The sequence below is a fragment of the Ipomoea nil genome, unplaced genomic scaffold, assembly GCF_001879475.1.
Source record: "Ipomoea nil cultivar Tokyo-kokei standard unplaced genomic scaffold, Asagao_1.1 scaffold3197, whole genome shotgun sequence".
NCBI classification, from domain to species: domain Eukaryota; kingdom Viridiplantae; phylum Streptophyta; class Magnoliopsida; order Solanales; family Convolvulaceae; genus Ipomoea; species Ipomoea nil.
The window spans coordinates 273,945-346,033 of NW_017619625.1; the positions used below are offsets into that span (position 1 = coordinate 273,945).

General features: G+C 36.5%; 2 protein-coding genes and 2 long non-coding RNA genes across 4 annotated transcripts; 1 reads left to right on the forward strand and 3 right to left on the reverse strand.

Annotated features, from left to right (window-relative positions):
- Positions 1-9,882: 9,882 nt before the first annotated feature.
- On the reverse strand, positions 9,883-14,137 carry LOC109168366. Its single transcript, XR_002052077.1, has 3 exons — positions 13,611-14,137; positions 10,725-10,797; positions 9,883-10,196 (listed from the first exon to the last, which is right to left on the reverse strand). It is a non-coding gene; the product is annotated as an uncharacterized LOC109168366 (long non-coding RNA).
- A 31,720-nt stretch (positions 14,138-45,857) lies between these two features.
- Positions 45,858-48,334, reverse strand: LOC109168375 (vetispiradiene synthase 3-like). The gene is made up of 6 exons (XM_019317384.1): positions 48,180-48,334; positions 47,454-48,094; positions 47,157-47,375; positions 46,856-46,994; positions 46,481-46,729; positions 45,858-46,351 (listed from the first exon to the last, which is right to left on the reverse strand). The coding sequence occupies exons 1-6, from the start codon at positions 48,279-48,281 to the stop codon at positions 46,055-46,057; spliced, it is 1,647 nt and encodes a 548-aa protein (XP_019172929.1). The 5' UTR covers positions 48,282-48,334; the 3' UTR covers positions 45,858-46,054.
- A 6,826-nt stretch (positions 48,335-55,160) lies between these two features.
- Positions 55,161-55,986, forward strand: LOC109168377. The gene is made up of 3 exons (XR_002052081.1): positions 55,161-55,182; positions 55,555-55,698; positions 55,860-55,986. It is a non-coding gene; the product is annotated as an uncharacterized LOC109168377 (long non-coding RNA).
- Positions 55,987-69,488: 13,502 nt separating this feature from the next.
- On the reverse strand, positions 69,489-70,154 carry LOC109168359. Its single transcript, XM_019317372.1, has one exon. It carries the CDS (start codon positions 70,152-70,154, stop codon positions 69,489-69,491), a length of 666 nt encoding a protein of 221 aa, XP_019172917.1.
- Between the last annotated feature and the right edge of the window lie 1,935 nt (positions 70,155-72,089).

Sequence of the window (72,089 nt, forward strand, 5' to 3'; positions counted from 1 at the left end):
ACGATCTCTTAGCAAACGAGCTTACAAATGTTCAGATTCTGTTCGTTTATTAACCGAAATTTAAATTTTATTTATTAATGTTCGTTTATAGAACACAAATACGAATAATTTACCGAAAGCTCTATTCGTTAACACCATACCCCTAATTCTCACCTCCACCCCCCTCAAAAACTTAACAAAAGCCCATCCAAAACATACCCAATAGTACTGTTCTTAGGGCTTCTCTAACAAAAGAAAAAGGGAGAGGAGAAAACATGAGAAAATTGTTGGAGGGGAGAAGAACAGGTTTCTTCAAAGAAAACTATCAAGGCGCGTAGAGTGTAAGTAACACGTACCAATCATCACACGACAAACATATTTTAAGTCAAAAGTTAAGTACAAAAATCATCCACTTTCTATTCTCCATCCATCTCCCCAAAAACTTAACAAAACCCCACCTAAAGCCCAATGACATTATATTGTTCTTTGAAAAAGCTCGTGGATCTTGAATGCAAGAAAAGTCTAAAGGTTCCTAATTAATTTTAATTCAATTATTACGCTGGACTAGCTCCAGGAACTACTCCAGATAGAATAAAGAAACTAAATATTAAAGCAATAAATAGAACCATGCACCAGGAAATGTTCATGCAGTTCGGAGCCTCACTCCTACGTCTGCGGGGCCACTCACGTCAGCCCAATCCACTAGATGATCAACAAGGAGTACAAGAGGGAGTACATTACACACTAAAGCATAAACTACACTACTCCAGCGCACTACTCCAGCGCCTACTCTAGCATCACCATGGATTTGACGTGCAGGCTATCTTCATCACAACGTACTTGAACCAGCTGAGAAACCTTCAACACACGAATATATTGATAGAAAAACCAGTGGAGGATTTGAGGAATGATATATAGAATTTTAATCCTTGAATTTCAAAATAATAATGATCCCAAAGTAGCAATTTATAGGAATAGATAGATAACTTCTTGGTCTGAAAAAGTGTAGCCTCCAACTCCTCAAATTAAGTTGATCCTTTTGATTTAAAAGACTCCCTGGAAATAGGGTCTTGACTAAGAGATCTTTGACCGAGTTTCTTCCTTGCTGTCTCACCTCCTAACGCTGATCCAGTGACTAAAAACTTAACTAATTTTGACAACTAATTTAAGCCAACATAGTAGGGTCCAATGTGTAATATTTTTACACTTACAATCTCCCCCTTTGACAATTAGTTGACAAAACCCCACTTACACAAATATACTTGAAGGCTAGAACATAATTCGTATAAAGTTTTATTGATAAACAGCCTGAGTATATTTGCTTACATTTTGGAGAGCTAGATACACATTTGGTCTGGATCAGAGTCAGGAGCAGCGTTGAAGAACAGGAAACCCTGTAGCGATCAAAGTACTCCCCCTTTCTATGTACTCCCCCTTTTTGTCACACTAAGTGCCAAAGATCATCATCAGTGGGTAAGACTATGAGCTGACGGAGTGCCCGACTTATCCGAAGCAGGGGTAGGTTCCAATTCATCATTCATGATCACGATTAATATCCATATCTCATCCATATCAATAATCTCCATATTCAATAGAATTCACCCCGTAGAGACAATCTAAGAAAATAACCCAAAAATAAGATGATCCAGATAATCTGATCAACCAGAGAAGATAATCTGAATAATATAATAATCTGAATAATTTGATAATCCAAATAAGATAATCCGAGTAATAGAATAGTCCGAATAATGATAATCAAAATAAGATAATCCGAGTAATAGGATAGTCCGAATAATGAGAATCCAAAAAAGCATGCTCCCCCTCAATTTGTATTAGCTTAGAGCAAGATTCCTTTGTCTGAATTAATTTTCCATATGAACCTACATAATCTAAAAAGAAACAAGAGACCTAGAACAAGGCACATCAACTTGCAAATAGCTCAGCAAAAAACACATAAGCACAAAAAAAATCAAGACTTTTCAAATTGGGTCAAACAAAACAGACAAATTGGTAAATAGCACATACACATTTAGGTAAAGCAGATTCATGCACAGATTCATAACATTTAGCACAGAAAACACACAACCAAAATTAAACACGGTCATGACCGGACTAAACACAACACACAGAAACAATTACACAAGGCAAAACAAATTTCAAATCCAGACATCAAGTCAGAGGAACACACAGATATAAAAACTGGACCAGAGGATTCTGGAGCAGAAATTGACAAAGAACCAGACTGGACAGAATTATCAACAAGCATAATTGGAACAGTTAAACTAGAGGGAACAACCACACAAAAACGATCAAACCAAAGATGGATATTTAATGAACACATAGAACGAGTCAGAGAATACAAAACAAGATAAACCAGGTAAAAAAAATAGAACTACGCAGTGCAATAGGCAATGAGAAAGACAAAAAAATAGGAATTGAAATTGGTATTGAGGAAATACCATTGCTAGTAGAGGAGAGAGTACCACAATTCCAGATTTTTTGAACTCTCCAAGTCAGCAATCGGAGAATCAGGATTAATATTTTCTGGACTAGGCCAGCAATTCTTCTAGATCTGAAACAGTGAGCAAAAAGAAATTTAAAACAAAACATAACTTATTGAATTATAAAATACCTGGTTTTATTTCGATGATGGCCCTTCAATCTTGTATTTGCATATTCTCTAATCCAATTCCTCTGTCTTCTGCTAGTTTCCCTTGAGATGTGATTGGAGTTAACTGGGATATAAAATCTGCTTTCATAACCCACACTTATTTTACAATCGGCGCAATGTATTTGTGGGTGTACTTCTCACGCCTTTGATCTTTATAAAAGTAAAAACACTCAGGTCTGGTATGACCACGAACCCTGCAATAATGACAAATAGGGTTATAGAATTTAAAATTCGGATTGTCACGCCTTACTTTACCAAACCTTTCTCGCGATGTACTAGTTTCTGGAGTATCCGAATCTGGTCCAGGTGCTGAGTCAGAAGCTTTTACAAAAACTGTCACATCTTTGTCTTTTCTGCCAGAAAAACCTAAACCATACTTAGTACATGTTGTCCTTCTAGAATCCAAGATTTGGTCGAGGGTGGAAGTGTTGTTCATCATTTTAATTCTCCTTTTGAGCATGTCCAACTCTTGTTTGAGTTCTTCTTCGCGTTTGAGCCCGTCTTTGATGATGTTGTCCCTGTCAGTAATTTGATTTTTATACACTTTCCTAGCATTCTCTAGATTACTGACTTGACTAGACAGAGATCTATTCACTTTTACAAGAATTTCCCATTTTGCATACAACTTTTTATATTCTACTTCAAATGAGGGAACTGGTAAATCATGGTCTTCAGCTGACACATATTCTCCAGCTTCTGAGTCTACTTCAACTTCTGAGTCAGACTCCATGTTGGCTATTGCAGTGAATGCCACAAAGTTACCAGAGATGTCTTCTGTACCAGATTCTGGATCAGCTTCAGATTCAGGTTCATCATCATCACTCCAGGTTAGAGCTGCCTTCATCGACTTCTTACGCCTTAGGTATGTTGCGCATTCTGCTCGAACATGGCCGAAACCTTCAGATTCATAACACCTAATGCCTTTTCCACTTGATTTCTCCCTAGACTGATTGTTTCGTGATGGACGAATATTAGATGATCCAGTTTTTTGGTTGTTACGTGATGCGTGTGATGTTGATCCCTTATGGTTTTGAAACCTTCCATTTTGAGAGTTGATCATTTGTTTCACCTGTTTCAAAAGCTTCAAAAATTGTTTAGTTAAAAATTCAATTGGATCGTCATTTACCTCGTCTGGATCAGATACAGACTCAAGTTCTTCAACTGTAAAGGCAATGTTCTTTTTCTTTCTGGGTTGGTTAGTGAATATTTCCATCTCATAGGTTTGCAAGTTTTCCATTAACTGTGTTACTGTTTTGTTCTCCCACCCGTCATGTTCTTGAATTGCCGTGACCTTCATTCTAAATCTTGGAGGGAATGAGAGCAAGATCTTCTTAACAAGTTTAGGTTGAGAGAAAGGTTCGCCTATAACGATTGCACGATTTGCTAGTTCCTGAACATGGGCATGGAAATAAATTATTGATTTGTCTTCTTCCATTTTTAGATCTTCAAAATCAGATTGGACCATTTGCAGTTTAGACCGCTTGACTGAATCAGTCCCTTCATAAGTAGTTTCCAATGCCCCCCACGCCTCCTTAGCTGAGTCACAACCTGCAATAATAGTAAACTGACTTTCATGCATTAAAGAAAAAATGATATCTAACGCTCTATTGTTATATCCTGCGGTAGACATCTCAGCATTCGTCCATTCTGTCTCTGGTTTGAGGATTGGAGGATCTTTTGGAGTGGCTCCAGCTTTGGTAGGATGAGTCCACCCAGTAAGAACTGCCCTCCAGACCCTCTCTCCATGAGCTCGTAGGTGCATTTTGGTATGAGCGTTCCAGTACGCATAGTTGTCACCTGTTAATTCAGGAGGTGCTCTATGTCGTTCCATTCTACAAAACTCAATGCACGGTAAGCCAAAGAAGATTGACCAGAAAAGTAGAATCAAGAACAAAAACTGAGACCTTGAGTTCAAGAAACACGAGTGAGCCAGATCGGTTAGACTAATATTTTAAGTCCCCGTGCTCTGATACCAATTGAAAAAGCACGTGGATCTTGAATGCAAGAAAAGCCTAAAGGTTCCTAATTAATTTTAATTCAATTACTACGCTGGACTAGCTCTAGGAACTACTCCAGACAGAATAAAGAAACTAAATATTAAAGCAATAAATAGAACCATGCACCAGGAAATGTTCACGCAGTTCGGAGCCTCACTCCTAAGTCTGCGGGGCCACTCACGTCAGCCCAATCCACTAGATGATCAACAAGGAGTACAAGAGGGAGTACATTACACACTAAAGCATAAACTACACTACTCCAGCGCACTACTCCAGCGCCTACTCTAGCATCACCATGGATTTGACGTGCAGGCTATCTTCATCACAACGTACTTGAACCAGCTGAGAAACCTTCAACACACAAATATATTGATAGAAAAACCAGTGGAGGATTTGAGGAATGATATATAGAATTTTAATCCTTGAATTTCAAAATAATAATGATCCCAAAGTAGCAATTTATAGGAATAGATAGATAACTTCTTGGTCTGAAAAAGTGTAGCCTCCAACTCCTCAAATTAAGCTGCTCCTTTTAATTTAAAAGACTCCCTGAAAATAGGGTCTTGACTAAGAGATGTTTGATCGAGTTTCTTCCTTGCTGTCTCACCTCCTGGCGCTGATCCAGTGACTAAAAACTTAACTAATTTTGACAACTAATTTAAGCCAACATAGTAGGGTCCAATGTGTAATATTTTTACACTTACATTCTTTACTGGCAATTTATATCGTGCACCAGGGCGCATTGCATTGTGCGCCCTGGTGCAAAACGACATCGTTTCAGATTTTATTTTATTTTTTGAAATTTCGTTATCTTGTGTCGGCTATTATGTTTTTTTAAAAAAATTCATGTTAAAAAATGTACATACTTGTATACTAAAATGTACATAATTGTATAAAAGAATGTACAAAATTATATAAAAAAATACACATATTTTTTTTTGAAAAGATAATACACATAATCTAACATAATACATAATACACATAAACTCTTAACATAATAAACATAAAGTTCCTGTTTCGGATGTACATAATTGTATAAAAAAATGTACATAATTGTATAAAAATGTACATAATTGTATTAAAAAATATACATAATTATATACCATAATTGATATACATAATCGTGTCAACTCCCTACATAACTTACCAAAACGATGTCGTTTTGGGAGGCGCGGGGCGCACAATGCTATGTGCACTCTTTACTTCTTTATGAGTCTTTTGGGTATGTTGTGAAGAACAAAATTGGCTGAGTGTGTATAACAGTGTATTAAAGACTTTTTGTCTTCATAGATTATTAAAAATTTGTCGAATGGCATTCAATCAACACGTTAATTTATCTCTTAGTGGACATATTTAAATATTCAGTCATGTTTTAAGTAGTTCTCCTATAATTTTAATTAAATTATAATTTCAATTTTGGGAGAAATATTATGGAACTTGAATTTGTTGTGAAATTGTACGCATTCTCGCGTGAATTATGGTATCGTTTTGATCACAAGAAAGCAACAAAACAAATAAAGTACACCATGTATTTCAAATGATGTGTTATAAGGATTGACTCATTAAAACCCTTGCGCTAAGAAAATTCAGTGAAAAAACTTAACTAAGGAAAAAATAGTACAACCATAAACCAATCATAAACCTTCAGGGCATAAACTTTCTAATAACCAATTGTAAACCTTCAAGGTATAATCTTAAAGATTTTGCGATTTGTCTATTTAAATATTTATTTACACCATTCCCCTTTTGACATTATTATATCATATTCGCCTCGCTAAAAACCATACTAGAAAAACCAAATGGGAAAATCTTATTGAGAAAAAGAGTACATGCATGATGTATGTGTATTACTGCTTTAGATTAGCTGCCTCATTATTAAGGAAAAACTCAATGGGAAAAAACTTAACTAAGGAAAAGAGTACAGTTGTTAGTCTTCAAGACCCAATGTTCAGGATTGATTCAAGTAAAATGATACCCCTGAAGATAACAATCTTCAAATCTCACACAAAATCAATAGAAGGACGAATAATATGTGCAGAATTGAAAGGGATTTTGTGAACAAATCAGTTAGATTGTTACAAGGGCGAATATTCAATATCTTACTATATAAAAAAGCCACACCCCTCGGGAAAATAAATTTGGTAAATAGTTCCCGCCCAAATAAAATTGTAATAAATTGTGTAAAAACGATTCTGGCCTCTCATTTATAGCTATTTTTTGGGAATGGTCAGTTTAGTTGTTCAATGTAATCTTTATACGGAGTAATAATATAGAATACAAATGAACATGCGTCTAGCTTTTTGATCTTCAACCCTTTGTTATCTTATTGATTAGGATTTACTGTTGGTTTAGAATTGTGTCTCTTTGTTATCCAAAAAAAATAGCATTAAATCATATATCTCTTCAATGTCTCCAAAAAAAATAGCATTAAATCATATATCTCTTCAATGTCTCCAAACACAGCTATAAAAACCACTTCTCACTTTACAGTTTCAAATACAACACAACATTGTTTCCGTGGCACCTCTCTTCATTACGGTATAAATTTATTTTTTCTCTATTCTAATTCGCCTTAATGAATATGTATTATTTTATTGTCTGGATGCTTTTTGCATTCATAAATCTTCATATGCTATTGCAGGAATGCTTTTTTGCATGCTCATATTCGTAGGGAATGTGTTTCTAAATTCCAGTCTAAATTAAAGGAAGGCAATGTATATTGTATCAAAATTGTTGATACAATATGAATTTCAATTATTGTCTAGATTTAGTTTTTCCGGTGAACAAACCCCTCTTTGGAGTGTGAATACAATAACAAGATCATCTTATTGATCACGTTTGATGAATTCACCGGTGGATCAATGGTGATCAGTACCATATATTTTTGACATTTTTTATGATACATATACTTATGATTGGTATACATAGACTATTTTTAACAATGACCGACATTCAGAAATACTTGATTGTTTATTTGATACTTAGTAGATTTAACATATTTTTTTTCTTATTACCTTATGTATATGTATTATGTTATTGTCTATGTTGATTCAGGAACTAAGCTGTTTTCAGTTACAGGTGATACTACAAAGCAACAGTAGTCAACTACGCTTAGAGCTTCTTGGTTCCAAAGTTTATTGTGAAGTCTATTAATCAAGTTAGGTTATTGAGCATGCAAAAGATTTATGGTTTATGTAAAATTGTTAACTTTTTTTTTAGAAGTAATTTGTAAAATTTCTTTTTTTTTTTTCTTCACTTAAAGATACCATCCTATATTGTAAAATCTTTCTTACGTAGTCTTACAAATCATATATTGTAATTTGATGTAAACTTTTTTTAATAAATATTCAGTTCTTGCAAATAGTTCATTGAATAAACTGTGATTAAAACAAGTTGTGTCCTTATATAGATCACTATTTTGGACTGTGCAATGGTACAAGATTAATTGTTATCAGGTTGGTTGATCATGTTTTGGAAGCTCAGATTATGTGTGGAACGAATGCAAGAAAAAAGGTGTTAATTCTACGAATATCATTAACACCTTCTGATTCAAGATTGCCGTACAAGTTCCAAATGAAGCAATTTCATGTCGTGTTTTCGTATGCCATGATAAACAATAAAAGTTAAGGACAAACACTATCATATGTTGGATTGTTCTTGAGAAAGTTAATTTTTAATCATGGACAAATGTACGTAACAGTTTTAAGAGTAAGTAAAAATTTTGATATGTGGAGATAATGTACCATGTGAGTAAGTAAAAATTTTGATATGTGGAGATAATGTACCATGTGTAAGTACGACTACAAATGTCGTGTACAAAGAACTTTTTAGTAATCTGTAATACAATTATAAAATTTAATCATTATTTAGTAATTATCTAAAGCTATTCTTTTATTTTTATTTTTCTACGGTTAACCACCTTTTATCGATTATATTTGTCCGTGCATCGCACGGGTGCAATTACTAGTATATAATAGAGTAACTCTTTTGGAGCTTACGAGAGTTGAATCTTGACACTATTCATAATATTTTCATTTCTCATTGGTGCAACACAAGTTTTATTGTTCCAATATATGATATTGGGATAAATATCGCATAACCAGTTTGAGACTTAGTATTAATGGGACCAAATAAAAAATAGCCAGTACCCAAATGACCTATCAATATCATATATTAGCTATCTAAGTAGTCCATCAAAACCATATAGTGGTTTCTTGTATAATGTCAAAATCTTTGGTAACTTAATGATTCTTGATGATGTATTAAACAATATTTCAATATTTCATTGTAGGATAAGCGTTAAATGTTGCTAGCAATTTTATTGTAAATACAATATCAAGTTTGATGCGATTATAGAACTTCTGGTTCTAAAATAGTACTCCAACAAATATGAAATAATGGACTTCCGATTTAAAAATATCCTCATTATTCTCTTTAAGTCTAAATGGTTCATTATCTACTTCAAAAAAAAAAATAATAAAAAAATTGGATAACTGTTAGTGTGGTAAGTAAATAATAGTTTTCCATATAAAACATGTCAAAGTCATTTTTCAACATAGGCTAACTAGTGTATAAAATTCTTTGAAATACTTAAACATGTTTATTGGGTATAAAACATGGAGAATAAAATAAAGAGAGCATATCATAGGAGTGGGCGGGCTGAGTATAACATCTTGTGAAATCATCATCGAAAGAAAGCAATGAAACAAATAAAATAAAGAGAAAGACCAGAGAGAAGGAAGAACAAGTTGAACTCAGAAAACTTTAAAATTGAAGCATGTGCTTTATCTTAATTAAAAGCCTAGATTAATATATGAATTGCACATTTAAGTTTATATATTATATGCTCAACAAAACCATTTCATTAGATCACCGCTGTATATATACATATAGGAAAACTGTATCCAATCATGGAAGAGAAAAATCTATCATCTATCATTATAATAAAGCACTAAGTTTCTACCTAAAACATCTTCCCGCCTAAAGAATTCGGCGTCGTTTTAATGATAGATAACACAATCAGTCTAATTAATTGTGTTCACATTGCCTTACGCTTTTCAATGTGATACTGCCGGCTAAGATTGTCAATTACCAATGTAATTACACTTTTAATAATGAAAGACTTCTAATTACATTGAGAAACTAACCTATAATCTACATTTATATATATATATATATATATATATATATATATATATATATATATATATAGATATATAGATATACACATACATAAAATGCTTCGAAAAAACAATCTCTTTAATGTAGTCTTGGGTCTTCAAACGTTTCCAGCAAGATTCATAGTTCCAAGACAATATTCAAAATTGGAGAACAAATTTCAGCCTCTATATAAAGCTCCTTCATATCAATATTCACCCCCAAGTTCACCATCTCCCCGGTTTGAACCACCCGCAAATTAGAAACGAAGAACCAAAATCTGTGTGAAGATACCATGCCATCTATGCATATTGCTGTTGAAGAGGAACAACACAGTTGCTTGAAGATTAAGGTGAGGCTTAGAATTGAGAACACCTGCACATTTGTTAAATCTTTGTATACACACACTTAGCACAATGCTGTGAGTTTTAGAAGTGAAATAGTAACTGACAGTTACATGCTTATGGCTTAGGCATCAGACGGTAGTATTCATCATTTGCCTTTTTGTTTAGTTATTTTCATATACAAAGATTATTTCATCAGATGGAAACCAGTGAGGCAGTTGTAATTTTCAATGCAAATACACACAGCTAACCTATATTGTTGCTATGAAAATATATGACAGAAAGTGGTATGTATATATAAATATATAAGATTTTATTTACAAGCATGAATCACAAAAAGTTTTCAGTTGCAAGCAAGCAAGATGGATAATGCAGTACAAACAGTCCTAAAGAGGCATAAGGGATTTCACAATTTGGTAAGCATACTTGATTTTACCCTAACAAAAAAGTTTCTGTTTTGGCTAAATATTATACAATTTTTGCAGGTTGGTGATTTTTATGTTCCGGGGTTTAGGGTTCATGGTTTAGGTTGGTGATTTTTAATTCCATTGGAATAAGTTACTGAGTAACATTTACCTGGGTTGCTCTGGATACCATAGCGAACTCTCATTTTTTAACCCAATATCCTATTACTTCAAAGACACACATCCTGCATATAATAAAAGAACGTTATATAATTGAATAAAATGCATAGTTGAATGAAAGGCATAATTAATAATGTAAATTGCACATGTGCAAGGCAATATAGGTTTTTCGATTTTATATAGTAAATAGTAAATACAGAAACAGTACGTCGATTTTGATGAAAAGAAGAATGCTTTCCAGCCATCTATGTGATGTTTTGCTGTGGGTAGTCCTTACTAGACATTTCGTTCTAATCCTACTGGACATTGGTAACTTTATTCTGTTAAGTTCATGAACTTTTTTTGGGGTGCATGCATCATTGTTTGAAAAACATTCTTCTTTTCATCAAAATTGACAGATTAGAAGTTAAGTTGCAGTTTTTGAATATCATACTTTAGATAAGTCATTTTACCCCATGATTAATCAAACGACTCTTCATTAAGAAGCTGTGAGAAAAACATTTGTGTTAAGAGGTAAAACAGTCTAAAAGAACTAAAAATTTATAAACACTTATATTTAAGAGCTAAAACGGACTAAAAGAAGATAACAAACACGAAAAGCTTCTAACTGACAATTTTGGATGTTATAGAAAGCTTTTGAAACTCAAACTTACTATTTACAGGTTCAATCTTATATTAAAAACCAGGAATCTTATATTTATCTAATATTAAAATATAGAATGTTTAAAAAAAAAAAGTCTGATGGAGTATGATAACAAACATAGATGCCACACAAAAGCACTTCTATATACTGAACAGTTAATAAAAAACAAAACCCTTCAATCAAATTTTTAAGCCTAAAAAATATTACACTTAAAAAAAGGAAGATAAACTTTGTTGTAGGTTTCTGACATTCCAAAGGAATTGGAGTCATTAATTGGAATGCCAATGATATTTAAGATATCACTGAAAATGAGCCAAATGAAGGGAGCCAATCCAGCATATACTGTGACTAGGATTTTAAGGTATGAGACATTAATATCTACCCACTGTTCCAAAATTAAGGACAAACAAGAAAAAGATTTAATCTCGAAAATGATTGATGAGGATGAAGAGGAGGAAGAGGAATCTGATCAGGTAATTTTATTTACTTCACTATTTTTTAGTCTTTATGTGAGATTTTAAATTTTAATCATTTTTTTCTATTTATAGGAAGCTTCAAATGGGGAAAATGAAGTGAACAGCCCTAATAGTGTCCAGCAGTCCCAAATGGCAGAGAGTGAAACTGCAGAAGCTTCTGTTGTGAAGAGATCCCTGTTGGACCAGTTTTCTTCTTCCAACAAGCTTAAGAAGGCCAAGGCTGTGACTGCTCACTAAATGGTTCCTAAGTTCCTAATATTTGATATATTTCAGCAGACAATTGTCCACCTTTGTGTGGTTGTTTTAATTTTTGGATGTTTTTTTGGGGAACCATCAATCATTATAATAAAGCAGCGTCAAGAGTTAGTAATCCAAAGGGTTTAAAAATACTTATCTGTGATGAAAATGTAAAATCTAAAAATACGACTACAAATGTCGTATATAAAGAAGTTTTCAATAATGTCTAATAAATTGGAAATTTGTCTCTACCCTATTTGTTTTTTATATAATACTATATATTCTTTTCAATAATGTCTAATAAATTGGAAATTTGTCTCTACCCTATTTGTTTTTTATATAATACTATATATTCTATTATTTATATATATGGCCGTGCATCGCACGGGTGCAACTACTAGTCTATCAGTAATAGCACTATAATAGTGCTAAACTATTTGAATTGATTGTTACTCTTTATCTATTTTGAATTTGTCTAAGTATTCACTATTATATTTACTATTTGAATTGACTGTTATAGTATTTACTATATTTGTACTATTTTATTGCTCTCTAACTTTTTGCAGATTAAAAATGGAATCAGCCTGAAGCAAACATATTGACTCACAAATACAAGCAAGAAAGAATCTTCAAGGAATTACATCTTCACTAATACAAGCAAGATCAAAACCAGGATTACAAAAAATGTTCAAGGAATTCCATCTTCTAGGATTTGTATTCTAGATTAGACTATATTATGCTAAGTTCGTCTTAATACTGTAAAATATTTATAGTGTATATGAATAACACATTCTGAGATATTGCAGAAAAAAAAAATTGGCCAAGGAAACATGCATTTGAAAACACCAAACCCACAAAAAATAATTCATTTCACATCTTTTAATAACACACATTTAACTATGGCCCATAGAGTACTTAATAAATCAGCTAAAAAAAAGTTGTACTTTAGCAAAATATCAGCTAAAAAAAAGTTGTACTTTAGCAAAATATATTTAATCTCCACAGTCAAGCAAATCATTAAGATATAGCATTCAATTAGACTATATTAGTTCAGATATGGCATTTTCCAAGTAGAAAAAATTTTAAACTGAAAAAATAAAATTTGTGGAAGTCTTCATAACTAATAAACACACTATAGGACTAAAAAAATACTCAGAATCAAACTGTTTTAAAATTACAAGCAAAATCACTTTTTGAAGCTTGAAGCAACACATTCGAATTTCACATTACAATTATTAGACTCAGTTGTAAGGTGTTACTATAAAGTACCATTTGGATTCACTAAAAATAAATCATTTAGACTGTGAAATTTTTATTAAAATTAAGTCAAAGCATTTGAATCCACATCTTAATATGTAAGAAATCAGTGTAAACCCTATTAGCTTAAAGGGAAAAACACTAATAGTTATTATGCAAATAGGTATCAAACATATGTTGTACGCTAACTAATTTTAGGATGAACAATACAAAATTTCGTTTGCCTAATTAGACAATTGATTCAAAAATTTAGGGTTTAGTATACCTTTAAGTGTCTAGGAGAAGTGTATTTGCGTTGTATTCTGGGTACAGTTCGAAAAACTTCATCCCTGAAATTCAAAAACTAACCAATTAGTTTAGAAAATCAACTGCTAAAATCGGAAAAACAAAAATGAATCTGAAAAATAAAATACAAATTGCGATAAAGAATAGAAAACCAAAAACACGAATTGAGTGTTCAGTTACTTATCTGAAGTGAAAAAGAAGGTCTACTGTCTTCAATCTTGATCCACATAATCACTCAACGTTGGATTGTAGTAGATCGACGACCAAAAAACAACAGTTAACACATAAAACTAGCATCGGAAAAATAGAATCCCATAGATCTGAAAACCTAACTTAGGCTTTTCACTACTGCCACATAGCGTAGATCCACCGATTTAGAATACATGAACATCACATGCTTCTGTGATTAAGAAGGAAAAACACAAAGAAGAAGCTATACTCTTACATCGGACATACGATGTACGAGTATAACGTTATAGAATAGCAAGTGGAGTAGTTTAGCTAAGAACAAAATCAAGTTGGCAAGTCTCAGAAGGAAATGCGGTGAAGAAACATCTAGAGATACATCTTTGGGCCGGGTTTGGGCTGTTGTTGACATTGGGCTGGGCCTAAAAAACACATCATAGTTATTAAATTAGGTCTCATATATAATAAGTCGGTAAATTATATTATGCACCGCGCGTCTTCTTTTTTTTTTTTTAAATGAAAATAAACAGTGTTTGTATCCGCCGTTTCGCATCCTTTTGCAAAAAGTAACTCTGTTATTCAGTGTCATTTTGTATACACTGCAGTTTCAGTTCAACACAACTACAGTTTCATTTCGATATAACTATAGTTTCATTCGATATTTATAGACTCAAATATGTGAAAATGTTATTTAATTATATTTTATACACACTATAGTTTCATTAAAACACAACTACATGATCATTTTGATATAATTACAGCTTCATTGTACAATATACACTCAAATATGTGAAATGTTATTCAGTTTCATTTTATATACACTGCAGTTTCATTTCACTATAACTACAGTATCATTTTGATATAACTGCAGTGTCGGTTTAGATATACTATAGTGTCAGTTGGTGTTTAATACACCAAACAAGCAGATTCCGTTAACTCTAACGGCGGCGCCGTTTTTTACTGCGGTGCACATGCACCGCGGTCTATAATATAACGACTGATAATAAGTCTACAATCTATCAACTATCATTATAAAGTTTATTATAAGAATGTGTCCCCTGTTAAATTATTTACATTTTAATAATATTTTAATGATAGATTATTTTGTTGCTAAACCTACAAAATTTGGATAATGAAGGTATATTTGATAAAATTTATTTACACGTGTCTATTCAAAATTGTTCATATTTATATTCTTTTAAAAATCGTTGGTATAATGTAAGGTGCCATGTTCATTATTTAGATATTATAAAGTTGATTATTTTGGGATTTAAAAATTAGATTTGATTATGGTCCACGACATTTTGTGGACCACATTGCATGTAATTAGGATTGGAACCAATGTATAATCGCTTTCTATTATTTTATTTTGTTTCTTGTGTTTGCAGAAAATTGAGACAATTATCGAATTCAAAGCAAACACAATCCTGGGTGTCAAGAAAATGGTTCTAATTCATTGATGGAATACACACCAAAACCATACTCTCATTCCAATGAAACACCGAGAAGTTCGCTTACAACAGGTAAACTATTTATGATTTTGAAATAAAAATTTATTAAAATGTCGTTTCCTAAAATTAAATGTTTATAAAATTTTACCTGTTGTATTTTTTTTTTTTTTTTTTTTTTTTGCAGTCAATAAAGAAACGTTGAATATAAATATTAGTACACGTAGCAAGGAATATACGTCAACCCAGAACAAATCCAGACAGTTTGTGTTAGGAGAACGAACTACATATTTATCCAATGGAACAAGCGCTATATTTACCGGTTAGTTATTTGAAATTTTCAAATTACAAAATATTTGTCAGGGTCAAACACTCTCAAACGTCGGTTTGTTTTTGAAGAGGCCGGTTTTCAATCATGGTCAAATGTATGTAGCAGTGTCAAGAGTTAGTAATCCAAAGGGTTTAAAAATACTTATTTGTGATGAAAATGTAAAATCTAAAAATACGACTACAAATGTCGTATATAAAAAAGTTTTCAATAATGTCTAATAAATTGGAAATTTGTCTCTACCCTATTTGTTTTTTATATAATACTATATATTCTTTTCAATAATGTCTAATAAATTGGAAATTTGTCTCTACCTTATTTGTTTTTTATATAATACTATATATTCTATTATTTATATATATGGCCATGCATCGCACGGGTGCAACTACTAGTTAGGATAATGACCAAAACATTAGGGCCCTGTTTGGTAAAAAATTGATCGATATGTCAATTTTGACTTATTTGACCACTATTAATTGTTTGATTTAGTTAAAATATCAATACAATTGTTTGGTTAATTAGCTCTTTGCAACTCCAAAATGTTAAAATTCAAAAAGCTACTCCCAAGCAACTTTTTCAATTAGATTTTTCAGAAAAAAAATTATACCAAACAGCTATCAGCTAACAGCTAATTTACCAAACACTTTTCTACAATCAGCTAATGTTATCCACTAGTTATACCTTCTAATTAACACAATCAACTAACAATTAACAGCTATCAGCTAACAACCATTTACCAAATAGGGCCTAGATATATTTACAACAGAATTGAGATTTATTCTTCTACTCCTATATAAGTTGTAGATACGTGACTTTGCAATCTATACACATACAGAACATTCAATCCAGCAAATTGTTCATTATATCTAGATTGAACAAATAATAATAATAATAATAATAATACTAATAATAATAATATAATAATAATAATAATAAAATAATAACAATAATAATAATAATAATAATAATAATAATAATAATAATATTCTGTCAATCCAATTGGTAGTTGTTTGGTGGCGGCTTGGAGAGTCCAGTCAAACGTATTGCTAACAAGTATAAGAAAAATTAAGTTGTACATCCGCAACTAGCTATAACTTTTGATGCATGTAATGATAAAGGATGACAGTAGCTAGCTAAGCTGGAATTAGTGATTGTGGCACGTGTAGAATAAGATGTTGATTGTGCAAGCTCAACAATGCATATCTAAGATAGATCGAATGCATTTAACTGATACATAAAATCCAACCATGTATTTTTGCCTATTGAAGAATAGGGTTGGATTTGGACGGTTTGAAAGGGGCCAATTTCCGAGCCAATGATCTTTGCAATTTGCAATGACGTAGTTGGCGGGGAAACATGACAGAATTTTCCGATCCATAGTTGATGGAGAAAGCTCCTAGCATCATCAGGGCAAGCTTAGCACTGCAGCTAGCGTTCAGACAGCTTGAAGTGATATCGTGAAGCGAATTGACATAAACGTATCATATTGAGGATGTTGTCCACGATATCTTGAAGACAATTAATTGACATTGAAATCTCTGCCATCAATCATGGCTGTGACTTGTGAGTTGATGAGAAAACTGGACGTTCCAATAACAACACTCTCATCAATATAATATGTAAGCTTGCGAGCTTATATATTATTTGTGAAGAAGAGAGAGGCTTGTTTGTCATAATGACAATTATATTGTATGATTTTATGAGTCCATGGATTCACTACTGATGAGCTATAGCTTATATACTTGAAAAAGATAAGAATTAGCTATCTTCCTTCAATCTGAGCAAGACTCTTTTTGAATGTTTAGTGTTGAGATTAATAAGAACAAGAAAAATAATAATGGCAGTAAAGGATAAAGAAGACAAGATTTACGTGGTTCGGCAATGTGCCTACATCCACGGGAGTGAAAGTATTCTCTTATTATTTGTGATGGTGATACAAGGTGATGAGATACATTGATTATATTTATAGGCATATAATCTCCCTTTCACTCCTATTCCTTATATGAGACAAACTCATATTCCTAATCCTTATATGAGACAAACACAACAAATCTCCACCTTGGCGAATATGCTCTCTAGGAGAAAAGATAACTCAACAAATCTCCACCTTGACGAATAAGCCCTTCAGGAGAAAATACTTATCTAACCATCTCCACCTTTGCAAATAAGCCCTTTAGGAGAAAAAACTCATCTCATAGTCTCCCTGGATTAGGACCACCATGTTCATTTAACATCTGGAAACACCCAACAAGTCCAAACAATGTTTGAACTTGTCACTAGTAACTGCCTTTGTCAACATGTCTGCTGCATTCTCACTTGTATGAATTTTCTGCAACAAAATCTCTCCAGAAGCAACCAACTCTCTGACCTTATGAAACCTTACATCAATATGTTTGGTTCTGGTATGGTATACTTGATTTTTAGCTAAGAAAATGGCACTTTGATTGTCACAGTGTAATTGAACTCCATCTTGCTCAATACCCAACTCCTTAATCAAACCTGAAAGCCACAAAGCCTCTTTAGCTGCCTCAGTCACAGCCATGTATTCTGCTTCAGTTGTAGACAAAGCTACAATAGACTGAACTGATGATCTCCAGCAAATAGGACCACCCCCAAGAGTAAAAACATACCCTGTTGTAGAACGTCTATTATCCATGTCACCAGCATAATCAGAATCCACATATCCCATGAGTACATGCTCATTCTGTTGACTTCCAAATACAATACCATGCTCCATAGTGCCCCTTAAGTACCGGAGAATCCATTTAACTGCTTCCCAATGCTGTTTCCCAGGTTTAGACATGTACTTACTAACTTGGCTAACAGCATGAGCTAAATCAGGTCGAGTACAAACCATTGCATACATTAAACAGCCAACTGCACTAGCATAAGGAACCTTTGCCATATTTTCAATCTCACTAACTGTTTGGGGACACTGACTGGATGAGAGTTTAAAATGATTAGCCAAAGGGGTACTAACCGGTTTAGACTTACTCATCCCAAACCTGTCAAGAATTTTCTCTATATAACTCTGTTGAGTTAGCCACAACTTTCTTGCACCTCTATCCCTGTGAATTTCCATGCCAAGAATTTTCTGTGCAACTCCTAAGTCTTTCATATCAAATTCCTGACCCAACAACACTTTCAATGCAGTAATATCATTCATACTCTTAGCAGCAATCAACATATCATCCACATACAGTAACAGAAAAATAAAAGAACCATCACCAAGGCTTTTAACATAGACACAACAATCATACTCACAACGTGTATAACAATTTGAATCATGTAAGCATCGAACCGCTTGTACCACTGCCGTGGAGCCCGTTTCAGCCCATACAAAGACCTCTTGAGTCGACAAACCAGATGCTCACCTCCGGGTTTAACAAACCCTTCAGGTTGCTTCATGTAAATTTGCTCATCTAGATCACCATGTAGAAAAGCAGTTTTCACATCCATTTGTTCCAAATGCAAATCCCAAATGGCTACCAAAGCAAGTACTAATCTGATAGAAGTATGTCTAACAACAGGAGAGAAAACCTCATCATAATCTATCCCCTTCTGTTGAGAAAACCCCTTCGCAACTAACCTAGCCTTAAACCTTTCCCCTTCTTTTTCTGATACTGGTGGCTTCTTCCTATAGACCCACTTGCACCCTATAGCCTTCTTTCCTTGAGGAAGTTGAGCTAACTCCCAAGTATGATTATGATGTAAAGACTCCATCTCCTCAATCATACCTGCCATCCATTTATCTTTCTCCTGGCTAGAAATAGCCTCTTGAAAGGTAACTGGATCATTATTAGAAACAAGAAGTGCAAAAGAAACCATATCCTCAAACCCATACCTACTAGGTGGTTTGACATTGGTGCGTCTCGGTCTATCTCTAGCCAAACTGTAATCTTGTAAATTTTCTGAACCCGAACCTGCTGCAGATGTAGAATCTGCAACTTCTTGAGTCTCAACCGTAGGTGGATTAACTACTTTCTCACTCAAAGGCACGATCCATATCCACTTCTACTGTGCTAGAACCATCAACTAGTGTATCTTCTTTCTTTGACTGGAACATGAAATTCTCATCAAACACTGCATCTCTGCTAATCACCACCTTTTTGGTTGCAGGATCCCAAAACTTATATCCTTTTACACCTTTCGTGTAACCCAAAAAGATGCACTTCTTCGACTTGGGATCTAACTTTGATCTCTCATCACCTGGAATAAGAACATAGCTAGGACAACCAAAAACTCGTAAGTGATCAAAACTTACAGGATTACCTAACCAAACCTCCTCAGGAACCTTGCCACCAAGTGATGTCCGTGGTGATCTATTGATCAAGTAACATGCCATGTTCACTGCTTCTGCCCAAAAACACTTAGAGAGCCCAGCATTCAATCTGAGACACCTTGCTCTCTCAGCAATGGTTCTATTCAGCCGCTCAGCAACACCATTCTGTTGTGGTGTCTTACGCACTGTATAGTGCCTTTGAATTCCATGTTCTGCACAGAATTTCTGAAATTCTTTCTCAGTATATTCTGTCCCGTTGTCAGACCTCAAGTACTTGATTTTTCTTCCAGTCTGGTTCTCAACCTCGGCTTTCCACAACTTAAATTTCTCAAACACTTCAGATTTATGTTTCAAGAAATACACCCAGACTTTCCTAGAAAAATCGTCAGTAAATGTAACATAATATCGAGAGCCACCCATTGAAGGTTCCCTGGTAGGTCCCCAAACATCAGAATGCACATAATCCAGAATCCCTTTAGTTTTATGCTGCCCAGTAGAAAAACTGACTCTAGTCTGTTTCCCAAGGACACAGAACTCACAGAAATCTAGCTTACAACATTTAACTCCTTTTAACAGATTCCTTTTGTGCAAATCAGACAAACCACGTTCACCAAGGTGACCCAAACGTAAATGCCACAACCTAGTAGTATCATCACTAGACTCAACAGAATGTGCTCCACCTACAACAGTACTACCCAACAACCTATAAATGTTCCCTGTGGTCCTTTTCCCTTTCATCACAGTTAAAGCACCCTTACTAATTTTAATGGTTTCCTTATCACTCTCAGACTTATGAATAAAACCATTAGCATGCAAACTGCCAAGAGAAATCAGGTTCTTAGTTAATCCCGGTATATGTCTGACATCATGCAAAGTTCTGACAATACCATCATACATCTGGATGTTAACATCACCAATACCTATGATATTATGACATCTATCATCACCCAGAAAAACAGAACCGAAAGTACCTGACTTATAGGTTGTGAACCACTCCCTGTTAGGTGTAATATGATAAGAGCATCCTGAGTCTAGAATCCAAGCATCTGACAACTTACTCGATGAAACTGCTAGAACATCACCTTCACTATAATCTGAGTCATCAGCATGCACCACGTTCGCCGCCTCTTGTTGTTTTTTCAACTTTGGACAATCTCTCTTTATGTGCCCAATCTCATAACACTTGTAGCACCGGATTTTCCTGCTATTTCTGGATTTAGACCTAGAGTTTTTCCTCCCAGAATTACCCTTCTCTTGTTTCCTTCTACGATCCTGACCCTCTTTAGCATACAAACTTTCACCAACAGACGATCCACTCTGCAAGCGCTTATTATGAGCCTGCAGGGCCGCAGAGATTTCGCTGTATTTAATCGTGCTTTTCCCGTATGTTAGAGTAGTCACCAGATGTTCAAAAGAAAAAGGTAATGAACATAGCAAGATCATCACCTTGTCTTCATCTTCAATCTTGACATCAAGCCTGGCCAGATCTGAGATTATCTGGTTGAAGACATTAATATGATGCACCAAGTCTGAACCCTCCTCCATCTTAAGCCCATAAAGCCTTTGCTTCAGATACAGTTTGTTCGTAAGAGATTTTTCCATGAACTGAGTTTCCAATTTATCCCAAATTTCTTTTGGGGCTTCCAGGGCCATAACGTGATACACAATTCCATCGTCTAGGCATAACCGAATGGTCCCTGCCGCACGCTCCTTCAAATCTTCACAATCTTCCTCTTCCAGATTAGCTGGCTTATCCGCCTTCAAAGTTTTCAGAAGACCCTGTTGTGCCAACAAATCCTTTACCCTAGATTGCCATAACCCAAAATTCCCTGTACCATCAAATTTTGATACCTCGAATTTTGTACTTGAACTGGTCATCTCAACAGAGCTCTGATACCAATTTGTTGAGATTAATAAGAACAAGAAAAATAATAATGGCAGTAAAGGATAAAGAAGACAAGATTTACGTGGTTCGGCAATGTGCCTACATCCACGAGAGTGAAAGTATTCTCTTATTATTTGTGATGGTGATACAAGGTGATGAGATACATGGATTATATTTATAGACATATAATCTCCATTTCACTCCTATTCCTTATATGAGACAAACTCATATTCCTAATCCTTATATGAGACAAACACAACATTTAGTAAGGCAGGGAAAAAAGGAAAAGGAAAAAGAAAAAGCAAGAACCAACTAATTTGCTTCAAACGTAAGACATAAGATGTAAGAAAAAGGGAAGCTATTCAAACCACTCTGCACAGCTCTGCAATTCAATATATAATCTGCTTTTGTAGCTTCAATTCTTATAAACTTTTACTTTTCTTGTTGTTAAATGCTTAAAAGAAATTGTAGAGCCAAGCCACCCTTGAGACACTCATATGGCAAACGATAAAGTACATGCATGCCTGCCTTTTCAAATTAAATAACAAAACAAAACAACTTGCACGGCAGCTCAATTGGTTACAGAGATGAAGTTTTGTAACAAAGACTCGGGATAGAGTCTCACCTAGCAGTGTGGCCGGGGGAGCAACCTCTTATATCTAGCCTCTGTGTTCAACCGAGTTACCATGATTTATATCTTCCCAAATACTCTGTTGGGCTGAGATTGGAGATTCAACCTTTTGGAAACAATAACAAAACAAAATAAAACCTACATTGAGATAATAGATGTTAGGAAATTTATTAATCACTAAAGTAAAGAATTAGTTACTGAGAGGAAGAGAACATAATAATTGCCCTAACACAACTCAAGAAAAGTTGCTCATAAGATATTTTAATGCTCTTAATACTTTTTTTTTTTTTTTTTTTTAGATTATGCTCTTAATACTTAACTAGAGTCGCACTTGATATATGAGCAGGGCAATAATGTGAAGCTTTAATTAATACGTTTAAGAAATGAGTATATATCTTGATTGTGCTAGTGTATGACAAAATACAGGATCGGTACTAGACATGTTTTTTCCAGAGCCAGTGCACAGGCTCTCAAAATTTGGGGAACCCAATTATAAAAAAAAAAAAATTGAATATATATGTATATTAGATATGGCAAATTATACTGTGGACCATGGTCCAAAAAGGTGTCGTTTCTTTACACCCTTCCGCGTGAGTAGTTCTGCTTGAATAACGTATTCAGTTTCATTTTATATACATTGTAATTTTATTTAAGCACAATTACAGTTTCATTTTGTTACAAATACAATTTTATTCGACACTATACATACAATAGTCTTATTACTGTGAGACATGTTATTAAATTTCATTTTATACCCACTGTAGTCTTATTACAACATCACTAAATTATAATTCTAATTCAACTACAGTTTCATTAGACAATATAAACTCAAATATGTGAAACTGATATTCAGTTTCATTTTATATACACTGTAGTTTCATTATTACAACACAACTACAGTACCATTTCGATATAACTACAGTTTCATTGGACAATATACACTCAAATATGTGAAATATGACTAGGATGCACAGAGTCTGAATACCCAGGCGGTTGTCACATATACACAGCCTTAGTTAAATGCCCATTCAAAAAGGCATTATGCACATCAGCTGGCGAAGCGCCCAACCTCGCGAGATAGCAAGAGTCAAGAGATAACAAGAGACGTACCATTGTTGGTTTAACCACCGGATTGAAAGTGTCAAAGAAGTCTTCCCCAGCCACTTGGTTGAAACCTTTGGCTACCAAACGCTATAATGCTCTACAGAACCATCTGCCTTGCGCTTCATACGATATACCCACTTAACACCAACGATGTTCATGCCAGGCTCAGCCGGAACGAGTCTCCAAGTGTCATTATGTAGCAAAGCATTGATCTCGTGATCCATGACATCACGCCATTCAGGATAACCGACTGCCTACGAAAAACAAGTAGGACTAACAGAGTCATTAGATATTAGAAATGCCTGCAGTTGCTCACTAGTACAACGAGTCATATGGCACAGACGCATAGCATGGGTTTGTCGTTGAGGCACAACACCCGAAACCTACCGCCTAGTCGAACAAGTATGTAGGGGCACCCAAGACACTCACAATGCCATTGTCAACTAGAGGAGCAACATCAGTAGAAACAGATTCCTCAACCGTAGGAACCACAGGGCCAACAACCCAAGACACCGCAGGAACAATAGGTGAAGATTAGCCCGAAACCTGCACAGAAGAATCTGAGGCAAAAGGAAACACACCCCCATCAAACCGAACATGGTGACAAGATATCCTAGAATGACATGATGGGGCACACTGAAACTCAACTTTATGTTTATTGTAAGGCCGAAGATAAGGAAAACAAAGACACCCAAAGACACGAAGAAAGGTATAAGTAGGAGTAGTTTTATACAGCCTGAAGTGTGGACTATCAAACTGCAAAGCAGAAGATGGGAGGCGATTAATTAGGTAGACAATATTTCCAAAAGCAGAGTCCTAGTGTTTCAAGGGGACAGAACTCTAAGCTAGTAGAGCGAGGCCAATCTAAATAATATACTGATGATGTCGCTCTACCTGATCATTCTGCTCATGAGTGTACGCACACGAGACTTCCTATGAACAATGCCAAGAGAATTGAAGACAAAATGCAATCTGCGATACTCACCCTAAATCATATTGAATTGAATTAATAGAACAAGAAAATAAATGTTCAACCATCACACGAAATTGATCAAATACTTATAAATATCTGATTTTAAATGCAATGGATAAAACCAAGAATAGCGATTATGATCATCCATAAACAAAACATAGTAACAATAACCATTGGAAGAAATAACGGGCGCATGACCCCAAATATCTGTGTACACCAGGTCTAAAACATGAGCACTAGAGGATTCTACCCAATCTAAAGAAAAACGCGAATAATTGCCTAATTGGCAAGCTGAACATAACTCTGATGAACTAACTTTATTTGAAAAACTGGACAGCCCCGTAGAATACGCTGTAAGACTCGAGAATGCGGATGACCCCATCTACGATGCCAAAGAGCAGAAGACGCACAAGCCGAAACAAACGCAAAATGAGAACGTGGAACTGACAAGGAATATAGCCACCCGAACTAGGACCTCTAAGAAGCACTGCCTTGGTTACACAGTCCTTCACAACAAAGAAAGATGGATGGAATTCAAAATATACATTGTTATCAGCAACAAAACGTTGAATAGATAAAAGAGACATGGATAAGTTAGTAACATGGAAGACACTAGACAATTTTAAAGACCTAGAGGACGAGGGAACCGAATCATGACCAATATGAGAAACATCCAAACCTGCACCATAACAGACTTAGAGAACATCACCGCCACTATAGTCCTCTGTCTTAGTCATCAAAGAAGCATACGGTGTGGCATGTGATGAGGCACCTGTATCCGGATATCAAGTAGCCAAATCTGAACCAGTTGAATGAACAACACCGTCACCGCTGTGCGAATCCAAAATATTTTCCTCCAAATTCCTATTTAATAAAGTTTCAAAATAAAATTTATTTTGTTCCTACGGTAATTTTTGGCCAAACGAGTAAATAAAATATTTTAAACTCTTTCCAAATGATTTATTATAAAATATTTAAAAATTTATTTATGATTTTAAAAGCCCTATTTAAAGGATATATTTATGATCCAAAATTTTAACCCAAAAGTCTATCTGAGAGGAACGTGTGAAACTGATAAACTAGTTTTGACCCAAACTTGACTTCAAAATAAACCCAACAATATTTCATTAGTCAAATCTCTCTAATCTTAAATCCCTAACCCATGTTTTCCATCCTAAAATATTATATTTACAATTTTACCCTCAAACCCTAGCTACATAAAGCTACTAGTCTACACAACACTTGTTCATTCTTCATTTCTTCTTCATTTGGCAACCCTCTCCCATATCTCTCTCGTGTCTCTCTCTAGCTCACTCTCTTCATCTCCTTCTTCCTCTTCATTTTAGAGCTTCTTCTAGCAAAGCTTAGGTTTAAGATTTGGTATGTTTTCCATCTCCCTTTTCTTCTCCTCCTCCGTTCTTCCTTCATTTTTCCTAAGCTATGAGTATGTTCATATATGTGTAAATGTTGTTGTTGTGTGGTCATGGAGTCTTAGGTGGTGGAAGATAAGACCTATCTTGGGGACTCTTGAGATTAAAGCTAAGAAGTTTAAGGTATAAACCATGGACTCTCAAAACCTAGTATTTTAGTCTTGTTTTGATGTTGAAGATATTGTTGTGTTGATGATGTTTTGATGCTTAGAAATAGGGAAGAATAGGTGTTTATGTGTTTACTATGTATTGATATTGATATCTTGATGTTCTTGATGGTTGGTGAAGTTTTGGAGGTGTAACACCCCCGATTTTACCAACTTTTTAAAACTTAAATTCAGACGATAAACAACTAATCATTAAGGCAATCAACCGCGGAAGCTAATTAAAATCGAAAAGATGTTATGCCACACCCATAAACCATGGGTGCACAGGCTAAAACTATCAAAGTCATCAAACAACATAAGTCTAGGCATACAAGCCACTAGTCTAGGCACACAGGCTACTAATCTAGGCTCACAGGCCAACAAAAGATAAACGTCTAAGCATGGGGGCTACTCTATCTAGCGTCCACATCTAGCGCGCTCGACATCTACTCAAAATCTGTAAAACATAGGGATAACACCCGGTCAGCGAATAATGCTGGTAACCCATCAATACGCGTTAAATAGCATAATATAGATAGATATAATCAAAGTCATTTGAAACTGGGGAATACCATATATATCATTTTAAAACCAAGGAAGGAAGTCAACATCAAAGACCATTACACTCTAAAAAAGAACGAGGATCCACAACCTCACAACAACAAAAAGACCACAAACATAATAGACAACACAACTCAGGATGCATCCTACCATTCACAAGGTAGAATACATCAAAACATGCTCATAAGCAAGGGAATCATACAATCACACAATGACATAATCATGTCACAAGATTCATGGTACCAAGTACCAACTTTCAACTTTCAACTTCCAACCTTATGCCATGTTCCAACCTTATGGCTACCCCCGGCCTTATCACAGTTCCAACCGTTACCTCCTAGTGCCACCCTGTACTTCTGAGTCCAACCTTTTACCTCCGGAGACCGTCGCCCCCCCCCCCCCCCCCAACCTACACCGCCAAGCATCACCGCCGAACTCTCAGTACACGAGGGTACCATTAAATATCATTATCACAAAATCGCCGAACTCATTAGCAAAGCTCAAGTCACAAAACCACCAATCTCAATCATAGTCACATATAGTCAACATCATCATCAAGAAGACTAAGGCTCAACAATAGCCCCAATCAAGTATCAACAAAGGGTACAACGATTTGCATACAAAGACATGAGATTATACTCAACAACAAAGGATTACAATCCAACACCAAATGATTGTCAACACAAGTTGCCAATCCCAATAAGAAGGAACGAACCACACATACTAGCATATCAACATCAAACTAGCATGCTTATCAAACGGGTAAACCAAAATTAGTTCCAAATAACATTCAAGACTCACATTAGCCCAACGAATCACAAAGTTGGACCCTTAACACGATTCAAAACACCAAATCCTACATGGATTCCTAACACACCGTTCTAGACATACGAAACATCAAGAAGACTCATAAATAGCCCAATAAATCAACAACGGGAGGTCAAAACATCAATACCGGGAAGAAAGAATCACGGGGAACAAATCCCCGCACAACGCCAACAATGTACCCCGCGGGTGGGGCCACGGGTAGACCCCCACCCGTGGGTCTGCCCGCGGGGTACACCCCACAAAAGGCCATGTTCCCCGCGGGTGGGGCGGCGGGTAGGCCACTACCCGATGTTCCGCCCGCGGGGTACAACCTGTACTCCACAAATTCCTTCGGGAATTTTCATCACCAAGGTCAAGTCTAAGTCCAAAACACCCAAAATCTCACACACAACAATGATATGACTTGAACCCAAGAAATAGCCAAGCAATGGCATTCAAGAAACCTAGAGCTCCTAGACCAACAACCACTCTAATCACCCTCTTAAGCTTCTTCCTAGAGCTCTTCTTCCACACCAACTTTTTACACAAGCCAAAACACAAGAAAGGTTCTAACTTTAGATAAAGACACCCAAAAGATGACTAAAAACACCAAAAAGCTAAGAACCTTGCCCTTTCTTATGCTCAAGAAGAAGAAAGTAGGAATCTTGGTGAAAGATCTTGCAAGACTTGGAGGTTCACCTTCTTGCTTGAATAATAAGCTATGTTATTTTAGAGAGAAGCTAGAGTATTTGAGTCTTAGGCTGAAAGGATGAATGAAATGAAATTCCTTGCTAGGGTAGCTTGAACCACAATTCATAGGTGAAAAGCCATTTTTACCCTTACTAAGGTTGGAAAGACAAGGGAACAAGGGCACAACTCAAGAAGCACAAGGTACACCCATTTGACTTAAGTGACTAGTCAAAATCTAGTTCCTCGACTATCAAATTTCAGGATTTTTAGAAATGGATTAGCAAAGAAACTTGGATTAACTCTTCAATTTTAAGAAATTTCAAAATAGCCATTTTCGCTCCATTAAATTTGTTTGTGATCAATTGGAGTTTGAATAAATTATTTTGAACACATTTTAAATTAATTCAACACCAAAACTTATTTTTATTCCAAAATCCTAAATTTTCGGGTACTTCGCGTACTAAGTTTTAAACTGAGAAACCAATCTGAGTTAGACAGGGAGAAATCTGAATCAAGTGTTTGTTTAGAAATCATTTTTGGAAAAATACATTTTGAACCCAATCTTTTAAAAATCACCTTTCTAGCCTATGGTTCATGTTGCAAGGTGGACCAAGAGCATTTCTCCTTTGTCTGATAAGTATAGAACAACCACCAAAATTACCATCTTACCCTCCACCAATCATTGGGTATCATCCTAGGGTTTTGAACCAATATAAAAGGAATAGTAAGCTCATTTTCTTCTCCTGATTCCATTCTTTGTCTTCCCCAACCTTGAGCCCTGCCAACAAAGAAGAGAAAACACACTAAGTTCCAAAGCATCATTCTCCTCCATTCATCCTTCTCTTCATCAACTTCCTCCTCTTAGCTTTCATCTCTGAGACTCTCTTCTTAAGTTTTGTTACTTGGTTTGTTGAGGTGTTTAGGTGGTGAAGGGGGTAGTGGTTGAGTGGGAAGAAGAAGGAATCCACACAAGGAGGAAGAACAAGAAGAGGTATAACCCCATGGACTCCCTCTCTTTATTTTGGTTCTGTGAAGCCTAGTATCTTGAATAGAAATGAGTAGAAATTATAGATTCTTGTTGTGTTTGAGTTTGAAAGTGATCTATTACTTGTTTATGATCTGTTGATATTGTTTTGGTTGTTTTAGACTTGCTTGGGATTGATTTTTGCAGATGAAACATCTATCTGGTGCACACACAGTGTGCACCAGACTTTTGTAACGGCCCTAGCCACGGCTCATCATGGGGGCCGCCGGCTAGAGCCGGGGCCAACGGGGCCTAGGACACGGCCCTAAGTATGTTATGAGTGTGTTTTGTGCAGTGGACGGGCCCTTGTGGCTCAGCTACGTGTCGTTTCGGGCCAGGTGTCACGAGCCCTTGTGGCTCGGGGCCGTCTCGACGCACGTTTTGGCTTTGACTTCATTGAATTTGGATTAGAAATGAGCATGTTTCAAAGGATTTAGTGGTGATTTTGCTACACAGTATGTGTTTTGAAGTTCACTGTGATGGAGAAATGTCTTGCCTTATTGCCTGATGTTATTTTTGTGTGGAATAGAGAAGCATGATCTCTTTGAAAATATGAATTATTAGAAAAGCATGATAAGAATGTGTTGTTTGATCATTGGAATTTGAAGCATATTTTGATGATGGAATTATATAAAATTTGTTATGTTACAAGCCTAGCATGAGATTGTATTCTTGAGAATTTTATGAATTATATGCGTGGTTTTGGGGTATGTTGTAGAGTATTTTGCATCTCACGAATATCATATTTCAAAAGTGCATAAGTGGCCAACGTGAGCCCAAGTATTACTTTCAAAATCCATAAGCATCTGGTATATCATTATTTGATGCATTGAGAAGTTGTTGAGTTGTTGCATGCATGAGATTGATGCATGAGAGATATATTTATGTATTATCTATATCGGTGAGGTTTTGGAGGACCCCGTTTAGACTATGTCCTCTCAGATGATTTTATGAAAAATGCGGTCCCAGTATATGTAACGCGGTGTATTCCCACGTTACGAGGTTGGAAACTGTCCGCTAGGCTTGGAATCCTGGTCAGGGGGTGTGCACGCTAATAGTTCGATACCTGATTCCACAGAGTTTGAGCATAGAACCAAGAGAGTGGTTCAGTGGACGAGCAGAGTATTAGGTCGGCTAGACGCCGTGCCCAGATAGGTTCATTCACACTATGGTGAAGTTCCTACCTCGTCCATTTATAAAGAGAAAGTGAGTCATTGTGACTCTAAGAAAGAAAGAAGTGAGTCATTGCGACTCTAAGAAACGAAAGAAAGAAGCAAGTCATTTATGACTCAATGAGACCTCCACAGAAAGTATTCTATTTTACAAACGAGTGTATGTGTATATCTATAGTAATGCACGAGATTGCATTTGAGTATATTTATAGCATTGCACGAGATTGCATTAAAGTATAGTATTGCACAAGATTGCATTTGAGTATAGTACTTGCACGAGTTTGCATATGAGCACCGTATTGCATTAGTTTGTATAATGAGAATGACTAGCCGAGCTTGTTATGACTATGATTGTTTAGTTGTATTTTGAAGTATTGTATATCCAGTTTGCATGAGGAGAACTTGAAAGCATGAAGTTAGTTTCCGTTTTGTATGAGATTACTTGTAAACATGAGTTCGTGTTGATACGTTGTTGTGATGTTTATTTGATGGAATATCTAGGTTGTTGAGTTATTTATATTAAAGCATACCCGTTGATATTATAGGTTGCAAGCATATAGAAAGTCTGTGATATATCTATAGTTGCCTATGTGCTGAGATTGTTGTTGATGAATGTGATCAAACGTTTTTCCAAAGTATATTCTATAGTTACTTTACAGGGTTGAGTGTGGTTATACTTAGCTTCGTGCTAACAGGTGTTTTCCTATGTGTCTATGTGTTGTTTGCAAACCCCTTTCAGGTGGGCCCAGCGTTGCGAAGTGATCGAGTTAGACTAGTCTATTAGTTATAGAAGTCTAAACTCTTTATGTTTCGTTTATGACATTATCTACCGGATTTTAGACTTATGATGTTTTGATGTGTTTTGATGATGTAGACATTGGGGTGTGTTTATCCCCCTTATGCTTTAAATTAAGTTTGATGGATTGTTAGTTATTTATTTTATTTCTAGTTCTATCCTTAGCCTGTGCAATCACCACGGAGTGATAATTGTGATGGTGACACTCCCACTAGCTTTCTTAATAAGTTATTTATTCACTGCTTAGTTATGTTAATTATGGATTAGAATTGTAATTAAGATTTAGAAAAAGTGGGGTGTTAGAGTGAGGCTCGGAGACTCGGGCTCGTGACGACACGTTAGCATGAAATGTGCCTATTTGAATTGCGAGTAAAATCCACTTTTCCAAATCAAGCATGATTTATGATTTCTCCCTAAGTGTTCCTTTAGTACTATTGAGTATGAAAATTGAGAAATATTATTTTGGCTTTAAGTCATGAGGTGATTTGATTAAATGCTCTATTTGCATGGTCTAGTTCTTGAATAGTAGGATTGACATGATCATATGGATTCTTATGCATGAGTTGCTAGTTCCTATTCATTTGTACTTAAAATCTTCATTTTCATATTGAAAGCTTAATACATACTTTAGAAGACTTATATTAATGCCTTAGGCTATTTTCAAAACCCTTATATATATATATATATATATATATATATATATATATATATATATATATATATATATATATATATATATATATATATATATATATATATATATATATATATATATTGAAAACCTATATCTATTTATATTTCTTTGAAAGGTATGCATGGTAGAGTAAGTCCCGCTATACAAAAGGGAAAATTCACGTCTTATACTATTATTATATGAAGTGAGGAAAACTTATGTTTTGGAGGCTCCCGTTAGGACTATGTTGTAACACCCCGTGTTATGGCCTTCCAACCCGAATTAGTTATTAAATTAATTCCGTTAATTAAAATAATTAAGAGGGATTTAATCCAATTATAATTCTCTTAATTAATCTAGGCGGTCCTCAATGAATCGTGGACATTTGCCTGAACTAGAAACCTTAAGCCCGTAGGGAATAAGAGAAGTAGGCCTTATTATTCAGACTCTGAATAGGTTTCCCCTTAAGCGTATAAATAGAAGATTAGGAAGCAGATAGAACCCTTCCTCACCTTCTACCTACTCGAAAATACTCTCAGGAAATCCAGCCAAGGAAATCCCCCACTAGCAAGTTTAGGAAGATCAATTGGGAGAAGAATCTTAGGGAAGAACCTTAGTAGCCAAGGATATTGATTAGGACTAAGAGGTAACCCATGTCTTACAAAACCTATTTTCCTTGCTATATCTTATTTATTGGCTCCTTTGATAATTGTATGTGTGATTCTGTGATTGAGTGTTGATAGAGCCTTGCCTAGGATTTATATTGTGTTTATTTGATACTCTTGGTGATCTTGATGTTGTGATTGATTATATGTGTAATCTTGTATTTAATTATGTCTAGAGCTTGTCCCTAGGGTTTATATCGTGAATCTCGTGTTGTGATGTTCTTGGTAATCTTGGGTGGGTTTATGCATACTCGGGTGTTGAGTCTAGCCTAGGACTTGTTTGTAGGGCTTGGCATATAGATTTCTTGATGTTCTTGAGGTTCCGGATGCTCCTAAAGCATTATCTGATTGATGTTGAGTCGTGACATGTGTAGGAATCGTGTTAGAATGTAATTGGAATGATTCTTGGTATAATCTTCGTTAATTGAATCCGTGATGTTGTTGTTACATGTTAGAATGTGTTTAGACATGGTTTTGAGTTCCACGAACGAACCCGAACCAGTTTCTACCTTAGTACCCGTGGGGGGTAGGTGGGGGGACGAATCCCCACCACTTACCCGCTGCCCACGCTGCCCAGTTCCAGCGGGCAGGCGATTGCCCGCCGGGCACTCGCTGGAACAGTGTCACTGCCAGCGGGTGGTCCACCACCCACCACCCACCCGCTGGAATGTGGGTGTGTGGTGGCGTGGTTTTCCCCGTTTGATGTTTCCCCGTGTCCCGTTCTGTACCTTTGTACCCCGTTTGACGTGTTTGAGTCTCGTTTGATGTTTTGAGTACCGTTCTAGAAATTTATGTGTAGTGTGTATTATTGTTATTTTGTCTTGATTGTTATTGATTGATTATGTGTTGATTGATTGAGTGATGATGCGTATCGTGGTCATTGCGCAATGATCGATGTGATTGCTGATGATGATATTGTGATTGGTGGAGATGAATTGTTGGCGGAAAGCACAACGAGTGCTCGGTTATCGTGCTAAAGGCACGGACCACCCCTTAGACTTGCTGGCTAAAGGCTCAGGTTTGGGTATAAGCGCCGCGGTGTCATGTTAGAGTTATATGCGTTGACCCCTTGGTATTGGTGCTAGAGGCACGGACCATGCGAATGACACTTCGGTGCTACCATGTTGGTGGACTTGTTAGTGGTTACGTAGTGGGGCATGTAGTTGCTCCGGAGGAATAAGGAAGGAGGTATAAGGGTGGCCTGGAGGTACAGGTTGGAACTGAAATAAGGATGGAGTGGAGTGAAAAGGTTGAAACTTGGTATTAGGTTGGAAGATGGATTGTGTGCCTTGATGATTACTTGCTAACCGATTATCTTTGAATCCCTTTGTTGTCTCTATTTTTTATTTATGAGTGTAATTGGCTATTACGTCGTGTATCGTGTTCTTAGGTCACATGCTAGCCTTTATGATTGTCCTATAATGACAAGTCTGTTGTTATGTCTCGAGTCTTGATCTTGGTTTAAAGCTAGAGTTCTTAGACTATATATGTATTCCAGTTTCAAAATGATTTCCTATATTATATTTATTGTACTCAACGCGTGAGAATGGGTTACTCAGCATTATTCGCTGATGGTTGCTACGATGTGTTTTTTAGGTGACAGTCTTTAGCTAAGGAGCGCGTTAGACGGTTCGTGGATCTAGCTTAGTGGTAGTTAGACGGCCTGTGAGCCTTGAATTGTGTAAACGAATATTAATTACAGCTTATGCCTTGTTCAGTTAGTTTAGCCTGTGCAGCTAGGTTCTCAAACCTAGATGTGGCATAGCACCCCGACAATTGTGTTTAGTTTATGCTCTGTTTGGGATGATTAATGGTAGATTGCGTCATTTATATAAGCTTTTAATCGTTTTAAAAATTAGGGGTGTTACGTATGTCCTTTCGGAAGAATAAAGAAAGTTATGAGAAAAATAAAGATCCGGTCAAAGAACCACAGAAGAGTATAATAACAGTAACTCGTTCGAAAAATTCCGAGTTGCTAGGTTGGATACTACCCGCTGGGCTTGGAATCCTAGTTATGGGGTGTGCACACTGAAAGTACGATACCTGATTCCAAACAGAGAAAGAAAGAAAGAAAGAAAAAAAAAAAGAAAGAAAGAAAAGAAAGAAAGAAAGAAAGAAAGAAAGAGATATGGATTTGTGGGCGAGATGAGTATTAGACCGACTGATATTCGCCGTGCCCGGATAGGCCCGTTCACGAATCGTGAAGTTCCTACCTCCCTACCATTTGAGGAGCAAAGAAAGAAGAGAAAAGAGAATCATGAGATATGATGAGTTCGATTGAGGTCCTCCCGTACTAAAGTAATAATATTATTATGTTTGAGAGTGAGAGTATCTATATTATGATATTTATATCTATCGAATTCCATTGTTGCATAGCATATGCCTGATTATGAGTATATGAGAAGTAAAAGTATCATTTGTTGCTTTTGAGTCCTAGCATGAAAGTATAGTCTTGTTTGACACTTATCCCTCTTGCATATTATCTATCTTGAAAGTATCCTTGTGTATACATGAAGTCAATGGTATCTCTATAGGAGTGTTGTATCATAGATTCTAGTACATGTTATATGCAAGAGCATGACTAGTGAGTTGATGTGTATTCGTATATGCATATGTTGTTAGGTATATAGGCTTATATGTAAAGTATCCTTACTTGTGATCTATTTGATTGTCATGCTTATCTATGTTCATATTTGATATGTATATGAATGTCAAAACTTTTTCAAAATCTATATCTATATTATGTTACAGGGTTGAGTGGTCTTATACTTAGCATTTTTATGCTAACGGGTTTATTTTCCTATGTTTTCTTATAACCCCTTTCAGGTGGACTTGATGCATGATGAGAGCGCGCATTCAATGTAGTAGTGTGTAGCTCTAGAGCTTAGTAGATGCTAGACTTAGTTATCCCTCTTCCCTTTTTGGATATCTTGTTGGATATGGTTGTAGCTAGACTACCGTACTTTTATCGGTGCGTAGACACCGGGGTTTGCATACCCCTTTTGGTTTGTGTATTGAGCTCTTGACTCTAGATTTGTAGAAGTTTAGCCTATGTAGTTACTCGAGGGTGGGTACCTGTGACGGTGACACTCTGTTTTGGATGTTGATTTTGGATTTATATATCCTAGTTTATCCTTATTTCCTTTCTTTTACCTTATTTAGACTGCTTAAATCTAGGGTCTAAAGTATAGGAAAAGGGGGTGTTACAACCGCCTACTGCCATGTGAGCTTGAGGAGCAAGGGAATAGGTGTACCGCTTGAAGCAAGTCAAAACCGTGTGACCGTGGCTGCGACAAATCTGGCAGCAAGGATAGCCACCACGACCGCGACCCTGACGGCCACCACACTGGTTCTAGCGACCACCACACCACGTGACTGTCTACCACCACCGAAACTACCATCACCAGACGGCCTTCGTCTTCGACTAGCCGCCATCGCAGCTGGAACAGAAGGACCAGACAGTGTGTCGCCAGATAGGAAATCATAAGAATAAATATACTGTTATGCTTGCAAAAAGTCGGAGAGTTGCGAAATCGTCACTGGTGTGCCGAAAATAGCCAGAGACGCTGCTATTGCCCGAAATATAGGGTGTCTGGCGAGAGCAAGGTCTTCAACGAGGAGCTGTGCATGACCAAGGTACTTTACCGGTGTGCTATCGTGTAACATCCCTAAATTTTTAAAACATTTAAAGACTTATAAAATAAAGGCAGACTAATAATAATTATCCAAACAGAGCATAAACTAAACATAAATGTCGGGGTGTTATGCCACACCTAGGTTTGAGAACCTAGGTGCACAGGCTAAGACTATCCAAGCAGGTGTAAGCCATAAGTCGATAAACAAAACACAATCCATGGCACGCAGGCCGGCTATTGTATCTAGGGCTAACTAGACTAAGACTACGAGTCCTCAACTAATGATCATCACCTGGAAAACATATCGTAGCAACCGTAAGCGAATAATGCTGAGTAACTCACTCCCACACGTTAAGTACAATAAATATAAATATAGGAAATCATTTTGAAACTGGAATACATATATAGTCTAAGCAACTCTAGCTTTAAACCAAGATCAAGACTCGAGACACAACAACAGACTCGACATCGTTGCACAATCATAAAGACTAGCATACGTCCTAAAACACAAGACAAGACATAATAGACAAATAAGCTCATAAATAACCAAATAGAGGTAAACAATGGACTCCAATTACAATCAATTAACAAGTAATCATCAAAGCACACAATCCATCTTCCAACCTTATACCAAGTTTCAACCTTTTCACTCCACTCCATCCTTATATCAGTTACAACCTGTACCTCCAGGCTACCCTTATACCTCCTCCCTTATCTCTCTGGAGCAACTACATGCCCCACTCCGTAACCACCAACAAGTCCACCAACATGGTAGCACCGAATTGTCATTCGCATGGTCCGTGCCTCTAGCACCAATACCAAGGGGTCAGCGCATATAGCTCTAACATGCCACCACGGCGCTTATACCCTGACCCAAGCCTTTAGCCAACAAGTCTAAGGGGTGGTCTGTGCCTTTAGCACGATAACTGAGCACTCGTTGTGCTTTCCGCCAACAATTCATCTCCACCAATCACAATCTCATCATCATCAGTCACATCGATCATTGCGCAATGACCACGATACCCATCATCATTCAATCAATCAACATATAATCAATCAATAACAATCAAGACATAATAGCAATAATACGCACTACACATAAATTCCTAGAACGGTACTCAAAACACCAAACGAGACTCATACACGTCAAATGGGGTACAACGGGACACGGGGAAATATCAAACGGGGAAAAACACCCCACCACACACCCACATTCCAGCGGGTGGGCGTCCCATTCCAGCGGGTGCCCGGCAGGCAGTCGACTGCCCACCGGCTGCCCGCTGGAATTGGGTAGTACGGGGCAGCGGGTAGGTGGTGGGGACTGATCCCCCCACCTACACTCCACTGGTACGAAGGTATAATTCTGGCTCGGGGTTCGTTTGGGGAATTCAAAACCATGCCCAAACACATTCTAACACATAACAACATCATCACTGATTCAATTAACGAAGATTAAACCTAGAATCATTCCAATTACGTTCTAACACCATTCCTAAACATGCCAAGACTCGACATCAATCACATAACGGTTCAGGAGCATCCGGAACCTCAAGAACAACAAGAAATCTATATGCAAAGCCCTAAAGACAAGTCATAGGCTAGACTCAACACCCAAGCATGCATAAACCCATCCAATAACACCAAGAATATCATAACACGAGATTCACGGTAGAAACCCTAGGGACAAGCTCTAGACACAATTAAATACAAGATTACGCATATAATCAATCACAACATCAAGATCATTAAGATTATCAAATAAACACAACGTAACATAAACCCTAGGTAAAGCTCTATCAAGACTCAATCACATAACCACACATACAATTATCAAAGGAGCCAATAAATAAGATATAGCAAGGAAAATAGGTTTTGTAAGTCGTGGGTTACGTCTTAGCCCTACTCAATATCCTTGGCTACTAAGGTTCTTCTTTAAGATCTCCCTTCAATGGATCTTCCTAGGTTCGGTGGGGGAATTCCTTTGCTAGGTTTTTCCTCGGGGAATGTCTCGTGTGGTGGAATTAATAGGGTAGGGTTTCTAATTGCTTTATAATCCCCTATATATAGATTCAGGAGTCCTTACTAGAATCTGAATAGTAAAGGCCCACTTTCCTATTCTTAATAGAATTAAAGACTTGATTGAGGATAAGTGTCCATGATCCATTGTTAACCATACTAATTAATTAATGGGAATTCTACCCTCTAATTAAATCCTTTTTAATTATATGTTAACGGAATTAATTCTACGACTAGCCCGAATATAGAGGCCGTAACACGGGATGTTACACCCTCCCCCTTACAAGGAGCTTCGTCCCCGAAGCTCAGACACAGATCACTCCTCTCGTTCCTAGGTGTTATGCAGTTTGCCCTTTAAATTAGGGAAATGCAGCTCATGTTTGTCATCTACCAAGTGTAAGGTGGGGATGGATCAAGACGGCGGGTAAGTAACGTTTTGAGATTTAGGTGTACCTTGATTTCCAGCTCCCGAGCTTGAAGCTCCACCTGCGCCGAGCATGGTCTCGATCGCTGGCACTCTCCTGTCCAACGAGCTCGTCGCGAGAATCAAGGACGGGAATCCCTCATCCATGATCCGATTCTATTTCAAGAGTTGCGCGAGAATGCGCTCGTTGGTGGACCTCTCGTCTCTGTCCCCCGTGTTTCCCCTTCCCTGCGCGGGTTCAGGTTTGCTAGGCTCGCTCTCTTCTTCTTGCTCCTCCTGCTCCTTGCTTTCTTGCATTGCCCGCTTCATTTTCTTGTTTGAGATACCCAATTGAACCAAGAAGAATGCCCATAGACCGGAAGGATTTTTCCCCCATTTAATTTCACTTGCAATGACGGTTTTTCCCTCATAAAAAAATAAATTCGAACCAAATTATGTTTTTTCGGCCAAAATTGGTCGGTAATTTGGCCGGCATGACCAAATCTGCTAATAATTGCATAGTTAAAGGACTAAATTGAGAGTTTTGAAAGTCACGTACTCAAATTATCAGTACCATAATAGTCACAGGACCAAAAGTGTAATTTATTATTCTTTCTTTAATTACTGCTTTTTTGACCTTAGGGTTCTCGGTTAGCCTTTCTGTTCTAAACGTCTCCCCTTTCCCTGTGACATCCCGTACTAATTATTCCATAATTAGTATTTGTAATTTTTCTTCTAAGGGATTTATTCTTCAATTAAGCCTAAATCCTCTAATTATAAAGAATCCCTAGATTGTATAAATTCCTTCTAAGCCCAATTCTAATGAGTATATATGATATATCTACCTTTCTAAGACCTTTTGTTTATGGAGTTTAGTATTCTCCTTCAATTTATGCTTTATTGGCCCAATCTTATAAACTAAGCCTTGAATTTATAAAAGGTAAATTATGTTGTGGAACGGTGTCCATCTTGCAAGATGGACACAATTCTAAAATTGTTCATAATTATGAATATAGAGTTCAAAAATTATGAACATAAAGTTCTATAATTATGAACATAGAGTTCTGCAATTGGAAATATAGAGTTCAATAATTATGAATATAAAATTCAAAAATTATGAACAATTTTATAATTATGAACATAGAGTTCAGTAATTATGAACATAGAACCGTGTCCACCTTACAAGGTGGACACGGTTCCACGGCATAACAATCCTTTATAAAATATACTCCATGTAATGAAGTGACCCATTTGATATTTACCATAACCCATTTTCTATTCTCCTAACCTAATAAATACGTATATGTATATCTAATATACTCCTTTTATCTTATTCACATCTTGTATTATAACTTAGACTACATTCTCACATTGTCTTCCTCCCCATTCCACTTTCACGCCATTTCCCTTCCCCCATTCACTAGGAATTCATCTCCATTTCACTCAAGGAAAATAATACAATATTTTGAAATTTGAAATGGGAAATTGAAATACTTGAATATTTTACAACTTTGCATACCTTTGTCTGGTCTTCAGGTAGTTGAAAGGGTTGAAGTGCACAAAAATTTGACTGCAAAGACACCCTTGCAGATGAGATCTGATGGTAAATTAGATTTTATTTTACATTCTCAATTAAGACTGACTAACAATATCAAGGCATTGATCCAAGGTCTAACTTTTGGTGTATATTAATGTTTTGATGGTTCAGGTGTTACAAAAAGAAAACGGATTGATGGTGGGAGTGCAACTGCAGATCGGACAGAAAGCTTCTCTGATATTGATGATAGTGAAGTACGTTGTCATAAACATCCCAGATTCATTTCTTGTGTAAACAGTGGAGAATCAAATGCCAAAGAGGTTAAAGTTTATGTGTCTAATTCGGATGAGCTAGAGGAAGAGGAGGAGAACCTCTGCAGTGAAGACGACGATGCGTTGAGAGACAGTAACTACAAATCATATGATGAACATGAGTATGAATATGATGACATTGATTATGGAAATGTTTGATTGATATTCATTTACTCTTAGAGTTACATTATAATCAATTTTTTGAAGTTTTTAGGAACGTAACCAACAAGTTAAGAAAGTTCATTCATCATGTTGAAAGAGGGCAGTTGCACTGCACCATTATTATTACAAAGCAAAGAGATAGTGATGGACTGGCTCCCTCCAAATTATGTCATGGAGATCACATGACATTAGTGCTGACTTGGAGAGATGAGCTGGAGCCACTTGATTATATTATGATAGGATCTACGAGTAGGCCAATAATGTGAGGTTTCAAAACTTTTTCAGGATAAGTATATTCATTTTCTTTCAAAAGGTTGAACCCCAACCCTAGGGCTCCACACTCCGACCCGACAGAGCATTTAAGTATATCCATCTTGATTATATTGGTATGCAACAAAAATCATGTTCGTAAAATTCACAATACGTATAGAATCTCTGCTGGAATAGGTGTTGGTTTGAGGAGTCCTTCGTTCAAATTCTTGAGAGCAAGTTGAACAAATTCGTGTAATTTTTCCACTGTCTTTTCTAGTGATAGGCCATATTCATTCATGTAGTATTCAATTCCAGTTGACAATTGTCCTCTATCTTTCTTAGTCTGTTGAAATATACAAAATGAGTAGCAGCAATTAATTAGTTGAATTGATATTAACATGCATTTAAAGGAATTTAATTTGTTTGATCTTCCAATCTATGGTAATGGTAAAAATGATAGGGCAACATACATACATATATATATATACACATATATATATATATATATATATATATATATATATATATATATATATATAATAGAAGTTTAGGGGAATATGTTTAGAATAGTAGGGATATACCTATTCATGTATAAATGTGATCCACCCTGCAACATGGATCAAAGTCTAGAAGGATAGTTTTAAAATAGTTTGGGAGGGGGGGGGGGGGGGGGGGGGGTCCAGATGGATTTCTTCTAAAAAATAGTTTTGGAGTGACCACTTGGTTTTAGGTTTCACAGATTTCTCCCGGTTTCTCTTTGATTGTCTTTTGGGTCAAAACTTGGTACATATATGTATAACTATGTAATATAACTATGTGTGGTAAGGGTTCTTTGCTTTCTAATCCCCAGAGTTAGGGATCCTAATCAGAGTCTTAATAGTAAAGACCTACTTTCTATTCCTAACAGGTATATAGGTCTAGGATTCTAATTAGAATCTGAGTAGTAAAGGCCCACTTTCTTTATTCCTAATAGACTTAAAGTCCTTATTATAAATAAGGGTCCATGGTCCTTCGTGGACCACATTAATTAATTAAGGGATCCTGGCCAAATTAAATCCTTTTTAACTATTCTTTTAACGGAATTAATTAAATAATTAATCTGGGATTAAAGGGAGTAACACCGGGTGTTACAAGTCAGACCAGAGAAGCCATATTTTCGATGCTGAGGACGCAAAGCCACTATCAAGGTTGAGCTCATGGACAAAATTATTCAACCGATCTTGAGTGATCATTGGTTCAAGAACTGAAACAAATTGAACATGCTCACGCCGAACAAGTCTTTCGAGCCTGCGTCGTGAGGAAAGCAGGCCCCTGACGTTTTAGCTTAACAAATTCATTTCAATTGGTGGGAGAAGGAAACTCGAGCGATCTTGCCAGCGGCCAGGCAAGTCGTGACGGAGGGAACATTAGCCAAATAGTATTTTCGAGCTGCATTTTCTTCTTGGTAATAGTAATGAAGTCGTCTAGCAGACAACCACCTAATTTAGAGGCAAACCGTCTGCTGGCTTCCTTCCAGGATTCGATGAGGGATTGGCTGAGAGTTTGAGTTTCTTGGACTTCATCTCCTTCTGATAAATGGCCTGGCTAGGAATCCGAGGGGGAAGAGTGGCGGAGGCATTGATCGTCTATGATAGTATTCCCCAGCGAGGCATTGGCATCTGGTGGCGTGGAGCTGTCAGCATCCTGCACACGATCATTTGGATGGATATCTGTGGTGCTTGCGGATTGCAAAATAGGCTCAAGTGCTGAATTCGCCGGAATTGTTCTAGGATCAACATTCTGATCAGCGGTCTCGTGTGCTGTCGGGCGCCATCTCTTTCTCGGTGGAACAAGCTGAGGCTGACGGTTAGGCACAGTTTCAATATGGGGATCTTTGCGAGTATCATGATTCTGCCCTGCCGGCTGTAAGCGACAATCTGGAGTTAAATGGCCAAACTTCTGGCATCCCAAACAATACGGGGGGATATGGTCATACGTAACTTTCTGCACAAAACCACCGTAGGAACCGTTGTTGATCCATATCTGATCATTTAGGGGGGCACTGACATTCAACTCCACACATACCCGAGCCATGGAAGGCCGATTGTGCACCAGTGTGGAGGCATCGACCTTCAAGGGAGGACCAATCAAATTGGCGATCGAGTAGATGACACGATTATCCTGGCGGTAAGCTGGCAAACCTTCGAAGGCTATCCAAACCAGGACGACAGGAGACTCAATCTCAGGTCGGAAATCAGGAGACCATTTGAAGACATGCATGAGGGCACCTTTAATCCACCAGGTTCTTCGGATCTAGCAGCGCTGAAAGTCATTCTCATGATCGAAGTTGATCAGAATATGACGTTGGTCGATCAGTCCGAGAGAAAATGCTCCACCGAATCCGATGTGATCGAAAGTTTTGCGTAGGTCCACCATCGGCAGACGGCTTTTCGTGAACTTTCCGATCAGGGCAAAGCGGAACTTGAAGGAGAATTGGTGAACATCATCATCGGAGAAGGAAACCGCTAGACGGCTTAGGGTTTCACCGAAGCGTGAATTACCACATCGGGAGCAGCATAAATCCGACCCAATATCTCCTACCGTCTACGGAACCAATCTCGTGGTTCTATCTCTGTGGAATCAGGTATCGAACTATTAGTGTGCACACCCCCTAACCAGGATTCCAAGCCTGGCGGGAAGTTTCCAACCTCGTAACGTGGGAATACGCCGCGTTACATATACTGGGACCGCAATGTCCATAAATATCTCCTGAGAGGACATAGTCCAAATGGTATCCTCCAAAACCTCACCGATAAAGATAATACATAAATATATCTCGCATGCATCAAATCTCATGCATGCAACAACTCTACTACTTCTCAATGCATCAAATAATGATGTACCACATGCTTATGGATTTTTGAAAATAATACTTGGGCTCACGTTGACCCCTTATGAATTTTTGAAATATGACATATGTGAGATGCCAAAATGCTCTATAGCATGCTTCCAAACCATGTATAAAATATCATGAAGTACTCAAGAATATAACATCATGCTCAGTTTGCAACATAGCAAATTCTATACATTTCACTCAATAAATATGCTTCATTTCTCATTGATCAAATATCACAATCTAGTCATGCTTTCATAATATATCATATTCTTAAATGATCATGCTTCTTTACTCAAATAAAACATCATATTACAAAGCAAAGCATTTTTCATGTACAGAGAACTAAGCAAATATGCACTGTGTGGCAATTCTTCAACAAATCCTTCACATCTTACTCATTTTTTTTTTATCCAAATTCAATAAAATCAAAGCCAAAACGTGCATCGAGACGATCCCGAAGAGCCGAGCCACAAGGGCCCGTAACACTCGACCCGAAACGACACGTAGCTGAGCCACAAGGGCCCGACCACTGCACAAATTCTCCTCAGAATCAAACTCAGGGACTTGGGGCGGGACTCCTCAAGAGCCGCCCCATGAGTCCCGTTACACCATCGGGTCTAGGCGACGGCCCTCCTCTAGGGCCGTACCCTAGACCCGTGTAACCACGGCTCTAGCCGGCGGCCCTCCTGATAGGCCGTGACTAGGGCCGCTGGTCTGATCTGGTGCATTCTGTGTGTGCACCAGATGGTATTTTCATCTGCAAATCTCAATCCAAACAAGTCCAAAACATTCTCAACAACTCATAAACAAATACTAGATCACTTCTAAGCATAAACACAACAAAATCTCATAGTTTCTATTCATTTCTACTCAATAACAAGGCTTCACAGAGCCAAATTTCAAGAAGGAATCCATGGGGTTATACCTCTTGTAGTCTATTCTTCTAGCTTGGATCTCTTCTTCCTCTCACCCTAGCTAGTGCCTCCTTTACCACCTATACTTCCCAAACAATTCATACAATCTTAGCCTAGAATCTCATAGAATGGATGAAACTAGAAGAGAAAATGAAGCTAGGATTGAAAGAAGAAGATGATGAACTCACTGTGTGTTGTTTCTCCCTTCTACTTGGCAGCCAAAAAGTTTGGAGAGGCAAAGAAAGAGATCAGGAAACCAACAATGGAATAGTAGAGTTTATATAGGGTCCAAAACCCTAGGTAGAAGGCAAATGATTGGATGAGGGCAAAATGGTAAAAGCTTAGCTAAAGGGTGTTCTCATGCAAAAACCTTCTTGGAGTAGTGTGGTTCACCTTGTATCATGGACCAAGGCTAAAAATGCTAACTTTAAATACTTTGGGGTTGAAAATGAATTTTCTCAAAAAGCTAATTAGATGAACCCTTGTTTAAAATCTTTTTGAATTCTCCTGGTCTCACTCAGATAAATTCCTCGATTTAAATCTTGGTACGCGAAATACCCGAAAACATAGGAATTTTGAATAAAAATAAATTTTGGTGTCGAATTAATTTAAAATGTGACAAAAATAATTTATTCAAACACCAATTGATCGCAAAAATTTTTAATGGAGTGAAAATGACTATTTTGAAATTTCTTAATATCGGATTTATAAAATAAAATTTTGGGTTGTTACAGATAAGTCCGAGAGAAAATGCTCCACCGAATCTGATTTGATCGAAAGTTTTGCGTAGGTCCACCATCAATAGACGGCTTTTCGCGAACTTGCCGATCAGGGCAAAGCAAAACTTCAAGGAGAATTGGCGAACATCATCATCAGAGAAGGAAACCGCGGGCATACCCTTGTATCTTCTCGGCGGTAGAAGAGGCGAGGCATCGAAAGAGTTGGCGAGGATATCTGCAAATGTGCGGGGAAGGGGCACGGCGGCCCCCGGTGGCGCCGCCATCAAAACGCAAAGGATTGCAAGAGGTTGCACTAATTGCAGAGAGTTTTCTAACTAATTCATATTCGTATGTTGTCACTTTAATGGGTGTTTAGTTAAAAATTATGATCTTTTAATAGTTTAATTCCGGTTTTAAAATGTGGGTGTTAGGCTATGCCTTCTCACACAATCTTTCACCCTAAAAACTTCGGCATGTATATATATATATACAAAATAGAGAGTGAAACCACCTTACACACTTATTCAAAAAAAATAAAGTTACATGCAATAATTCTTTAAATTTTAAAAAAAAAAACTAAAATAAATAAAACGCACGTACTCTTAAAATAAAGGATATTGGGAAATTTATTAATCACCAAATTTAAGAAACAATTACAACAAAGACGAGAACAGGTTTTCAAAAAGTACGCAATGATATGACCAAGAACATAATACTTGCCCTAGCTTGCATATAACTCAAGAAGAGTTGTTATTATAGGACACTTTATTATTACAAACACAATGCTATTAATACTTCACTAGAGTGGCACCGGATCCACGAATAGGGCAATAATGTGAGGCTTCAAAACCTTTTCAGGACAAGTATATCCATCTTGATTATGTTGGTATGCGACAAAAATAATGCAAGTAAGATTGAAAATGCGTAAGAGAATCTCACTAGATACAGGTGTTGGTTTAAGAAGTCCCTCATTCAAATCCTTCAATGCAAGTCCGGTCAATTCTTGAAACTTTTCCATAGCCTTTTCTAGTGATGCACCACATTCGTTCATGTAACATTCAATGCCCGTTGTAAGTTGCCCTCTATCTTTTTCTCCCTATTAAAATATATAGAATGAGTAGCATGCAATAATGAAATGAGTTAGTTGATAAATGGGACAGAGTGATGAACATATAAGTGTATTAAAATAAAATATGCATGCATATTGAATATTCCATTATATTACATCAAAGGTGGCCATATCATCGATGAGTCTGCATATAGTGACGCCTGCTTCAAGAATTTTAGGATTTTTCATTAACCAATCGAATACTTTCTCATCAGCTGACTTCAACCCATAGCAAGATATTGTGGCCAACAAATAGTAAGTGGAAGTAACGAATGCGTTTCTTAAGTATTCAGCAAATGCAGGCCTGTTTCCTTCATTAGTAAACCATTTGGCTTCAATAAAGTAGCATCTCACAAGTTCCTTCATCTATTAGCAAACAGATAGATTAGATCAGAGTAACCAATGCAAATTAAAACACACATTAGCCCGTGGCTAGCTTCCAAATCATCATAATTATATTAATATTATTATAATAAATTATACTATACGTACTCGTTCCCTTGCATATTGAACGACATATGATCTTCCTTCCTTTGAAAGCTCCTTGTCATCCTTGTCAAAAAGGTCTAACAAAGCTTTATAGCTAATTTTCATATAATTTGGCAGTCGGTTGATTTCATTAATGTCCCACCTGATGATAAAGATGTAAATTGAGATAAAATTAAAATGAAGTTTTAGCGCGCACACATATATGTGTGTGTGGTGCTTTTGATCTGCATGCATTACTTGTGAATTATATTAATTGTAGCTTTTCATTAATTACCAAAAAAACCTAATATATATAATATATAACCTTTGTATGACATCTGTGTAGACCTCTAATTCTTCTATAGTACCATAAGCATCATAGGTGTCATCCACAACCGAAACCATTGAAATGCTTTTGGCAAGCATGACTCGAGCCTTAGAATATTGAGGCTCAAAGTATACTCCTAGTGCCCAAAAATAGCATTCAACTGCTCTATCCCTTGCATAAGGAAGTTTTGTCACAAAGTCCAAATCTTTCCACCACCTACACGTACACACTTAATTAGTTCAACAAAGCTATGCACAGTAAACTAAGAAAATATAATTTACAAACGTAACATACCTTGATACTTGACTGAGCTCTTGCTTGTGCAACATCTGCAACAAATTGAAATCCAATTTGGCAAAGTGGAGCAAGTCATAGTTCCTGGACGAGTCGTCTTCCTCTTGGTACACCGAAATGAAAAATCGGGTTTCAATTCTTGGCATGCCGGTGTGCAATGGCTGATCTAGAGCGTGCGTCACCACCTTTTCTAAAGTGCTGTTGGGTTCCAGAAGTGGTGCTGCAGATCGGAGACGAGTCGCCGCAAAAGCGGTCACGCCTTCTAAAACCTCATCGTCACTGCGTGTTCTAACGTACGAAGCTTCGTACAAACTCAGCAGACCCTTCACATCAGAGGTGTCTCGGAACTTCCCATTTCCGTCCAAAAAGTTACTGAATATATCAGTAGAAATGTTGTAACCATGTTTCCTCATCAACCGAAACTGAAGAGCAACGGTTTCCAAGTCATTCAAGTGGACGGGATGGGTATAAATATGTCGGAGTTGATCATCAATCTCTTTCTCAAAGTGATATGCTATTCCAAGACGTTCCAGCAAGTTAATGAATCTTAATTTTTCAGCCACATCATCAATGGTGTGCAGCAGCGTAGCCCTTGTTTGTTCCTTCAAAATCTCAATCTCTTTTGCATATGCTTCAGCAACCTGCATGCGGACATATATGAGATGATGCACATGAATGCATGCACGAATATATATAGATAATGAATTGAAGTATATATGTAGGTACCTGATTGTCAATGGAGAATGCATGAAAGCAATAACGAGCCCATAAAGTAGGAGGGAAGTTGTCGACAGGGCGTGGGAGATGGTTTTCAAAGTTGATTGCCATTGCCAATGCGGGAGACGGAGATGTATATGTATGAAGTCGGTTTATTAGGTAACTTTGCGATATGATCGATGATAAGAAATGAAGGGGCAAGCTAAGGCACCACTACTTATACTACTTTCAATCCTTGTACTCACAATACACGTGATAAATAATGCAGTATCTGTTTGGTATGAACGCTCTCGTTGGAGCATAAAAGAACAACAATACATAGACAAGTCACAACAAAAATAGGTCAATAGGCGGCTCTCGTTGGGAGAGTTAAACTTGTAACCTTTTGTTATAAGTCTATAGTCTAATCAACTTGGTTGAATTGTCCCATAAGAATTAATTTAAAATGAAAAAAAATATGACAAGGCATTAACGCAAAATCTACGTGCAAAAAATAAGGATAAAATGGTTTAATAGCACTAATTTTTCAAGTTAACGGCTCAATTGCATTTTTCTAATTAATTTGAGAGCTTATTTAATTCATAAATATTCTTATATTGCCACGTCAGAAATATATATATATATATATATATATATATATATATATATATAGGTTCTGGTGTGGTTAGGGTGCCTAGGTGCGATTGTGCGGTTTAATTTGGACCTTTCATCTCGCTTAAATCAACGTTCAGGATTATCAAAGTTTTAAAAAAAAAACGAGGTGGTAATTTTGTAATTTTTGCATCTAGGTCAAAATTAAGGTGAGCGGATCTGTGATTAATGTGCGTGAGTTTTGTGCTTAATGTGCTTGTGTTTTGTGCTTAATGTGCGTGAGTTTTGTGCTTAATGTGCGTGGGGTTGTGCTTATCGTGAGTAGTTGTTAAAAGTTAAAGTCTGTGAGTTAATACTTAGGGTGTGTTTGGTTGATGGGTTTTGCCCATAGGAATGTGTATGAAAGTGATTGTTATTGTTTGGTTGATAGGTTTCTAGAACACTACTATGGGTTTCGAATACCTTATGAATTGAAAAACTCATACCCAAATAAAATAAGGGTGTGTTTGGTTCGCACATAGGAATCGGAATCGGAATGGGTATCAAATACTTGGTAATGGTAATGGGTTTTGGTGAAAGTATTTAACATGTTTGGTAGTAGGGTGGAATGGGAATGGTTACTAATAGTAATGCTTGAGAATGAATAAGGGAATGAAACCCTTATTTTATTTAGGTATAGGTTTTTCAATTGATGGGGTATTCGAAACCCATAGTAGTGTTCTACAAACTTATCAGCCAAACAACAACAATCACTTTCATACCTATTCCTATGGGAAAACCCACCAACCAAACACACCCTAAGTGTTTCATTCCCTTATTCATTCTCAAGCACTATTATTAGTAACCATTCTCATTCCACCCTACTACCAAACATGTTAAATACTTTCACCAAAACCCATTACCATTACAAGTATTTGATACCCATTCCGATTCCGATTTCCATGTGCGAACTAAACACACCCTTAAAGTGCGTAGGTTTTGTGCTTAATGTGCGTGATGTTTATGCTTAATGTGCGTGGGTTTTGTACTTAATGTGCGTGAATTTTGTACTTAAAGTTAGTAGTTGTTGAAACTTAAAGTCTGTGAGTTAATATTTAAAGTGCGTGAGTTTTGTGTTTAATGTGCGTGAAGTTGTGCTTAATGTGTGTGAGTTTTGTACTTAATGTGCGTGAGTTTGTGCTTAAGATCTAACACTTAAGGTGCGCCTTAGCTTATACTTCTTTGTTCCAGACACGCGTTTTTTTTTTTCCATTGATTTGAGCCGTTGATCTAAATTTGATCAACTGTTCAGATTTAACCGTACAACCGTTGATATATATATATATATATATATATATATATATATATATATATATATATATATATATATATAATTGGTGTACCAATGGTCCTTTTATTATTTCAATTTTCTTGTTCATGTATCTAACACAACCAATAAGAATATGTGACAAAATTGGCGCAAAATAACAATGAGCAATAAGTAAGTGTGAGATCTTTGTGGTCATTACCACTGACCAAAAAAAAAAAAAAAAAAAAAAAAAAAAACAGGAAGATAAAAGCAACGGCCAGCCGCCAGCATGTTTAAATTTTTTTTTTTTTTTAAAACATAAATAAATAGCTTTCAACACTCTCAATCGCTCCAGCTGGGTGTGGATAGTGATGAGACACAATTGTATCTCATTGTCTTTCTTTTTTTCTTTTTTTTCTTTTTCTTTTATTTTTAAATATATTTTTGTCAAAATGCAATAACTTGCAGGAGTTTCATCCACAAAAAAAAAAAAAAAAAAAAAAAAAAAAAATTAACTCCACATCAATAAAAAATTAATTTAATTTTTTTATTCCGTATCAAAAACCCAATAAAATCTGTGGGTATGGTTGCTATAATGGTTGTTGGCATTTTATTTTATTGGTGATTGTGCCTGGAACGATTAAAAATGATTTGACAGAAATCTAGAATTCCTTTTCCAAGAGATAGATAAGTAGTCAATAAATGACAAATAAGGATTAGTTATTGCGGAGATACCATCTTCAAGCAGGGACGGAGTCAAAAATTGAATTGAGGGAGGAGAAACAGTACAGACGGATTCAGAAATTTTTTTTAGTAAAAGCAAAATATTAAAACAAAAGAGATCATTTAAATATAAATAAATAGCTCCTTTCAAAATAAATAAATAACTTGAAATATAGTTGTAAATATTGTTGGATGAAAAATAAAACACATCGAAACTTTATAAAAATATTCATAACAAAATATGAAACATAATTAATAAAATAATTTGAATAAAAAACACATTATAAATTACACATCTTATTATTAATATAAAAGAATGTTATATATATATATATATATATATATATATATATATATATATATATATATATATATATATTGTGTGTGTGTGTGTAAGAATTGTAAAATCATGTTGATGTCAAAATTGGAACCCTTGACCTCATTATTATTAACAAATATGTGCTCTACCACCTAATCTAACTCACTTTTTGTTAAGATTTTATAATTTTTTATACTAATACTAAAACATGTACTATATATACATACAAAGATTATATATGGGGTGGGGGTGGGGTGAGGGGGCAGCCGCCCCCCTGCCCCCCTTTGGCTCCGTCCTTGTCTTCACGTATATTCCAAGTACGTTATAAGCAGTCACTATTTAATCCTCAGTAAATCTTACTTTGAGTAAAATTACAACATTTTAAATCAATAATACAATTACAATATATATCAACTACAACAAAATAATAACAAACAATCAAGAATGTAAAAAATATTAAAATGCTCCCCAAAAAAGGATGCAGTTCTATTTATCAATAAATAAAATATCATATTAAATGATATATTTACATTTAGACTAGAAATTTAAGTTTATTTGTGTTGATCCCGATAGGGTTAGGGTACACATATAGAGGATGAGTGAATAGACTTGTATAGATTTTAAAACTTTTACGACTCGTTTAAAGCAACTGAAAAGTGACTTCAACGATTCGTTGAGTATGCACAACGAAAATATTTGTTTAACCATTTTTATCTTGTTTGGATGCACGTAGGCTTGATCTTGTAGAACACTTAAGTTGTTTGTGAGATGATATGCAAGCGTATAACAAAATAAAGTACAGAGAGAGAGATTAGAGAGATTTTATAGTGGTTCGGTCAACTTAGCTTACTCCACTCTTCTCTTTGGAACTCCTAAGGATGATTGCACTATCCCTTAGTACAATAAGGACGTTCAGGCTGGCCTTGAACACCAAGCCGACCTTGAACTCCACCAGGTTTTTCGATTATCACTAGTCAACTCTGTCTCTTTCTACTACTATCGAATAGAGATTACAAAGTTTGAAGAAAAATTTATTCTTTCTCTAACTAATTAAAGAGCTTAATTCACTTTGGATGTCTTGATCGATGCGTGAAAGTAGCACAAGTCTCTTTGAAATCTGGATGTGAACTTTTGAGCTTTATCTCTCTTTCTCACTGGTCACGTACTAGATGTGAGCTTGAATGCGTTTGAACACTTAGATAATTCTTAGGAAATGACCAGCACATTCTAACTCTTTGAGAGAAGGTATTTATAGGTGATTTGGAAAAAAATGTACGTTGGAGGAAAACCAATTTCAAACGCATATTACCCAGTGAGTAACGACAAACGGGAGATCCAGATGGTAGGTGAGTTGTCAGATTTTCCAGCCGTTGGTGGCTTATTTTGCGCTGAAGAAATATTTTTGTTCTGCACAAAATGTCTTGGCTTTTAAGAAAAATTCCTTGGGATGTGTTCCTAGGGCACTCTTTGTCTTGGACACATTCACCCAAGATATTAAGGTTTCGAACGGTTGACTCAAAGAATGTCTCGAACCATCTTTTTTCGAATGGTTAACTAGTTTAACGTTTCGAACCTTAAACCTTTACAACCTCTACGATACGAATGTTTGACCTTACCATTCGGTCCGCCTTACACTTCGAAAAGTAGGTCCATCCATCATTCGACCTTTGCAACCTTTAAGTTACGAATGGTTGACCTTACCATTTGCTCCTCTACTCTTTGAATCTTTAGTCTTCAGGTCTTCAAGTACGCCTTCATCACGAACTATTCGAAAGGTAACCATTCGAGTTATTATTCGAACTATTTGTTGAGACTGACTGAAACGTAACATTTCGAGTTATCATTCGAATTGATTTTTCTATTCGAAGTATGACTTCTCGAGCTGAGATAATATTTGAACTATTTGAACTTTGAGCAGAAATAATCGTAAGTCTAGAATATTAAAAAAATATGAATTAAAATTCTTAACTTTTGATATCATTAAAATCTAAATACAAAATGTTTCTAAGAATTTGATTTATTGAAGAATAATTTATTTCTATTTCTCATTCTTTGGTCCCATTTGTCGTTTATGATTTATAACCTTAATTTAAGTTTTTGCGGATGAAGACATGACGTACAAGTTTCTCGTGGCTAAATTGATTTGTGTGGGAATTGAAGTACTCGGGGAGACTTGTTGTTTTGTGTTAAATTAAAGCAAAGTTAATTTTTTGGGATTTTTTAAAGAGTTTCGTCTGCTTCTAGCATCCAAGTGGAATACTAGAAAACAATAAACAACTAAACAAGAAATAGAAAAGGCGTGTGACCATCGCGCTCACTAGGCGGACTCGTCTGATCTAGTCTATGCATACAAGCCTTATTTATTTATTTACTTAAGAATGATCCATTTCAGTCACTCAAGCAGTATATAAAAATAATCCTATAGCTAAATATTTTTAAAATGATAAAGAGATACTTAAAAAAACTACTAGTTAAAAAAAAAATACAATACTTTTAAAGCTCTGTTTGGCAAATTTAGCTGAAAATGAGCTGAAAGCTGAAAAGCTATAAGCTCGGAGCTGAAAAGTGAAGAGTTGTTAAGTTAGCTGTTATGATTGAAAGTGTTTGGTAAAATTAGCTTTTTGATAAGCTGATAAATGTAAAAAGACTAAAAATGACATCTTCATAAAATTTTAATTAGTTTGTTTACATATTAAAATTTAACATTTTGTCTTTAAAAAAAAAAATTAACATTTTGAAATAAAACTATTAGCATAATCATGATCTAGCATCTCATAATGAAGTACCAATATTGTTGCAAATATAATAATAACAATAATAATAATAATAATAATAATAATAATAATAATAATAATAATAATATTTGCGGTGAAAGTTGCGAATAAAGGGGAAGAGAAAAAGGTTTTAATTGGGAAGGGTAAATTATGTCATTTCTTTAAAATCTACATCTACATCTACAATTTTAATAAGAGCGAATATTGTTAGATCCTTAACAGGAACTAAAAAACTGTCGGTACAACAATATGATCTACAAGATCATACTTTATGCTCATCTAATTGTACATTGCCAAATTAAAACCCTAATATACCCTCATTCTTCTTACTAATACCAAACTTACAATGTTAAATTTAACAGCTTCTGTCAATTGAAGTTGGCGGTGGCAAATTTGTAGTTTTAATAAAATTGAATGGCAGTAAGGAGAAGCGCAACAAGCACAGCAAAATCGACAAAAGGAAGGGATCGTCTGAGGAGGAAGGAGATCGTGAGAAGCACAACAAGCACAACAAAATTGAACAAAGCCAAGGCGATCTCAGAGATGGGCTCCATCTCCCGCATCAGTCGCGTCACCTCCTCCGTCACTTTCTCTTTGATCTTCTCCGTTTGGAGCTCCTCAATGCACGATTCGTAGTTGCTCTTCACGGATTTCAGCCATTCCATATAAGCTCCTTTTTGCCTCAGTACCCTTCCTCTTGCTCCGCTCCTCGCTCCTGCAAACGCTCATCCTGTCTACCCTCTGCCGCAGCCGTAGAGCGAGGAAAGGTAATCCACTCTCTCTTCATCTCTTTATCACTGAATTTATCTATGTATATGCTCTTCTGTATCTGTTCATTGTTCTTTCGTATAAGCTACTGCTGATGTTGTTTAGTTCTTCGGATTTTTTTTTTCTTTCGTATAAGCTTGTTGATCTTTGTGTAGGTCGTCTTATACTCCTATACTCATATACTGATTAGTATTCTGCTTATTCGTATTGAATCTGTTTCCTCTATTTGTTCAATGTATTTAATTTCAGTTTCCATTTCGTTTTCAAATCAGCAGTTGATAACTGATTGATCGAATCGCTTTTAAGAGAATTCTTTAGCATATCTGTCCAATTGATAAGATTCAAGCAGACAGAGATCACGCATTTAACTTATTTGAAACTCTCCTCCCATCAATGAATTGGTTCTTATTGCTGTTCGACGAACTGATAACTATTTGTTTGCCTATAATTAGAGGATCAAAAGCATTTGCATCCAAACTAATGCATTTTGTTTTTAAATCTGTGCAATTCCATTTCTTTCAGGATATAAAGCTTGTTGATGGAGAGAAGGTTATTTTATTCATTTCAGCTTTCTTTTACCTTTGTGAATTTTTCTATGTTCTTTTATGCTTTGAAATAAATCTTGAATGCCTGAATGGCTGTATATATAGGATTTTACAATTGTCTGCTTCTGAATTCTGCAATATGGGCACCATAGAATTTTGATAATAAGCCTTGGCCTTGTGAGCCATGTATAAGGATTGTGGATAGGATTACTAACAATAGCTATATATTTGATTTCTGCATATATCTAATGGCTAATCTTTTCATTATTAAAGACCAAAAAAAAAAAAAAAAAGGTCTCATTTTTGTTCTCATTTTGACCGATTTTTAATATTAAGCTTATTGTTTTCTTTGTACTTACTCTTTTTGAACATACAGGTGATTTTGGTAGGGCATGATTTTGGTGGTGCTTGTATATCATATGCTATGGAGCTTTTCCCTGCTAAAATCTCAAAAGCTGTTTTCATTGCAGCGGCTATGTTGACCAGTGGGCAGAGTACCCTGGATATGTTCTCTCAAAAGGTATGCGTTATCACTTCTATTGAATAATTTGTGGGCAATAGATTGTTTTTACACTCAGTTTGTTTTCTACAACTTGATTTCTCTCCATTTCTTTGTCCTTTGCTAAGTTGAACGTGTATATAAGCCTGGTATGCTTCACTCACTGTTATGCGGTATTGCAGACAGATTCGAATGATCTGATGCAACAGGCTCAACTATTTATTTATGCCAATGGGAACAACAATCCCCCAACTGCCATTGACCTGGACAAATCACTCCTGAGGGACTTACTATTTAACCAGAGTCCCGCTAAGGTAATTTATCTGTCTTTTTTTACACCAAATACAACAGGTCAAATGTTAATACCTTTTTCAACATTGCAATACTTGCTTTTTATGAGTTTAATACATATGCTATTCATCACACTTTGTCTTAAATACTTGCTTTTTATGAGTTGAATACATATGCTTTTCATCCCATTTTGTTTTAAATACTTGCCTCCATTGTTGATGATGCAGCCAGTGACAACATAGAAGAATTGCCAATTCGTCTTCATTACATTTATTGAAGTCGTGCCTGTATAAAGCTTTCATTTTTTCTAACTTTTTAATTTCTTCATGGCCCATACTGAATGTGCATTACCCAGAAACTCTCTGTTTGAAAAAGGGAGAAGAGATCCTTTATCAGCAAATTGAATTATATATTTTGGCTGAGTAGTATATTATGTAGTGAATGTGTAGCATCGTGGATTATCATGGTTTGACATATCCTATTTGTTAGCCTTGTGGTCATATAGTTGATGCTGAGCCAACTATGGAGGAATCTTATTAAGATTTTTTCCCCATCTCAATCCTACACACAACAAGGCAAAACATGGTATCATATACCATAACATCATTGCATGATTCATTCTCATTCACTACCACAAGTAAACAACATGCAATAAACACACAATCAGCAAAAAGGAAACTCAACTTCACTAAAGATGGAGAAGATGAAGACAATTCCGAGCCTCAACAAACATGCACTAAGAAAGTTTAATTTACTCTGCTCAAATTACTACTCTTTTCATTATACATAGTCAGCTTTAGTTAGTCGTTTATTTGTTTTTACTTACTTTAATTCTAATTTAGCTATTTCAAATTTCTTTATCTTTTAATAAAATATATAAGCACCAAGACTATTTCTTTATCTTTTATTAATTTCGCATTTTCTCTCTCTCTCTCTCTCTCACATTATTATATGAATACTTCAACCAATTAAGGAACACTAATTTATAAATACACATTGGGCATTGGTCTAATCGCGCAAAGCGCGTGTCATAACTAGTAATAATAATAAGGATAAAGATGGAAAAAAAGTTAGGAAGCTATGAGCTTATTTTGGAACGCTACCTGGTAGCGTTCCAAAATAAGCTCTTATTTTAAGCTAGGAGCTTATTTTTGGAACATTACCAAACAGAGCTTATAGCTTATTAGGAGCTTAAAATAAGCTATAGGCTCTTAAATAAGCTCTACCAAACAGAGCTTAAATCAAGCAAATTTTGATTCCCCAAACCAAATAGGAAAATAGGCATTTTATCCCTTAATTATACTACAATAATTAACTTAAGCCCTTAATTATATATGTGATCTCATTATTTAGGAAAATAGGCATTTTATCCCTTAATTATACTACAATAATTAACTTAAGCCCTTAATTATATATGTGATCTCATTATTTAGTCCTTAAACTATTTGTTTGGTGATTATTTTAGTCTCTTAACTCAGATAATGATTAAAAATAACAATGATAAAAGAGTAAATATGTAAATTAATCAGTTTCCTCCCAAAGTACACATCAAATAATTGAAAAACATATTTTAAGTAAAAGTATTCAATTAATACATCCAATGACCCTCCGAGTATTAGTCATATACCAGCTGTGGTCATCCGACTTTAAACGACTACGAGACGTCCTCAATCTTTTAAAAAATAACCACCCATGATCCTCCGTTAAATTTTATGTCAAAATGGTGTTAAGTTGGAGGACAAATTTGTCTTTTAACTTTCTCCCGGGAAAAGAACATATTTTGCCCGTACATTACTACAATCCACAAACCACATTTTTTTTTTTTATCTCTACTCCATAATTAATTGTTATTGTAACTTCTACTCCTTGTTGAATTCCAATCTCATCTGCTTCAATCTTGTCTTCCTTAAAAATCTCACCTCTTCAATTAATTCAACAATCTCTACTGCTCCAATTCAAAATCTCTGCTGCACAAAATTCATTTGCTTAATTTAATTTTAGAAACCTCAGCTGCTTCCTTTTTCAAAATCTCTACTTCTTTCAATATAATTTCTTCAAATCTATACTGCTTCTTTTTAATTCCACGAAATCCCTACTGCTTCAATTTAATTCCACGAAATCTATACTGCTTCAATTTATTTTCCTTCAAAAATTATACTGCTTCAATTTATTTTAATTCAGCGAAATCTCTCTCTCTCTCTCAGCTTACGCTTTCTCTTTTTCTTCCTACGAAACTATGTGATTTTCTCAAATATACGTCAAATTTTAGCTCGCTTTTGTGAGTGTCCGCTGGGGGTTTTCTTAGTGCATCAATTTTCATATTTTTTTTTCTTTTCGAAGGTGAAACTTGAAGAGCATGGAGGGGTCCATCTCTGCGGCGGAGGATCTCGGGGCTCCGCTGGAGTCGTGGGAGACGCCGCCTGATGCTTTCTTCTTCCAACGACTCTAATGCTCAATGTGACCTCACCGATTCTTCTTCGGCTTCAGCTCCGAATTCGGAGTTTGCTTTGAGTAGCTTAGCCCAGGGACGGAGCCAAGATTATATGATGGGGGCCAATCGTGATTTAAGAGTGAACAATTTAATACATTAGTATTCATTTAATATATATACCAAAATAGATCATTACATTACAAATGTACTAAAATTTAGCACATCTCTTCTTTTAGAATACAAATAAACAAGAAGAATATGAAAAACTAATATATTATGTCTTGTGTAAACTTCAATACAAATACTTGTATATATAGTGTCAACAAGATGATGAAAAATGAATACAAATGAGAAAACAAAGAGACACATGGGAAATCCAAGGAACATATGGAAAACCCAAGAGACACATGATTATTAATATAGATGATTAATATCATCAAATATCTCAACACCCCCCCCCCCCCCCCCCTCCCACCCCTCTCAAGTTGGAGCATGCGGATCTGAAATGCCCAACTTGCGAAGAAGAAATTCAAATTGCCTTTGCCCAAGAGACTTTGTGAAGATATTAGCTAATTGCGAATTGATAGGAATGCAGGAAGGGAATATCAAACCATCTTTAATTGCATCGCGAACAAAATGACAATCCACTTCAATGTGTTTTGTGCGTTCATGAAAGACTGGATTCTTTGCAATATGAAGAGCCGATTGACTTGTCAAAAAATAACTTTAAGGTTTTGGGATGATGAACCCCCAGACTTAACAACAAACACTTTAACCATTTGAGTTCACAAGTAACGGCTACTATAGATCTGTATTCTGCTTCTGCGGAAGAACGAGAAACAGTAGTTTGTTTCTTTGTTTTCCACGAGATTGGAGAATGGCTAAGAAAAACCAACCAACCCGTAAGCGATCGCCGAGTAGTAGGACATGAGGCCCAATCCGAATCACACCATCCCTGTAGCGTTAGATCAGTGTCTGCACGTAGGAGAATCCCTTGACCTGGTGTACCTTTCAAATAACGGACAACTCTCAAAGCTTCCTCACAGTGCTCGTCATGTGGTTCTTGCATTAATTGAGACAACACATGAACAGAGTATGCGAGATCCGGTCGAGTTACGGCCAAGTAGATAAGTCTTCCAACTAGGCGTCGATAAGCTGCAAGATTAGAGAAAATTGGGCTACTAGCTAGGCCGAGTTTGTGGTTTTTATCAATAGGAACACTAACCGGCTTGGCCCCCAACGTCAATAATATCAAGGGTATATTTCCTTTGACACAAAAATAGTCTGCTAGAAGCGCTACGAGCAACCTCAATACCAAGAAAGTAATTTAGTGTGCCGAGATCTTTCATATGAAAACAATCACTAAGATAAGCCTTAAATGTCTTTAGAGCAGCAGAATCATTCTCAGAAATGATCAAATCATTGACATAAACAGGTACATTTATCTGAATTCCACCCCGAGTAAAGGTGAATAAGGAGTATTCAGAATAGGATTGTAAGAAACCATACCCTTTCAAGGCCGTAACAAGTTTTTGCAAATCAGCACCTCAGTGCCTGCTTTAGTCCATACAAGGACTTGCGCAATTGACACACTAATTTAGGATCGGATGCCTCAAAGCCTGGGGAAGCTTCATATACACATCTTCATCGAGATTACCGTGCGGAAAAACATTGTGCACATCCATCTGATGTAGTTCCCAATTTTTAGATGCTGCAATGGCAAGAAGTGCACGAACAGTAGTCATTTTGGTAACAGGAGCAAAAGTTTCAGTGTAATCGATGCCTTCTTCCTAATGATTACCAAGAGCCACTAATCTTGATTTGAGTCTTTCAATCGACCCATTTGAGTTATATTTGATTCGATACACCCAATGACTCCCAAGAGCCTTTTTCCCAGGTGGGAGATGTTCAAGAATACAAGTTTGATTGTCTTCGAGGGCCCGAATTCATTTGTCATAGATTCTTTCCAGCCGCTATATGACATCGCCTCCTTAAAAGATTTTTGTTCTTTTTCAGAAAGAATTGCTGCGAGAAAAGTTCTGTATGGCAGAGAAAAATTGTCACAATTTATATAATGTGCTAAAGGATAGGGAGTACCTGAGGGTGACTGTGGAGATGGTGTGACGGAGGATGGACTTTTAGCAACAGTAGAATTAATAACATAGTCGCGCAACCACACTGAAGGAACTTTATTTCTCATACCCCGACCTATCTCAACATTCGGATCCTGGTTATTTGGAACAAGAATACTAATGTGTTGTTTAGGTTGTGAGATGAATTCGGGTATGGAGTTTGACTCTGGTTGAGAGGTTGGCTCGGGTGTGGAGCTTGGCTCAAGTTGAGGGTTTGGCTCGTTTGTGGAGCTAGGCTCGATTTCTTCAACAATTGCAGAAAAATCTTCGTGGAGCACCAGTAACGTGACGAGAAGCCTCCGTGTCAATTATCCACAACCGTGGATCAAATTTACCATTCAATTGATCATCAAAAATCTTTGTACCACTAATCAGCCCTGTTAATGCCTTCAGCGGCTCGTCGTTAGCCATTGATGAGTTTATGCGCAGGTATAAACCTTAGCGACTGATACCGTATAGAATACAAATATACAAGAAGAGGAGGAAAAACTAATATATTGTGGTGGTGGTGGCGGTGGCAGTGGTGGGGGCGGCGATGGTGGTGGCGGTGGCAGTGGTGGGGGCGGCGGTGGTGGTGGGGGCGGCGACGGTTGTGGCGATGGTGGTGGTGGTGGCGGCGGCGGCGATGGTGGTGGTGGTGGTGGCGGCGGCGGCGACGGTGATGGTGGTGGTGGCGACGGCGGTGGTGAAATAGGATAAATTTATATATAGGATAAAAAATTAGGTTAAAGAAAGGGGTAAAAAAAATAGATTCTAAAATCTATTCCTGAGGGTTCAGTAATAGGCTAATACCAGGGGGCCCTAGTAATAGCTATTACCTTATTTGAGGTAATAGGCTATTACCAGGAATATTATTCCTGGCAATAAAAATGGTTACCAAACAAATGAATAGGCCTATTACTGGGAATGCTATGCCATTCCCAGCTTATTCTGTGAACCAAATGAGCCATAAAAGTATTAGTCAGTAACTTTGTTTAATTTTCTTTGTAAATTCATTTAAATACTCCTTAAGGAATAAAATTAATCATATAGCTAAATCCATGTTTTCAAAAGAGTTGATTGCATTTTTGGTTATAGATTTATATGTGACAGTCCATTTTAAGTCATTTTTTTTTATCAGAACATCCACTTTTGATCCTAGTATATAGTGGCATGACTATTTTTGGTCCTTCATAAAAAAAAAAAAAGTTTAAATATCGTTAAATACAAAGAAATTTCGGTCTTCAATTATAATTGTTATAAATAAACATAAAAAATATAGTGGTTCAACCTACTTGTATAAAAAGATTGAAATGTCTTTGTATTTAATTACATTTCAACAATTTTGTTGATGCAAGACTAAAAATGATCATGCCACAATAATATTAGGACCAAATGAGGATGTTCTAATAAAAAAGACTAAAAGTATATTGTCACCTACAAATCTACCATAAAAAATGGAATTAACTCTTTTCAAAATGATTGAGGGGAGCTAAGAAAAACTACTAATAAAATGAAAAAAAAATACAATACTTTTAAATCATAAAATTTTTGTTTTATTTTTATCCCTTTCAACCAAATGTGTACATCCTAGTTACTACATATTTGTAGGTGTGTGCATTTCGTTAATTAGTCGGTTAACCAAACTTTCTAAACCTTTAACCATTATTCGAATTGAAATTTTTATTATTGAAATGTTTTTGAGTTAAATTTCATTTTTGGTCTTAGATTTATAAATGACTATCTACTTTTAGTCTTTTTTTTATCAGGACATTCTTATTTGGTCCTAATATTATTGTGACATGATCATTTTTGATCTCCCGTCAACAAAATCGTTAAAATATCGTTAAATACAAGGACATTTAAATCGTTTTTAGACAAAGTAGGTTGACCCACTATATTTTTATGTTTATTTTTTTAAAAAATCAATAATTGAATATCGAAATGCCCTTATATATTTAACGATATTTAAATTATTTTGTTGATAGAGAACCAAAAATGGTTATGTCACAATAATACTAGAACCAAAAGTGAATGTTCTAATAAAAAAGGGACTAAAAATTGACTATCACCTATAAATCTAGGACAAAAAATAGAATTAACTCAAATTTTTTTTGTTTAACCGATAATTTTGAAATCCTTGAAATTATATTTTAAAAAATTTAACATTACCTATTACATCAATACCTAAAAAAAAAATTTATATATATATATATATATATATATATATATATATATATATATATATATATATATATATATATATATATATATATATATATATATATATATATATATATATATATATATAAACATATATCAAATGTAGTCACGCATTAACGTGCGGGTGGTGCGACCGCTTGAAAAAGGCACCAATAGTGTTAACAAAGAATGTTTAGTTCCAATACATGACATTTGGGGTAAAATATCGCACAATCAGTTTGAGATTTAGCATCAAGGGCATCAAATAAAAATAGCCATCCAGTACCCAAATGGCCTATCAATATCATATATTAGCTATCTATGTAGTCCCTCAAAACAATATCTTGGTTACGTTTATTGTATAAACGTCAAAATCTTTGATAACTCAACGATACTTGATGATGTATTAAACAATATTCTAATATTTCAAGATAGGATGAACGTTAAATATTGTTAGCAATTTTATTGCAAATAAAATATCAAGCCTAATATAATTATGAAACTTCTGGTTCTAAAATAGTGCTCCAACGAAAAATGAAATAATTGAATTTCGGTCCCAAAATATCTTTATTATTCTCTTTGAATATAAATGATTCCTTATCTACTCCAAAAACATTAGACAATCATAAGTGTGGAATAAATGATACTTATCCATATAAAACACGTCAATGACATTTTTCAACATAGATTAACTAATGTATAAAATTCTTTCGAAGAAAATACTCGACCATGTCCATTGGGTATAAAACATATAGAATTTTTGTTTGTACACTAATTCGGACCATGTCCATTGCGTATGTTTCCGACACGGCAATTATATATACCAGCACCAAAACTCAACATATCGTAGGAGCGGGCGGGCTGAGTATACACATACAGAACATTCAATCCAGCAAATTGTTCATTATATCTAGACTGCACAAATAATAATAATAATATTCTGTCAATCCAATTGGTAGTTGTTGGGTGGTGGATTGGAGAGTCTAGTCAAACGTAACGCTGACGAGTATAAGAAAATTAAGTTGCACATTCGCAACTAGCTATAACTTTTGGTGTAATGATAACGCTGACAGTAGCTAGCTAGGCTGAAATTAGTGATTGTGGTGCGTGTAGAATAAGATGTTGATTGTGCAAGCTTAACAATGCATTTGGTGAGATCTATGATAGATCGAATGCATTTAACTGATACATAAAATCCAACCATGTATTTTTGCCTATTGAAGAATAGGGTTGGATTTGGACGGTCTGAAAGGTGCCAATTTCCGAGCCAATGATCTTTGAAATTTGCAATGGCTTAGTTGGCGGGGAAACAAGACAATTCTCCGATCCATAGTTGATGGAGAAAGCTGCTAGCATCATCAGCGGTAGCTTATCACTGCAGCTAGCGTCAGACACGCCTTGAAGTGATATCGTGAAGCAGATTGACATAAATGTACCATATTGAGGATGTCGTCCACGATATCTTGAACACAATTAATTGGCATTGAAATCTCTGCCATCATGCATGGCTGTGAGTTGATGAGAAAATTGGATGTTCCAATAACAACACTCTAATCAATATGTAAGCTTGCGAGCTTATATATTTGTGAAGATCAGAAAAAAGAGGCTTGTTTGTCATAATGACAATTGTATTGTATGGTTTTTTTGAGTCCATGGATTCACTACTGATGCGCTATAGCTTATATAGTTGAAAAGGACAAGAATTAGCTACCTTCCTTCAATCTCGAGCAAGACGCTTTTAGAGGGTATAACACAGAATGTTTAGTAAGACAGGGAAAAAAGGAAAAGGAAAAAAGAAAAAGCAAGAACCAACTAATTTGCTTCAAACGTAAGACATACGATTTAAGAAAAATGGAAGCCATTCAAACCACTCTGCAATTCAATAATCTGCTTTTGTAGCTTCAATTTCTATAAACTTTTACTTTTCTTAGCTTGTTGTTAAAGGCTTAAAAGAAATTATAGAGACAAGCCCCCCTTGAGACACTCATACAGTGCCGGTCCTATCATTTTATAGGCCCGGGGCGAAACAAAAATAAGGGCCCTTAATATATGAAGTTAAAAGATAGTAAATTATTTTGTAGACTTAGATCTACCTTGCAAGGTGGACCTGGGTCCAAATGATTACAATTTACATTTTAAAAATTGACAATTTGTATACTACGAAGTATGTATATATATGTAATTGATTATCTTATTTTGTATTCACAAGTTTTTTTCAATATTAACATATTAGGATTTGATAACCCTGTATTTTATTCACAAATTTTCCTCTACAGTTGTTATGTGTTTTGACTTAGAAACACAATTTATATTATAGAAGTTCACAATTCTAATACTAAATATACATAATTTATACGCCATTTAGAACCAGGGTCCACCTTGTAAGGTGCACCCTGGTTTATGGTATAAAAACTCTTATAAAAGATTGTATGGGTTAATTGAGAATAACAAAATGATAATTTTGAATTTTTGTAAACATATATATTTTTTTATTAAAAAAACATTGTATAATAGCCTTCAAGTAGTGCCCATTCAAACTTTGGGATCTTATATGAAGCATAATCATAAATTAATTCAAGATTCGCTAATATATATCTATTAACTGAGATAAATATATCAAATGGTTATAATTGTTAAGTAGATTTAAAAATTAATAAATAATTTTGAAGTCATGGATTCAAATATTTAAATATGCAAACATTTGTTTTAAATTAATCAATTTTTTTTTTTAAAAAAAAAAAAACGAAGTTAGGGGCAAATTATTGTGTGGACCATGGTCCACACAATGTTATGTGAGTCATAACAAAAAGTACATTTTTAATATACTAAATATACATTATTTTTGTATTGAATGTACATTATATAATATAATGTACACTCAGAACAAAAATAATGTACATTCCCTGAGTACAATGTATATTGTTTTACGGTAAACAAAATATGATCCACACAATAATGATTGAAAGTTAGGGGCCCCTCTCAATATTGGGCCCAGGGCGGGTGCCCATCCTGCCCACCCCTCTGGGCCGGCCCTGCACTCATATGGCAAAAGATAAAGTACATGCATGCATGCCTTTTCAAATAACAAAACAAAACAACTTGCGTGGGCAGCTCAATTATTGGTCACAAAGATGAAATTTTAGAACAATAATTCGGAATCGAGTCTCACCCTGTAGTACATGTGGCCGGGAGCAACCTCTCATGTCTAGCCTGTATGTTCAGCTGAGTTATCATAATTTACATTTTTCCAGATGCTCTGTCGAGCTAAGATTGAAGATTCAACCTTTTGAGAATAATAACAAAACATATTAAAACTTACCTTCAGATAATGAATGTTAAAAACCTTACATTTTTCTAGATGCTCTGTCGAGCTCAAGGAAAGTTGCTCATAAGATATTTTAATGCTCTTAATACTTTATTTTAAAAAAAAAAAAAAAAAAAAGTGTACTACGAAAATACAAATTTCTCTCTCTCCCGTTTTTTCTCTCTAGAAACGTGTGAGTGTTTTTTGGGTTTTCCTTGTGGCCTCTGTGTCCAGGTGTTCGTGACTTTTCTTTTGGTCGTGGGTTATGGAGACTCGTATGACGAGTGGTTTGGCAGAGCCGTGTGAGGCGTTAGCTCTTGTGGACGATGCCCAGGGGGTGATAGTTGATTTCAACGGAAATGATGGCATCTAAAATTTGTAAAATGTAAATTTATGGAAAAATGTTTTAATGCATAAAATTAAATTTATGAGAAATAACAGAATTTACAAATTCTAATACTATCAAGCCAAAAATATATTTGTTATTTGTAAATTAAAGTCTCACAAATCTTAATTGCATAATTAAACTTAATATTATATACTTTTTTTTTTTTTGAAACAAACCAAACCAGATTTCATTAACAGAATAAATCGGCAATACAATCAGGTGGATTGACAACCCACGACATAGAGACAGACGAAGAACCAGTTGCCCGAGCCAACCTATGAGCCACATGATTCGCTGATCTCCGGACATGACGGACTGTAACGTCCCCTATGTCCTTAGCAATCGTACGACATTGCTTTACAATCGAACCTAAGTAAGACAAATCTACCATACGGGAATTGAAAGCATTACAAAAAACTAAACAATCCGACTCGATAATAACTTTATTATGGTGAAGACCGAATAACCATCTGAGAGCATTAAGCACCACGAGCGCCTCAGCCTGGAGCGGATCGTGAGTGTGGTTAATACGCCCGCTTCTTGCCGCGACAAACTCCCCAGCATGATCACGAAGTACCGCGCCGTAGCCTGCCCCGTCCTGGAAGACAGCCGCATCTACATTGCACTTGAGAAAGGTGGTTGGCGGTGGAATCCAAGAGGGAACCAGAATCCTACTGTCTGCATTAGAATTACGGGTTACATATGTCTCCTGCCAAACTTGCTGAATGTTAACAACCAGCTTATTTAACTCCATCATCGATGGAGCTTCTTGACGCCACACTATTGCATTGCGTGCTTTCCATAAAGTCCATACAACAGCTGCCAGCTTGCACGCCTGTACTGCATCTTGCTTCCCTATAATGTTTTCCATCATAGTTGGGAAGTTCTGACCCTGTACCGCAACACTTGCACCCCATAGGTGCGTAGCATAGACGCATTCGCCGAAGATGTGCTCAGTTGTTTCGAAGGGGAAACCGCAGAACGGGCAACCGCCCCCGATCCAAACCCTCTTCGATTTCAAATTTTCGCGGACAGGCAACACATTACGAGCGCACCGCCAAAGCAGATTTTTCACTTTCGGGGGCACCGAGAGCGACCATAAATGATTCCACGAGTGAAAGCCAAACTGAGATCCCGAGCCCTCCAACTGACCCGTGAGCATATGGTAGCCCTGCTTCACCGTGTAACAGCCTCGTGCATCGCCAATCCAACGCCAAGAATCCTTGTAATCTTTGCTTACGGGAGTCGAGGGAATTCTGTGTACATCCTCTGCTTGGAAAAGATCATGTAACACCCCTTCATCCCATTCACCTAGTTCATTCATCAACCCGTGAACTTTCGCCTCTTTGAGTTCCTCGACGCAAGGCGTAAGCAAGCTTGTGTCGGGTGAACTAGCCAGCCAATTCCAGCCCCAAATCAGTGTGTCCATACCATCACCGATTCTCCGTGCCAAACCTCGTCTCAAAACCACCTGTCCAGCCACAATGCCGCGCCAAAAATAACTTGGGTTCGTGCCTACGGATGCGTCCATAAAGTCACCTGTTGGAAAATATTTGGCTTTAAGCAGCCTGCTTACCAAAGATTCGGGTTGGGTTAGAATACGCCAACCCTGTTTAGCTAACAAAGCCAGATTAAAATCGCGAATGCGTTTGAAGCCCAGCCCACCCTTCGCCTTCGGTTCGCACAAACGACTCCAGCTGAGCCAATCTATCCCCCGACTGTTAGCACTACCACCCCCCCCCCCCCCCCACCAAAATCGATTAAATAATTTCTCAATCGTGTCGCAGACACGAACTGGCAAAAGAAAGGTCGACATGGTGAATATGGGGAGGGCCTGAGCTATACTTTTCAGTAAGATTTCTTTACCTGCTCTTGACAGGAGCTTGTGTTGCCATAAACCGATTCTCTCCCGAATTTTATCCGCAATGTACCGAAAGGTGGCAATTTTGTTGCGGCCCAGCACCGAGGGTAGTCCCAAGTACCTCCCTAAATCACGAGCTTCCTGGACTCCAAAGATGTCACAAACTAGTTGTCGCATACCAGTCGCAGTGTTGGTGCTGAACACGACATTGGATTTTACAAAGTTGACTAATTGACCCGAAGCCACACAATACCCATCCAAACAGTCCTTGATTTTAGTAGCTTCGCGTTGGTTTGCCCTAAAAAACAGCAAACTGTCGTCAGCAAAGAACAGATGGGTGACCTCAGGAGCACCCCGAGCCACCCTCACACCATGAATATCACCACTAGCTTCTGCCTGTTGTAAGAGTACAGACAACGCTTCAGCACATAAAATAAACAGGTAAGGGGATAAAGGATCGCCTTGGCGAATGCCCCGAGTGGGGCAGACAGACCCCGCTGTCTCGCCATTGACAAGGATATTGTAAGTGACCGTAGAGACACAAAGCATCAACAACCTCACCCACTGATTCGAAAAGCCCATAGCCCGCATGATCCCTTCCAAAAATCCCCACTCCATGCGATCATACGCCTTAGCCATGTCTAGCTTCAGTGCCACCCACCCCAAATTACCACTGACTTTACGACGCAGATAATGTCCTACTTCGCCGGCTATTATAATGTTATCTGTCAATAGCCTCCCGGGTACAAAGGCACTCTGAGAGTGTGAGACGACCTGCCCCAGCAGGTCTTTGAGTCTGTTAGCCAACATCTTGGCCAAGACTTTATACACAACATTGCAAAGTGCGATCGGTCTTAAGTCAGCTACCTTTTCAGGTACTTTCTTTTTAGGCAACAACACTATATTAGACACATTTAGATCACGGGGAAAATTGCAGTCAACAACACACTTCAGAAGAACATGGACAGATCATGGCCTAAAATTGGCCAAAAATGCTGATAGAATGCCGGGGACATACCATCAGGACCTGGAGCCTTCTCCGGAGCCATGGAAAAAAGGGCCTCTTTCACGTCCGCAGACGTAAATGGCCGTAAGAGAGAGATATTCATCTCATCAGTGACACAACAACGCATGCGGGGGAATAGCGTTGTGTCGCTAGAGCCCGCACAAAAAATAGCACTATAGTACCTTAGTATTTCGGAATACATAGCGTTGTCCTCATGCTAAACCCCGTCCTGATCCATTAACCGCTGTAGATAGTTACGTTTTTTACGTGCCGAAGCCGATTTGTGGAAATACTTCGTGTTGGAGTCCCCAAGCTTAAGCCATAGCTGCTTGGATCTTTGGAGCCAAAAAATCTCTTCCTGTCTCAATAAAACTTCAAGTGCTGCCCCGGTTTCTAGGAACTCCTTCACTGCTTGCGGATCCCTATCCTCTTTCAGAACAGCCATTCTGTTACGATGGATCTTGATCCTATTGCCGAACTGGCTTGAATGCTCCCTGCCCCATCGCTGAAGCTGTTGGCCGCAAAGCTCTATTCGGTGTTGAAACTCCATACCACGAGACTGCCCCCACGCTGCCTCAACTACCATTGCACAACCTTCGTCCAACAACCACGCAGACTCAAATTTGAAAGACCTTCGTGCATGCCGTATCGGACGCGGTTCCATGTCCACGAAAATAGCACTATGGTCAGATTGTGATGTGTAAACCTTACGAACCTCTGTATCATCGTGTATCTCCAACCACTCCACCGTAGCCACCGCCCTATCGAGCCTTTCCTCCACCCACGCCTCAGTACCATGTCCCTTTGACCATGTGAATCGACCTCCTGACATTCCCATATCAACCAAATTGCATTCATTCAACGCATCATTAAAGCCATCCATGAGGGCCTCCGGATGCGAATGAGTACCCCGTTTCTCGGAAAGACACGTTATGTCGTTGAAATCATAATGTGATTGAATGCATAAAACTATCTAAAGAGTATGAAACATACATAACCAAATCTATATCTATATATAAATAAAAGTAAAATCATCCTTTTATCATTTTTCCGCCCAAACTAATTGTATTGGTCAAATTATTTAATTATGACAAACTATGAAATAATTAATGATGATAGTAAAATATAGAAGAATATTTAATTATGATCAAATTATTTAATTATAATACATTCCAGTTTTAATGTAAAATTTAATTATGGTTATATTATTATTATTCTTTCCAAGAAAGATGTTTCTTGTAATATATATACATGTATTGGTTTCAAACTCAATCACCACCATATCGCAGTCTATTCGCATCCAATCTCTACAAATTATTGTGCGGACCATAGTCCACACAATGTTATGTGGACCATAACAAAAAGTACATTTTTAATATGCTAAATGTTGGGTAATAAGGTGGAAAATCCCAAAATAATAATAATCCTACGGAAAGATTAATATTATATGGGAAAACAGAAAATTGGGAAGGAAAAGGTTGAGTGTTTGGGTATAGGTTTAGCACGAGTTCGAACACAAGGTTCTTTTCCTTAAAACCTTATTTGCTACCTCCCACAAGTGCTAGGAGCGTTGTAGCCTAGGTTTCCCAGGATAAAACGTGCTACGATTCCTTGTTTAAGCACCTAAACAAGGAACCCGTTGAACAAAGCAAAGCTTGGAACACTGGTTGGCTAAAGAAGAGAGTAGAAGCAGAGTCTTTGAGAGAATAAAGCTACTGGAATTCCTTTGTTTCTTCACCGTGTAAAATGCTACTGCTTCTACCTCTCTTTATATAGGGATGTTGGAGTGATAGCATTCAACATGACCATTAAATTGGTGTTAAAACCAATTGGTGTAACACCTGTAACGGAATTCCGTAATAGATGAGTTTAATCTGTACAACAGATACCGAAGTTAGGCATAACTTAGCCCGCAAGGCCAGCCCATTTCTGGACGACATTCGTGCCCGCGCACGTGAGCTCGAGCTTGATTTCAAGCCTTTTTAATGTCCTCTAGTTGGATTTTGATTTGCACCCCCCCCCCCCCCCCCCCCCGCGCGAGAGAGCCTCTATTCTATACAATTCTACATGCTTAAAAAGAGCTCATGTATATAAGGGGGGAAAATCTTGTTTCCAAACCAATGTGGGACAAAGTCCTACATTTTCCCTTCATTTCCCAACTTAAATGGGTCTACTTTGAGAATCAATATCTCATTCACCCATTATCCGTTTTGAGCGTACAATATATCAATCTCTTCGTCTCACTACGAAGAACCCGAATCCACTTTGACCCGACCCAAATCAGAAGTGTACCCCACTGATAATTTTACCACAAAATAGCCACTTAATATGCCATTTTATGCCATTTTAAGCTAATTTTTCCAACAATCCCCCACATGAATGAAAATTGATTTTCGGGGTAGTTTTAAAACGAAAAAACTGTGTTCAACGGTCGATCCCTGCATAGGATAGGTAGGGTCACACCCTTTGAACCTTCCCTCGTGAAGATACATTTACTCTACTGACTGTACGGTAGAACGCGATGTCTTTGAACCGACTGCCGTTTGTGTAGACGATGACATATCTCACACAGGAACCTCCCAACCATGCTTTGTTCTCATGATTGTGCCCATTTTGGTCGTGGGTCACCATTCCTGGTTCTGCAAGAGTTTGTGAAGAATTGTGCCCGTCAATTCTCCTTTGAAGCGACCCTCACTTCTCTCTCACATAGGTGATTCTTTCCCGAGTATCCCGCATACTCACATATGTCAGCCGACATTCGAATCACTAAAGCATTTAACATGCTAACCTTGTGCGGGAGCCACTGTTTCTAACGAGG

Bases quoted from the DNA above. Each gene is read 5' to 3' on its own strand.
- LOC109168375 (XM_019317384.1), bottom strand. From the start codon at position 48,281: ATGGCAATCAACTTTGAAAACCATCTCCCACGCCCTGTCGACAACTTC. The intron at 46,730-46,855 runs GTACGTATAGTA...GTTTGCTAATAG, and splicing joins TTCAATATGCAAGGGAACGA to ATGAAGGAACTTGTGAGATG. The intron at 46,352-46,480 runs GTAATATAATGG...ATATTTTAATAG, and splicing joins ATGATATGGCCACCTTTGAT to GGAGAAAAAGATAGAGGGCA.
- LOC109168359 (XM_019317372.1), bottom strand. From the start codon at position 70,154: ATGGATGGCTTTAATGATGCGTTGAATGAATGCAATTTGGTTGATATG.